This window comes from Schistocerca nitens, chromosome 3 (assembly GCF_023898315.1).
Source record: "Schistocerca nitens isolate TAMUIC-IGC-003100 chromosome 3, iqSchNite1.1, whole genome shotgun sequence".
In the NCBI taxonomy this organism is placed as follows: Eukaryota; Metazoa; Arthropoda; class Insecta; order Orthoptera; family Acrididae; genus Schistocerca; species Schistocerca nitens.
In genome coordinates this window covers 916,523,639-916,595,727 of record NC_064616.1, presented here as the reverse complement: position 1 = coordinate 916,595,727, position 72,089 = coordinate 916,523,639, and positions in this window count along the sequence as shown.

Here is a 72,089-nt window from a genome sequence, read left to right as displayed (position 1 = left end):
AACTAAAGGCTTGCCTGTGAATATGTGACAATTTCTGCCAAGAGAATAAATAAGTTAACTTTCATAATTCCTGTAGGTCTATGAGCGTTGTATCTCTTGACAGTGTCACTTTAGTTGAAAACTCAAGTTTACTTCAAACAGTATCCTTATATCTTTTAAAATGTTTCGTTGTGACGAAAGAGGTGAGAACAAGTTATGCCAGTGTTATGTGACCATTAATCTCTTGATCCCTGTCACCAGAGTCTTAGCCCGTACTTTGGTAAAGTAGTTAATGCGGAATATTGTCCCCCCAGAAAGGCGACCGCCTCAGGCGCCGACACAGCGCAATCTAATCTTGTCCCTGGCTTGGATATTGGTCTATGCCTCAGCTTTTGTTTTTAATTACCGCGAGATTGAAACATGAAGCCAACAAAGCTCGGCCCGGATATTGCACTGTCTTCTTCTTAATGAGGATATAAGCAAAATTTTAATTTTTCGTTGCCAAAGACATCGACGAAACTGAATTTTATAACGAAGACGGTTTTTCGTCGTCATTCTATGGCGAGAATTAAAATTAAAATATCGAGCGTTATTAGCACACAGAAGTGCTCTAGAGACTTCGTGTGCGTCTTAAAGTAGTACCGCTGTGGGCTCTGGTTTAAACAGCAAAGACCTCGCTGAGAGCGCTTTCTGGAATGTGCAAGGATGTCAAAGATATACATTTTACTTGACTGCAATGCAATGAAATGACTTAACATTACGAAATAGTTGTATTAAATTATTGAGACTTATTACGAAATAACCTAATATATTAACTGTTTTTCTGCGGAGATACATCCATTTGCCTTGAACCATCTGTTAGTGTTTTCAGATATTTTATTAGCTATCTGCTCAGGGAGAGGACTGGTATTTATTCCTACACTTGTATCATTTCTATACTTCTATCATATGCCGCAAGGACAAAGTTTCCATTTTATGGCAATCCAAATAGCAAATCTTTTAAGTACCATGTCAGATTGCTTTAAATTATGATTGCCTATTACTGTGATCGACACTCTGTTTTTCGTCATACAGCTAATTGAAAAGGATGAACCAGCAGTATCTGCTAGTCCATGACATTTTCAACTTTTGCAAAAGCGTTACTGTGGAATTAGTTTCTATTTGGTAGACCAACTGCGAGACATAGCAGTATCTACTAGTACATAATATTTTTAAATTTTGCTAAAGCGTTACTGTGAGTATTAGTTTCTATTTCGTCAAATCTACCCACAAACTGCATAGACCAACTACGAGACATTCCAAAGGCGAAAGGTAATACGTAGCCATTGGGGAGCGGCAGTGTTCAGATTCTGTAGCTTCAAGAGTGTAGATGTAGAAACGGAAGCAAGTTACAAACCGAGTCGACGTCTCGCTCGTTAAAGACTTGCACAAACTCATTATGGACGAGGATGGGTAGAAAGTATGCCTCGCCCCCTTTGAAAATCTCAGCATTCGCCAGACCTAATTTTTTTTGGACACAGCGCGAAACGGAAATACGGATGCTCGGTAGGAGATCTGAAACAGTGATCTCACAAATGTAAGGCCAGTTTCCTAGCCGCTGCGCTACCTCACACGTTGAAAGTATATGATGACGACGTAGCAGAGGTTCCAGCAAATCCCTGAAGTGCTATGGCGGTACACAAGAAAGACCAGTCACTTATCTCGGCAAACTGCGGAAATTGCATCAGAAAGAGAAGAACAAAAGCTTATGTCAGGCTCTTTCATGGTTATGATTTCAACTCCGTAGAAAACAGCTGTTTGCATTCATGTCTACACTCTACGAATCCCTGTGAAGCGTCTGGCAGAGAGCGGCCTTTATTGTACCAAATATTGAGGTTTCTTCTCCTGTTCGCGAATGGAGCGTGGGAAGAATGCTTGGACGCCTCAGTGTGACCTGTTGTTTCTCTACTTTAATTTACACGATCTCTTTGGAACAGAAACATTGGAGTCCAAGGGATACTGTTAGTTTTACCCTGTAAGACAGTTTTATTCCTAGGTTCTCGTGATATTTACGACGCCTTTCTACAAGTGTCCGCCACTGAACATTTTTCAGCGTTTTGGTTCCACTTTCTCGCCAGTCCATCAAGGCTTTCATCAATCGCACCTTCCACCTCTGGCTACGCTAGATGTCCCATGCCAGTCTGGGCTAATATGGCTCCTATACACTTGAGCGGTGTCCCAGTTTGAGACGTAAAAGTGTTTCGTATGCAGACACTGTTGAAGAAAATGCAGTTTCCCATTTTCCAGCCGATGAATCGTAACTTGCAGTTTTGTTCACATACAATTAAGACTAGTTCGTTCCGCTTCATATCTCTCCACATTGTGGTTCAAATCAGTTCAAATGGCTCTGAGCACTATGGGACTTAACATCTGAGGTCATCAGTCTCCTAGAACCTAGAACTACTTAATCCTAGCTAACCTAAGGACATCACACACATCCATGCCCGAGGCAGGATTCGAAAATGTGACCGTAGCAGTCACGCGGTTCCAGACTGAAGCGCCTAGAACCGCTCAACCACCGCGGCCGGCTCCATATTGTGGCCCCCAATTATCTGTGTAACGTGACTGAGTCTGTGAAACATCAGTCTTACAGTCAAGCAGTCAACAGTTAACAGATTTTACATTTCCTGAAGTCATAAACAGTGCATTTTTCAAAATTAATGGCTAATTGCTAGTTTTTCATCAGGATGATGTTTCATCAAGCTCTAAACAGTTGTTTTTCCAATTTTTAGCAGAAAGAATTTTCTCATCGGCAATTCGACGCCGCACGGAGTGGCCGCGTGGTTTGAGGCGCCATGTCACAGATTGTGCAGCACCTCCCGCAGGAGGTTCGACTGCTCCCTCGGGCGTGGGCGTGTGGTTGTTCTTAGCATAAGTTAGTTTAAGTAGTGTGTAAGTCTAGGGTCACTTAAGAATTCACACACATCTGAACATTTGGTAATTCGACTCTATGGGAAGAACATGAGATGGTAACTACACTCCTGGAAATGGAAAAAAGAACACATTGACACCGGTGCGTCAGACCCACCATACTTGCTCCGGACACTGCGAGAGGGCTGTACAAGCAATGATCACACGCACGGCACAGCGGACACACCAGGAACCGCGGTGTTGGCCGTCGAATGGCGCTAGCTGCGCAGCATTTGTGCACCGCCGCCGTCAGTGTCAGCCAGTTTGCCGTGGCATACGGAGCTCCATCGCAGTCTTTAACACTGGTAGCATGCCGCGACAGCGTGGACGTGAACCGTATGTGCAGTTGACGGACTTTGAGCGAGGGCGTATAGTGGGCATGCGGGAGGCCGGGTGGACGTACCGCCGAATTGCTCAACACGTGGGGCGTGAGGTCTCCACAGTACATCGATGTTGTCGCCAGTGGTCGGCGGAAGGTGCACGTGCCCGTCGACCTGGGACCGGACCGCAGCGACGCACGGATGCACGCCAAGACCGTAGGATCCTACGCAGTGCCGTAGGGGACCGCACCGCCACTTCCCAGCAAATTAGGGACACTGTTGCTCCTGGGGTATCGGGGAGGACCAATCGCAACCGTCTCCATGAAGCTGGGCTACGGTCCCGCACACCGTTAGGCCGTCTTCCGCTCACGCCCCAACATCGTGCAGCCCGCCTCCAGTGGTGTCGCGACAGGCGTGAATGGAGGGACGAATGGAGACGTGTCGTCTTCAGCGATGAGAGTCGCTTCTGCCTTGGTGCCAATGATGGTCGTATGCGTGTTTGGCGCCGTGCAGGTGAGCGCCACAATCAGGACTGCATACGACCGAGGCACACAGGGCCAACACCCGGCATCATGGTGTGGGGAGCGATCTCCTACACTGGCCGTACACCACTGGTGATCGTCGAGGGGACACTGAATAGTGCACGGTACATCCAAACCGTCATCGAACCCATCGTTCTACCATTCCTAGACCGGCAAGGGAACTTGCTGTTCCAACAGGACAATGCACGTCCGCATGTATCCCGTGCCACCCAACGTGCTCTAGAAGGTGTAAGTCAACTACCCTGGCCAGCAAGATCTCCGGATCTGTCCCCCATTGAGCATGTTTGGGACTGGATGAAGCGTCGTCTCACGCGGTCTGCACGTCCAGCACGAACGCTGGTCCAACTGAGGCGCCAGGTGGAAATGGCATGGCAAGCCGTTCCACAGGACTACATCCAGCATCTCTACGATCGTCTCCATGGGAGAATAGCAGCCTACATTGCTGCGAAAGGTGGATATACACTGTACTAGTGCCGACATTGTGCATGCTCTGTTGCCTGTGTCTATGTGCCTGTGGTTCTGTCAGTGTGATCATGTGATGTATCTGACCCCAGGAATGTGTCAATAAAGTTTCCCCTTCCTGGGACAATGAATTCACGGTGTTCTTATTTCAATTTCCAGGAGTGTAATACTATCATGATAAGCGAAAATACTATTGCACTCCCATACGGCACGTATATTTTTTATCGTGCTGCGGATTACGTATTGTAACACGTGAAGTTGCTGTATGATTTATTTTGAAGTTCGTGGCAAGTTTCGCTCAGAGACGATTTACCAGTACAAATTTTTGTGATTAGTCGGCATTGCATATACAACGTGTCCCAGGAGAAATGGTCAATATTCAAAGATATGACAGGGACGATCATTAGAAGCACGAAAGTATAGTAAACATGGACTCTAAAATGCATACCTTAAGAGTTATGAGTACTTCATCTTCGATACTGTGAAAGAAATCTCTGCTATTGCAAGCTCTTTGCTTTCTTTTTTAAAGAGTTTTAGCATGGATGAAAGCAAAAAACAAATATTCAATAAACATGGGATCTAAAGTGCATACCTTGAGAACTATAAGCACCTGTTCATCTTCGCTACTGTGAAATACATGTCTTCAACTGAACAAGTACTTGCAGCACTTAAGGTATACATGCACCGAATGAAGCGGTGCAGCTGTGAAGTCACTTACCTCTGAGGAAGATGGTGTTTGCTCTGCCTGATTTAAGTTTTGCATGGCTTTCCTAACGCCGGGATGGTTCCTCCACCAAAGCCATGGCCGACCACCTGTCCTATACAGCCGCGCAGTGCTCGCGTACTTATTTTACACCGATTCATTTCGTAGTGTTAAGAACGTCGAGCTAATTTCTGTCTGCTAGAATATCCTGAGTCCAGTCATAAATCTGATTCGATACTCGGTAAGCTCTTGTTTTGTTCAGTAAACGACAACTCGGAACTGTATCAAAGGTCTTCCGGAAGTGCAGGGTAACGACGCCGACCTGCGCTCCGTTGTCTACGCGATCTGGATCTCATGGACGAACAAACTGTTCAAAGTGTCACAAGTCTGTTTGCTGAATCCGTGTTTTTTTTTCTTCTTCTTTTTTTTTTTTTTTTTTTTTGCTGGAAATTTTAGCTCTCTAAATTGGTCACAATGCGTTAATATAAAACGTGTTACATAATTCTGCAACAGGTTGATCCAGCGGTATTGGTGTATAATTATGTGCACCTCTCCGGCTGCTCGGGTTGAAAACTGCGATTTTTCCAACCGCTTCGTACCGTTGTTACGTCAGCGACCTACGATAAACTACTACTAGAAGAGGATAGTTACTTTTGTAGAAAACAGGGAAACTAGTGAATCTTGGCATTATCGTGTGTTTTATAAAAAGGAAGGTAACGAGTGAAGGAAGTGATACCAATTTTATTGTACTCTGACTGGATCAAAGAAGGGAAACTAGTGAATCTTGGCATTATCGTGTGTTTTATAAAAAGGAAGGTAATGAGTGAAGGAAGTGATACCAATTTTGTTGTACTCTGACTGGATAAAAGAATCACTTAAAATTACTTTACGCTTAGAAATATCGGAGCCAATCACGTCTGGAATTAAAGATAATTCATAATGAGACTCGCCATGGTGTTTTAAATGATATAGCACTTTATTATACGATTCAGTACATAGTAAGGAGGAAAAATTCAGCTCTCCCTAATCTAAATTTGGTAGTTGTCACATGGTGGGAAATTATGGACAATGATTTTTTAAATCACATATAACTTTATTATGCGATTCAGTATACGAGAGAAATGAAAAATTCATCTCTCACTAAACTAAGTTTGGTAGTTATCATATGATGGGGTACTCAGGAAAAAGAAAACCATTATAGATCGTGTGATTAAGCGTTTCTTGTGCTGTTCTTGCAAACAAACCTCACGCTTGCTAAGGAAGATAACTGAATTGTCCACTACCTTCTCTGGCGCAGAAGTGAGAAACAAAGATGATTATCACGGGAACGACCAGCTATGTCATCGTGTCTGCTAGAAACTTTCGTCAGAGTAGCTGTATTCCTGTTGTAGACGCACGAGACATTTGTATAGCGTTTACGTTCGTTTCTCCGATGCTACTCCAGTGTTATCATTAAACACCATATCACGTCATCTGAGAGAAGAGGATGAATCGTTTCGTTTTACGATCTCTACAGCATTAAATATGAATTTCCTGTCAATATATACAACATATTAGAAAGTTTTCTGCAGTCATATAAACTATTCCTCAAGTGGAAGTCTTATTTTGTGTGTCTAAAGGAATCCTGCTGTATAAGTCAGGAAGGCTTTTCAGAATCATTCATATCTTTGCAGAAACGGTTGACTGATAAAAATGGAAGGGTTTGATCTATATCTCATAAACTCTTAGCATTACTGGATAAGAAATATTATTGCTATGAAACTCAACTTTCTCATAATAAAGGACTCGAAATGCCTTATTTTGATGTTTTCCACGTTTCAGATAATTCTTGTAAGATTAATGATATACTAATCTATACTAATTTTCGTTTTCTGTTATTAAACAGGAAATAAAAAATTATTAATCATTTTACTGGAGTAATTAAACACTTAACATTGTGATCTCACGCGACGGAATAAGATGTTTCTAAGAAGAGTCATTTTATTTTTGTGAATACCACGTATTAAAAGTTTATTGAAGGGAAGTCCATCAGTTAATAGGCTCAGTGTGTATGGACGGATGCCATCTTACCATTGCATCTAGTTGTAAATAACTACCGTTGATTTATGGTTCACTGCTGTTCATCATTTTATAGCAGGAGATTGCGCTGCACACGGGGACATTGTTTATAACACTCATCCTGGCCGATTCTGCTTGCTGTAAATAAAATGAGAAATAACTGCGCGTTATATTGCGGACAGTCAGCTGTAAGCTTTTATCTGGCGCGCAGCAAAACACAGCCCATCCCCAAAGTTAGCGCCAGTTTTATTTCACCCTGTCTCTCTCGCAGGAAGGAACGCGCTTGCCGTTAATAATTTCGCCAACTTTATTCAGCTTACTTTCTCGTTATAAATAGTCTTCCCTCGATTTCATTTAGAATGTGCGTTTGTGGCAGCGGCTGCAACTTTTGTTTATACGAAAGCTCTGAAACTGAAGGAGAGTTTTATTGAAAAGTCGTTTCTAGAGATAGTTTGACGTTTAACGTAGCGATGCTTCCGCCGACTGTTGACGCATTTGCTAAGACACACTTACTTAATTACTAGAATATAGACGGTGAATCTTCGACGAGTGACGAGAGAGCGAGGTTAATTGTCGCGGTTCTCCAGCCGAATGATGAGGAAGATTGCAACAGCACCAACATTAAAATAGATTTCATTTATTAGGAAGGTTGATGCTTGATTACTATAGTTCTTTTTAACCAAAGATTGGGAGGGGACATCAGCTAATGGGAACATGAAAGACTAAACGCTTGGAGTATTACAGTTACTTATAGGGTGTCCATAATTATAGTTCCAGTTTCAAAAGCTGTAGAAGAGAACCGCTGCTTAGAATAATTTCACATCTGAGCAGCATATTATTGACGCAGGGAGAAACGTTAAGGAACAAACAAGAGGATGTAACGGAAATTTTACCAATAGATGCTCCAGCGTCTTAACGTAAATGGAGTCGGGACCAAGTGAGATGAATCGCAATACGCTGCTCTGGTCTGAGTTGCACAATACATCTTCCGCACTCTTCAATGTCCATGACTGCACTAATTCGGCAGTCAACAGTTGGGGCACTGATAGTTAGGTAAGCCCGTCCACCACGGAAAGGCCGTACCACATCGGATGGGAACATTCGGTTTTTAATTGTCCTGAGGCAAAAACTGCATAAAAAGCAATTTGCATCGGTTTTTCAACTCTTCGGGGCTAAAAACAGCATAATAAGCAAAATGAAAACGGGTTTTGCTTGTCCATAGGCTAAAAACCGCATAAAAATGACATCGATTTGTAGCTGCCGTGAGACTTGCGCAAGACATACTCAACATTCTATCCACCGTTTTCTGCCACAATTTAAAAACCAGAACCAGCATGTTCCACAACAGACCGGTATGTGTCAGGGGTTACATTCAGAATGCGTCGCTCAATGCGTGCCTACAGTTCAGCTACTTTCGTAACTGGAGCATTGAACACAATATCTTTCAGGTAACCCACAGCCAGAAGTCACACGAATTAAGGTCAGGTGATCTGAATGTCCAGGCTGTAGGAAAATGACAGCTGATAATTCAAGCGTTTCCGAAATACCTCTGCACCAGCCGCTGCACAACGTGCGGAGGAGCCCCATCAGCCGGCCGCGGTGGCCGAGCGGCTCTAGACGCTTCAGTCCGGAATCGCGCGACTGCTACGGTCGCAGGTTCGAATCCTGCCTCGGGCATGGATCTGTGTGATGTCCTTAGGTTTGTTAGGTTTAAGTAGTTCTAAGTTCTAGGGGACTGATGACCTCAGATGTTAAGTACCATAGTGCTCAGAGCCATTTGAATCATTTTTAGGATCCCCATCTTGCGTAAAAATGATCCTACCCACAGATCCACGCTGTTGAAGGGTTGGAATGACGTTGTTTTGCAGAAGACTCTCATAGCGTTTACAAAGACGGAACGGTTAACATGACACGCAGTAATCATCTCCTCAAAAAAATACGGTCCAACGATAAGCGATGCCCTCAACGCGCTCCACGCAGTCAGAATGAATTGGTACCAGTTGATGTGCGTGCGGATTTTCCGTTCCCCACACTCTGCAATTCTGCATATTGACATGTCCTTGGAGATGGAAATGGGCGTCTTCTGTCCGGCCATTCACTTACTTGCGAGCAAGAAATTGCAGAGCGAACGTTTGTCTTGCTGGCAGGTCAGAAGGAAGTAACTTCTGAAAATGGATGGTTTTGTATGGATCGCAACGCAAAATGTTTCGTAGGATTTTGTACACCGTACTCGCAGCCATGTCCAACATTCGGGCAATTCCTCGTGTACTGCATGTCTGCACACCACCTCTCGGCCCCTACTGGAATGCTGTGGCCACGTCATCGATAGACGTCGGATCAACCGCTTTCGTCCTTCTGCCACATTGCACGTCAAAAGAACCCGTATTTTCGAATTCTGTTCAAATGATTCAAATGGCTCTGAGCACTATGGGACTTAACTTCTGAGGTCATCAGTCCCCTAGAACTTAGAACTACTTAAACCTAACTAACCTAAGGACATCACGCACATCCATGTCCGAGGCAGGATTCGAACCTACGACCGTAGCGGTCGCGCAGTTCCAGACTGTAGCGCCTAGAACCGCACGGCCACCTCGGCCGCCTGGAATTCTGTAATCATTTTCTTCAGACCCTAAGCAGACACCGAACCAACGTCTTTTTTCATGGCCTTAATTTCATACCCTTGACTTCTACAGGGCTACTGGCTCACCGTCATTGTTGTAGAAGAACCTTACCAGCCGCGCGTGATCCTTCATTGAGATGGGCATAGTGGGCGTCTCGGACGCAGAGTAACAGCTGTGCGCCGCATTCTGACGCTTACACCGCTATCTATGGCTCAAATTTATCTTTCTACAACGTTTTGAAACTGAAACTTTAATTATGGACACCCTATTTATAGACTAAATTGCTCCAGTGCTAGGTAGCCTACTGGGCAGCTTGTTTCCTCCAGGGAAATCGACCAGCTGCCAGGTTTCCAGCTACCTCCCAGTTCATGTCCGTGCATTGAAGATCCTTTGCAAATGTTCGTGTCCAGATCGTCCACCGTCTTCCTCTACTTCTGTATCCATCCGTTGGTTTCCACAGCAGTACTGACTTCGGGATTTTTCCATCTTTCATGAGCGGATCATGTTCGCTTCAGTCCCCTTTCAGCAACGATTTTGTGCATGCTGCGTAGACCACTTCTTCTCAGTACTTCACCACTTGAAACGTGGTTGCGACAACTGATCTTCAAATTCGACTCAAGCATTATTGATGAGAAACTTTGAGCTTGTGTGCTGATTTTGTTGACACTTTCCAGGTCTCACACCATGTCTCTTGCGGTCATGCAGAATGACAGAGGAGTGCAACCGAAGCTTTGTGGACATACTTTTAAACTCCAGTTGTCATATGGATCGGATTCGTTGGAAGAGTGCAGAATGTTTCCCATTTCTGCTAGTGAAGTCCACATCTACGTCCCAGTTATACAGATAAGGTTGCCGATATGTGGAAATCGGTCACATCTTGCAGTGCCTTCTGTTACACTAAACTCTGAGTAGACACATTTCCACTACTTAAGGGCACTGTCTTTGTTTCACGCTACTTATTTTTAGCCGTTCACAACTGGGCATTCCATCCAACTTAGTAGTCATTAGTTGTAAACTTCGTGGTGTTTCTACCAGAAGAACTATATCACCAGCAAAATACAGATCCGTAAATCTAGATTGTTCCTTTAAACGTTTGCCCGTGCTGGAGTTGTCCATACTTTTTCTCATTATGAAATCAACGTCATTATTGAAAAGAAGTAGTGACAAAATGCATCTTTGTCTGACGCCTGTCAGAATACTAAAGTAAGGGGTCTTCTGTTCTTATATTGCAACTCGAATCTAGATTCAATCCACAATGATTCTCGGTGTAAACAGTCAGATGCTTTTTTTTTAAATAAATGCAGTGGAATTGTATGCATAGTTCTACTACGTTCCGCATAAGAAATATTTGTTCGGAACAGGGTCTCCCACATCGAAAACCAGCCCGTTCTTCTCATAGTTGACAGCCAGCTGTTTCTTGTTTCGTTTATAGAAGAAGGAGGCAAAGGACTCTGCCTGCAACTTAGAGAGGCCTGATACCTCTCCAGTTCGTGCATTCGGTTATACTTCTTTTCTCCCGTTTAACAATGGTGCCACGTCTCTAGTCTTCTGGAACTTTCGTGCTTTGCCAACGGGTATTGCACAGTTTAGTAATGTGGTGAATGAAGTCCGGAGCACCGTATTTCACAATTCTGCCTGAGATTTCAACCAGACCAGCTGCTTTATTGTTTTTAAGTGTTCTGATTGCTGCTTACATCTGACAAAAAATACGTTATTGCGGTGCTTCGGACATGCATGCATTCAAGTGCGAAGTAACTTTGTAACTTAATGCGGAGTAACACAGGAACTGCAATATGTATTCATCCGCCGACACCGGGCAACCGACCTTCAAGTAAAATGTCTCCCATGCACGGGAATATACATAATGGATGGTGACATATGGAAGTTTGGGTCTGAACGTGAGTCGTGCTCGGATAGCCGAACTGACCGCTGGTAATAACCGGGAAATCCTTATTCGAGTCATAGTCCGGCACAAATTTTCACTGTCTCCAATCAGTTATACAGCTGATGGTTGTTCACATTCGTAACTGCGAATGCATTTATTGTATGTCTGACACAGAAAATGAAGTACTAAGAAGACACAGTCTACAACCTCTTATATTACATTGTATTATTCGGAACTGGGAACCTTGAAACGACAGAGAGGCTTTGTACCATCCGTAGCCTCAGTGGTACACAACCCCACAACAGGCTACAGCAGTCCACTCACCCCACACCGAACTTAGGGTTATTGTGCGGTTCGGCCCCCAGCGGCCGGCTCAACATTCTGTTTCATCCCGTATCATTGTCTGGAGGTTAACAGCAGCCAGACTATAGAATAACCGTCCCATACGTTGGGTGCCGTTAACACCACAACAGAGACGTGTGTTTTTGGAATGGTGCCGTGACTGGGATGCTTACATAGAGAATGGCGTCGCATTGTATTCAGCGATGGGTCGCGGTTCTGCACTACCCTGGATGACCAACGTCGGTTAGTATGGCGCCCACGTCGGGAGAGGTCCCACTCTTCCAATATTTTGGAGACGCACGCCCTTGTTACTCCTGTCATCATGGTTGGAGAGCCTTCGGGTCTGACTTCAGATCGCGGCTGATAGTGATTGGAGGAATTCTGACAGAACAACGGTATGTCAGGGACATTCTGCGTTCTCGTGTGTTACCTCTCATGCGACAGTACTGTGATGCGATTTTTCAACGGGACAATGTTCGTTCACAGATGGACGTGTCTCTTCGAACTGTTTGCACTTGGCCGGCGATATCCACACATGTCTCCGATAGAACATGTGTGAGACCAGCTCGATGGTCAACTCTATCCCAGTGTCACTATTCAGAATATGAAGGACCAGTAACAACAGTCGTGGGCCAGTCTGCCTCAGGAGAGGATACAACGGCCTTATGAAATCTTTCCCAATCGAATGTGTATCTCATCTACATGGCACTCCGCAAGCCACGTAAAGGTGTGTAGCGGAGGGTACCTCTGGCACTACTAGCCGGTTTCCCTTCCCAGTTCCAGTCGCGAATGGCGCGTGGGAAGAATGACTGTCGGTAAGCCTCGGTATTAACTCTAATTGCTCGAATTTTCCCGTCGTAGTATTTTCGCAATCTGTATGTGGGAGGAAATAGTATGTTGTACGACTCTTCACAGAACGTGTTCTCTCGAAAGTTCGATGTAAGCCTGTCTGTGATGCACTTGCCGGCCGCGGTGGTCTCGCGGTTCTAGGCGCTCAGTCCGGAACCGCGCGACTGCTACGGTCGCAGGTTCGAATCCTGCCTCGGGCATGGATGTGTGTGATGTCCTTAGGTCGGTTAGGTTTAAGTAGTTCTAAGTTCTAGGGGACTGATGACCGCAGATGTTAGGTCCCATAGTGCTCAGAGCCATTTGAACCATTTGTGATGCACCACGCCTGTCTTGTAACGTCTGACTCCGGAGTTTTTTGAGCATCTATGTAACTCCTTCGTGTCGACTAAACGATCCCGTGACGAATCACGCCGCTGTTTGTTGGCTCTTTTCTATAGTCCCACCTGGCGAGGATCCCAGATTGATGAACAGTACTTAAGAATCGATCGAACAAGCGCCTTGTAAACCACAAATCCGTGGATGAACTACATTTCCTTAAGCCTCTTCCTACGAATCATAATCTGGCATCTGCTATTTCTATTATTCTTTTATGTGGTCATTCTACTTAAGGTTCGCTCTGGATAGTTACTCCGATATTTTACGACAGATACTGTTTCCAGAAATTTGTCATGTATGTTCATCACTAAATTATTTATTTAGCGTCATGTTTCAAGGTGATTTCTTATCATCACGCTATATTGGCATTACAAAAGCATTGAACATACGTGTATACAAATATTAAAGTTCCTTTACATGACTGTTGTGTTCATCCTGTGAAGAGAGCAAAGGATAATCTAGTATATTGGTCTGTTGTTCATATGAAAATTTTTTATAACGGTTACTCACTTCGTTCTTGTGGCGTGGCATTTTTGTTATGTGCTGAAGTAGACGAATATACGAAGCGATATCGCCTCATACCAGATTATCCTTCTCTCTCATCACAGCTTTTGTAATGCAAATATAGTCTGATGATGAGTTATCACTTAGAAACATGTCGATAAATAAATAATTTAGTAATAAATAAATTTTGTGACTGGTAACAGTATCCGAAAACCTTTTCATATCTGTCGGTTTTGTTCCGTTAAGAGCGATACACTGTGTGATCAAAAGAATCCGGACACCTTGCTGCAAATGACTTACAAGTTCGTGGCGCTCTCCATCGGTAATGCTGGAATTCAATATGGTGTTGGCCCACCCTTAGCCTTGATGACACCTTCCACTCTTGCAAGTATGCGTTCAATCAGGTACTAGAAGGTTTCTTGGGGAATGGCAGCCCATTCTTCACGGGGTGCTGCACTGAGGAGAGGTATCGATGTCGGTCGGTGAGGCCTGGCACGAAGTCGGCGTTCCAAAACATCCAAAATGTGTTCTATGGGATTCAGGTCAGGACTCTGTGCAGGACAGTCCATTACAGGGATGTTATTGTCGTGTAACCACTCCGCCAGAGGCCGTGCATTATGAACAGATGCTCGATCGTGGTGAAAGATTCAGTCGCCATACCCCAATTGCTCTTCAACGGTGGGAAGCAAGTAGGTGGTTGAAACATCAATGTAGGCCTGTGCTGTGATAGCGCCACGAAAAACAACAAGGGGTGCAAGCCCCCTCCATGAGAAAAACGACCACACCATAACACCACCGTCTGCAAATTTTACTGTTGCCACAACACACGCTCAAATTGTTCAAATGGCTCTAAGCATTATGGGACTTAACATCTGAGGTCATCAGTCCCCTAGATTTAGAATCACTTAAACCTAACTAACCTAAGGACATGACACACATGCACGCCTGAGGCAGGATTTGAACCTGCGACCGTAGCAGCCGCGTGGTTCCAGACTGAAGCGCCTAGAACTGCTCGACCACAGCGGCCAGCGCTACACACGCTGGCAGGTGACGTTTACCGGACATTCGCCATACCCACACCCTGCCACATTGTGTACCGCGATTCGTCACTCCACACAACATTTCTCCACTGTCCAGTCGTCCAATGTTTACGCTCCTTACACCAAGCGAGGCGTCGTTTGGCATTACCAGCGTGATGTGTGGCCTATGAGCAGCCGGTAGACCTTGAAAACCAAGTTTTGTCACCTCCCGCCTAACTGTCATAGTACTTGAAGTGGATCCCGATGCAGTTTGTAACTGCCTATTACACATTACGACCCTCTTCAACTGTCGGTGGTCTCTGTAAGTCGACAGACGAGGTCGGCCTGTACGCTTTTGTGCTGTACGTGCCCCTTCACGTTTCCACTTCTCTATCACATCGGAAACAGTGGACCTAGGGATGTTTAGGGGAGTGGAAATCTCGCGTACAGACGTATGACACAAGTGACACCCAACCACATGACCACGTTCGAAGTCCGTGAGTTCCGCGGAACGTCCCATTCTGCTTTCTCACGATGTCTAATGACTGCTGTGTTCGCCGATATGGAGGATCTGGCAGTAGGTGGCAGCACAATGCACCTAATATGAAAAACGTATGTTTTTGGGGATATTCGGATACTTTTGATCATTTGAGTTGTATCTCAAAGGAGGTCTTGCAGCCACTCACAAAAGCATTTTTCTCAGGAAACAGTTGTGCGTGACGGTATCAAATACCTTTCCGAAGTGAAGGAACATGGCGCTATGAATCTCATGGAGGAACAGAGCGAGCTGAGTTTCGCAAGACCTCTGGTTGTGGAATCCGTGTCGATTTTAACAGAGGAGATTTTCGTTTTCCAAAAACGTCGTAAATCTTGAGTATACAACATATTCCATAATTCTACAACCGCTTGACGTTAACGATATAGGCCGATAATTTTGTGCATCTGTCCTAGAACCCTTCTTGAAAACGGGAATGACCTGCGCTTTTTTCCAACCGTTAGGTACCTTTCGTTGAAACAGCGACCTACGATAAACTGTTTTCTAGAAGGGGAGCAAGTCCTTTCTCATTATATTTATAGAAACTTATAGGTATATCATTAGGTCCTGATGCCTTTCCACAATTAAGCGATTGTAGTTGCTTTTCCATTCCTGCGATCGGTTACCTCAATATCCGTCATTTCGACGTTCGTATGACGACTGAAAAGAGGAGTGGGTTTACGATGTTCCGTGGTGAAAGAACTTCGGAAAACTGAATTCTGTATATCGGCCTTGTTGCTGTAATGTTCCGTCTCGGTGTATCCCGACCACTGAGTGAATCAGTGCGCGTATCCAGGCTAGGGGAGCATCGCCATACCGATAAGTAGGCTTATGTTGCCAAGTTATTTGTAATTTTTTCTCGATGTTGTAATCACTGAAATAACATCACAAACCCTCTCAGCCTGTGAAGGTTCACTTCTTTTCCTCTCCTGCTTCTGGGTGCTTCACTTTTTGTCAGGCAATGTATATGAAGAAAATTATTTTGAGTTATGTTACTTAGCACATAAGGACATCGAAACGAATATTTGCGATTTATATTTGAGGATTTTCAAAAGAAAATTCCCTCTAATTTACAGTCTCTAAGGTCTTAACAAGTTAATACCTTTCGGAACGTATTTACATGGGTTGGATAAAAAGTAGTGGCAACACAGACGTAACATGAAGAATGTACGCCAAATGGTATTGCCGCTGTCTGACGCTGATAGCGGAGAGTCAGCTGAAGCAGTGCAGCGAGCGGCGACGGCTGTGTTCGTGTTAGTTGCAATGTGCACTGTCTGAAAGCGCGCAAGGACAGTTGGAGCTCCGTAACAGAATGTTTACGAAACACGACAACTTGCGTGGATCAGGATTGGCGGAGCGCACAACAGTGTCTCCTTCTCGCGCTGCTGTGCCCCAGTCATCCTTCACGACGGTGCACGATGCCACAAGAGGAACCCCGTGCAGCAGATGCTGCGTACGTGGGGGTGTGAGATACCGCATTCACCAGATATGAGTCCGTGGGATTACGACTTGTTGGCAAAATGAAGGAACCTCTTCGTGGTACGCGCTACAACACAAGACATCATCCGTGCCACAGGGCGGTTCTTCCAAGACGTCGACAGAGATGGATGCACTGGCAGTGAAGAACGTCTTCTACCTCTGTGTGGGGAAGTGATCGAGATGCAGAGCACGTAATATAGCGAGCGTCTGACAATAACGTCTGGTATGAACTATAGCCTTATCGCCACTACTTTTTACCCAACCCGCGTAGATTAGGAGCTCTATCATGGAAGGTAAACAAGATGTTTATAATGCAGTAGTAAAGTAAAACTGTCATCTTTCAACAGCACAGTGCGTTACTAGACATTGTGCTATGCATTTGCCCTCCTCTGATCATCGAAATAACCTCCCTAGCCAGTTATAGGAGGACCTGCAGCTTAACGCTGGCTCTGAAGTACGGTGCAACTTAACATTTTCCCCCATTGACAAGCCATTGTCTGAGTAAAAAGATGGGATATGTGAGAGGAATAGTTCCAGGACTGAATCGAGAACGGACGTCCGCATTTGTAGCCAGGCACTTACCCACTTAGCTAGCACATTAAAAAACTGAGCAACGAGATTATACTGGGTCAAGCGTAAACGAAGAACTCTGTTACAGATGTTATAACCTCATTTAAAAATAAATATTGGTAGAAATTTATTACGGACACAGAAAGTTTTGATTTATGAGTAGAAATAAATCAAGTCGTTGGCCAGTGGAAAGAGACGGGATCAATTTTAATTAATCTGCACACCGAAATAACTGACACTTTACATTGTTTCCGGATCCAATAATTACTACTCAAAATGCTCAATACAACAAGCAGTCACAAGGTGTTGATCGTTCGATTTCGCCGGCCGCCGTGGCCGAGCGGTTCTAGGCGCCACAGTCCGGAACCGCGTGACTGCTACGGTCGCAGGTTCCAATCCTGCCTCGGGCATGGATGTGTGTGATGTCATTAGGTTAGTTAGGTTTAAGTACTTCTAAGTTCTAGGGGACTGATGACCTCCGATGTTAAGTCCCATAGTGCTCAGAGTCATTTGAACCATCTTTTTTGTTCGATTTCATTATCATAATTTTCGCCAAATGAATTATTAATGAGTGAAGCACCCGACGCACTGCATCAGGGAAGGAAAGATCCCCCTTGTCTTCCTGGGCAAGTATTGGCTCACTACTTGGATGGGAACCCATCCTTCCTCTAACATGGCGGAGGCAACTTTGTATGTGTTTGCAGTTGCTGACAAGTCCGGTGCCGATGGAAATGAAGGTAGAGGTGGACATCCGCCGTTGTCGGAGGACATCTCACACAGTCGGAGCGACATCGTGCCGCGACCTGGCATAACGTATGTGCTTCATCATCTCTGATGTATTTCGAATATTAGAGTTTGATTAATCGTATTTTACCTTTTTTTCTGAGCTTGCTGAGAAAAATTGGAGAGATTTTCCGCTTTACGCAAGACACCCTTTGTTCATCTTTTCTTTACCCAAATATATTTTAGCGCTTTCTGTACTATCTTGAGTGGGATTTGTTACTTCTCGGTCTTAAATGACGCTAAGAAATTTTTGTGCAGGTACCTTCATAACTACCCACATTTTACAGCATGACATAATTTTTGAACCAGTAGCCTTGTTTACCGTTCGTTTCGATGTGTTAAGACACTTTTCTTCTGTATTTTCTCCGTTAATGGAAGTAGATGGTGGCACACGTATTTGAAGTACGGTCGCCGAGTGCAAGACTTTTCAGCTGACGCCACGTTGGGCGACTTGCCTGTCGATGACGATGAAATGATGATAAGGACAACACAACACCCAGCCCCTTAGCGGAGAAAATCTCCGACCCGGCCGGGAATCGAATCCGGCCGCGCTGCATGGCAGTCAGACGCGCTGACCACTCAGCTAAGGGGGAGGAGACGGACAGCGACAAACGAAATCCGCTTATGACATTGTAGGCCGGGAGCCCTCTTCTAGGGAGATCGGCCGCCTGGTGCAAGACTTTTTATTTGACACACCGTCGGTGACTCGCCTGTCGATGATGGTGAGGACAATTCACACACCCAGTCTCGAGTGGAAAAGCCCCAACCCTTCCGAGAATCGAACCCGGCACCCCATTATCGAGCGTCAGGAATGTTAACGACATGCGAGCTGCTGACTGCCTCTAGCGACGTCTTCCTACTGATTAGCAGTTGCTGCAGTTTACTCATCAGTGTACTATTACATGAGAAGCTGTGTGCCTATGCAGTCGTCTTATATCTACCAGAGGTGATTGATAACTGGATGTGAAGGTACGGAACAGAAATTATTGCGTTTCACCAAATGTAGAAAATGTATGATCTCTCATTTGAAAATAGTTAGACACAACTAGAATCTGTCATACCATCGAAATCTAAGAAAAACAGTGAGCTGTGATAGAACTGAAACTATCACAAAAACCTAGTTCAGTTGTATTGTAAGAAATAACACTCGTCGGCACAGTGGTGGGATTCTTAGCTTTACACCTGGAGGCGCCAACACTGAGGTGACAAAAGTCATGCGATAGTGATATGCATGTATACAGATTCCGGTAGTATCGCGTACACAAGGTATGAAAGGGCAGAGCGATGGCGGAGCTGGCATTTGTATTCAAGTGATTCATGTGAAAATGTTTAAGACGTGATTTTGGGCGCACGAAGGGATTTAACAGACTTTCAACGCGGAATAGTACATGGAACTAGACGCATGAGACATTGCATTTCGGAAATCATTAGGGAATCCAATGTTCTGAGATCCACAATGTCAATAATGTGCCGAGAATACCACATTTAAGTTCAAATGGCTCTGAGCACTATGCGACTAAACTTCTGAGGTCATCAGTCGCCTAGAACTTAGAACTAATTAAACCTAACTAACCTAAGGACATCACACACATCCATGCCCGAGGCAGGATTCGAACCTGCGACAGTAGCGGTCACGCGTCCACATTTAAGTCATTACCTTTCACCGCGGACAACTCATTGGCCGATGGCTGAGCGTGTCTACGCCACTGCCTGCCAATGGCCGTTGCTTCTGGAAGTGACTATGTTTACTTGCCACGGTACCTTCATCTTCGGGTGACACCACAAGTTCTGCGTTAAACTAGCAGCAGACTTCATTTCGTTGCTATTTCGCTGAAAACTCGCAGTCCATCTATAAAAGAAAGTCTTGTTAACACTTCTACACGCCTTCTCAATATACGAGATCTGTTCAAAAATTTCGGAATGTTCGCAATTTCGCACCTGTGGTGTGGTGTGAGCGAAATGAGTTTGGGATCCCTGCACCCGCCTGTGTTTCGTGTGTAACTGCTGGAAGTTTCATTATTGTATGTCTGTTAGTTATAGTTCAGTCTTGTATTGAGCAGAATGTTGTGCCGCACAGTTTGCAAATTTAGAGATGGAAGAATTAGGGGAGCAGTGCGTCTGCAATAAATTTTGCGTGAAACTCAAGAAAGCCAAATGATGCAGTAAGCCTACGGTTATTAGTGCTTAAGCCGTACTCGACGTTACGAATGATTCACACGGTTTAAAAATGGCTCAGGACGTCTGCCGACGACGCTCAAGTCAGGAACATCAACGAAATTGCGTGTGTCAGTCGAAGACTGACTGTTCCAGAGATTGCAGAAGAATGTAACATTTTGATTGGATCATGTCATGAAATACTGACGCAGCATCTTGGAATGCATCGTGTCACCGCCAAGGTCGTCCCACGGCTCATGAGTCAAGACCAGAAAGACCTTCACCTCGTAATCTGTGAAGAGAATTTGGATCGCGCAGATGAGAAAGAGATGTTCCTTAAGAGAATCACAACTGGTGATGAGACGTGGGTCTACGGTTATGATGTTGAGACCAAGGTTCAGTCTTCACAATGGGTTGCGAAAGGTTCTCCAAGACCAGAAAAAGCTCGTCTGGTCAGGTCAAATGTCAAAGACATCTGATTGTTGTCTTTGACTTTGAAGGATTAGTTCATCATGAATTAGTGCCACAGGGACAAAGTGTTAATCGATGATACTATCGGGACGTGGTGCGACGCCGGCGACAAAATGTGAGAAGGAAACGGTCTGAAAAGTGGCCTCACAATTCATGGCTCTTGCATCACGCACCCGCCCATTCATCTCTGTTGGTGCGTGACTATTGCACATAAAACGAAATCACTCTGTTGCCCCACCCTCCGTACTCTTCCTACCTGGCCGTTGCGGACTTATTTTTGTTTCCAAAGTTGAAACCCTTGTTGAAAGGACAAAGATTTGCAACGATAGACGAGATAAACGAAAATTCGAAGACGATGCTTCGCGCGATCCAGCAAGAGGCGTACCAAGACTGCTTCCGCAAGTGGAAATGGCGCTGAGAGTGGTGCATAAATTGTGGATGAGAGAATTTCGAAGACGACAGTAAGCGTAGAAAAATTTTGTGGGCGAAGTTCCGGAATTTTTTGAACAGACCTCATAAGCTAGTCCGCCCAATGCTCACTAGTGGCCTTTAAAGCGAAAAAAGTTATAAATTTGCACTCACAAGCGACATCCACCTAGGACAATGTGGCAGTTCCTTTCGTCTAGATGACAGCAGCCACAGATTCCACGAGTCACTTAAAACTTTGGGGAGTTATGCAGATCCATCTGCGCTCACCTGCAGTCCACAACTTCGGAGGCGCACATCTCTCGCTCGAGGGCGTCCCAGATGTTCTCCATACGATTGAGCCCAGAGAAGGACCCCACAAGCATCCTGGTGTCCAAGGAGAGTTTTCTACAGAGCAATCTGAGTGACTGGGTGGTACATTATCTTGCATGCGGTACACGTCGCTCTCTATCAGGGTGATGTTATCGAACACACGAATGCGCACGATCGGACAGAAGGTTCCTGTATCGTTCACTTGAGAGAGACGATGCCAGACAAACCGGGGCTCGCATTTGATACTTTTGTAAACGTCTTTCACAAGAGAATGTTGCCACCACCTACGTGTACGGTGCCCAGGTGTCAAGCGGGATAAATGGTCCCATGCGTCTTTCGCACCCTGACACCGCAACTCATCAGGCCAGGCGAACGATCCTCGATAGACGATGGCGACCTCCTCCGTCAACATTTTTCTGGTCACCCATGATCTTGCCAGCATGAGGTCGGAAGGCATCCCAATCATACGACGGGTTCAACTATTCTGTGCGACAGACTCTCCGACTCTCTCTATCTCTCGGTCTCTCTGTCTCTCTGTCTCTCTCTCTCTTCTGCCTGCCCTCCCCAAGACAGCACCTACCTGTAATTAAATTGATCGTGAGTGGTGTGTGAAATACTGTGTGATTTGCTGCAGGAGTAGTAGAACCCCAGATATCAGCCCAAATATCGTTGTATGAATTTCTCATGTTTTGTTAAACGATTTCACTCGAATGCTGGAATTTTTTGTTCAATAACAGCAGCCACCCGACATATCTTTATACAATCGGGTTAGCCCTAAGTATAAGTTAACTCATGGTGTACGAGAAAATGAACTGTTATCTTCCTTGCACCATAAGATGTCAAATAAATTCCTATCCACGTAAATATACAGATAAATAATTATTCTTATTGTGTTGTGGTGTTGTGAAGTATCCGAAACTGTAGTGCATATGACAGAATATTTCCTTAGTTACTACTGCAACCGGACGGTTACCAGTACAATTCCATAATCTTTCCATCATTGCATCTAAATTACGAAAGTCATCCTTCGATACGTAGTGGTGGCTACATAGTCCCTTTCTGATGTTTCGCAAGAGGGAAGACTGCCTTCAGGTTTTCACACAAATTCCGGCCCCTGTTCGGTTTTTCCGTTCTCATTTCACAATATGAACGTGCCTTTAATGTGATTTTTTAACTTCTCTTCAAAGGCAGGATCTCCGTGTCGTAAGCCGTTTCGTGACGCACAAAGTAGCATCACCTTCTGAATTTGTTTAGTATTTCTATGAAGCTGTTGACTAAACAGACCTTTTACACTTCTCATCCTTGAACGTTTTTATACCGATTCTATCAATCGTATATTCGGCTGAATTTCTTGGTGCAAGGACAACATTCAAAAATCATTTGAAAAATAATTTATTTTTTCGTAGATGAGATGTTTTCACAGAATTCTTCAAATATGCATATATATTTACATGCATGAATATATCTACTGCTTTTATTTCCTCACTAATGGATTTGTATGGTTGTTCCATCTTAAATCAGCAAATATGTACACTGCTATATCTTTCCTTCGAGTGACACGTTATTTATCATATAAGCTGTAATCAAACAGTTCCGTATTTTATTAGTTGCCGACCTTATTTAATAAGTCATTTAAATAAGTCTGGAATATCGATAGCATTTTTACGCTTATCTAATGTCCATCTGATGCAATGCTACCTTCTAACGTCAGGAGTACAATCTGATTGTAAATTCGTACGTCGGTCTCATATGTTGTGTATATTCCGTAAGTATGTGCTTCGTTGCCGAAATGGCAGTGCTGGACTCGCTGGCAGGTTTCACGTTGGCGAAGAAACCCGCCATCACTACGAATGCTATTAAGGTTTTTCTATCTCGTAAAGCAACCGAACCGAGCGATCTTCTCGGATTCCTGCTGGTTCCTATGCAGACCACGTCTCGTTATGAAAGTACAACACTGCTTACAATAAATTAGGACCCAGAGCTATAAGTATAGTGCTCAACCTTCGATAGGTATTTCTTCTGTACGAGCAGTACTACTAACATAGCTGAAGACCAACGAACTATATTTTTCTGACGTCACTGAATCTGCATTGGCCCTTAGAGTTTGCTAAGAATATTAATTTTCTTATGTTCGTAGTCAAATGGTTCAAATGGCTCTGAGCACTATGGGACTCAACTGCTGAGGTCATTAGTCCCCTAGAACTTAGAACTAGTTAAACCTAACTAACCTAAGGACATCACACACATCCATGCCCGAGGCAGGATTCGAACCTGCGACCGCAGCAGTCTCGCGGTTCCAGACTGCAGCGCCAGAACCGCGTGGCCACTTCGGCCGGCGATTCGTAGTCCTCAGTGAAATTTTTCATTTAGTTTATGCTGGTTCCAGTTATCTTTTTCTTCGCTAATCTGTGCTCTTCCTGTAGAATTACGTAACTGTTACGCTCAAAATTCTGTGGGCTGGTTTATTACATTTATTTCATAACCTCTAATTCAAGTAAGTGAATATGTCGATGAAGCCTTTCAAACGCGTATTTTACGAGAACGTAATATAAGTTTAGATTTTGGCAGGCTGTAAACGCTGCGCAAGATTCTAAAACAAAGGATATACACACATATATTTGAAAAATGTGTCGTGGCAAATCATAAAAAATTCAGAATTTTTTTACTTGTAGCGGCTGTTTAATGCTGCTGGATACTCGTGTCCTATTCCTTGACACACATAGAGACAACTCTCCCAATAGCGTTCCGTGACAGCTCTCTATCCCGTCTCCTCAACCTAAGTTTTATGCAATTTATTTCTCGAAAGAAAAAGCAGTTATTAATTGAGACGGATTAAGAAAGAGAGACAAAGTAAGGAAGACAAGGAAAAGTTATAATTCGGCTGGAGACGGAAGCTTTCATCTTATAATGTTTGTTAGCGGCACGAATGATGGCTACTTTAAATAGTTACTGCCGCTGTCTATATTCTGTGTTCAAGTTGCGTGGGAGCGCCCTTAATAAATCCGGATCCGTAGAATTGTTAGGAGTTTGCTGCTGTGGAAGAATGTTTAGTGACGCTTCCTCTTCCCAGGCTCTTTTATAATTCCAGGGAATCCTCTTGCAAAGTTGAATGACCCCTCCCCTTCTGCATAAGTTTTTCCATCTCATATTCTTATACACGTATGTAATAAGACTTTAATTTCGGGCTACTGACTTGTTCTAAATCTCTCTGGAGTTCCCTAATGTATTCAGAAAACTTAATTACTCGTTGTCTCTTTTAGAATGTCGGAGAAAAATCACAAGATTGAAGCAGTGGAGCGGCCTGGGCTGGATATTTACCCTAACAAGGCGTTTTGTCGCTAGCTCATTTCATTTCCTGTCGGACGTTTGAAGCACGACGCGAATTAACTTCTGCTCTCCTTATGAAGGAGAGCGGCCGTTTGCCTACTGACGCCTATATTGTCTTCTAGCCGGAAACTCCAATGGGTTACATTAAATTAAATACGCACTAGAAGTCCGTTTGTTTTAAACTACTACACTTGCTGATAGAACATAGGATTAAATTGCAACGAAACACATTCCTCCGAGCGTTTCGTAAAGTAATAGTTCAGGTTTAAAGAGACGGGCTACTTTGTGGACTGCTAGGAAAAAAGGATGTGCTTGTTAGAGACCAAAATGTCTGACTGGAGATTTAGCCCAATAATTATTTGCGACAAAAAATGGAATTTATCTTTCAAGTGGTAGTTATCTTTCCCCATGACGTCTGTTCTTATATGATTGTAGTGCCTGAAGAAAAAATTGAAACTTCAATACCAGAACATTCATTTATAGTTCCGGAATAATGTATAACTGCTGTGTTTCATTTGCAGTTTCCTTGTTTACAAACTACTGTATCGTCATAACACGAAGACACATTTTGTACAGTTGTTAATTAGCTGATAAATGAACAAGCAATTCAGAAGAAGCACAGATAACTTTCCAGTATTTCCGACTGTTATTATTTTTGACTGAAATTGCGTGATGTCATGTGAATGGCTACAAGCTTTTGAACTAGGCTTATGTGATGCACACGTCTGTTACCGCCTTCAAAGTCCTTGGGAAGTCCCAGACCTGCTTTCAATTTCTCCAAATTTTTGGTTTCACTATATCAAGACGAGTACTGGTGATCATATTCGAATTGCATACTTCCAATATACAGAGTAAGTAAACATCCCAGTTATTACGGTAACTCCTGAAATAATAGCTCAATATCCTGTCAATAGTATGATGTACGTGCTATGCAGCAGGCTAGTCCTTAGCTTTTGAACCCACAATAAGTGACACAATTGCTTCATCAAATCTGACATGAAGTTGGTATCTTGGTGTCATGATTATTAACTCAGGAACACCATACCTTAGCAATCACTTATTAACCATGGCCTATACCACTTATTAACCATGGCCTATGCTACCGTAGTTGCTTGCTGATTCACTGCAATGTATGATTAGAAATGATCAATAGTAGTAAGAATATATCGGTTTCCCAATGGCATCTGGCTAAGACGTTCTAAAACAGCCATTCCAATCATCTCAAAATGTATGGTTGCTTCCAGTAACCGCTTTAGTGGTATTTGTTGATGGCTCACATCTGCCAGTTCCACGCGAGGTACACAATTCCTTACATACTGGTCTACGTCCTTTTTCGTTGCTCTCCACCAATAACGTTCCGCCAGTCCTCCTCACCCAGACAGTACGTGGTCGTGTGCTTCATTCAACACTTCCTCTTTTTGCTCGGCATGCACTACGATATGTGGCCCCAGCCTGCAGTTGGTGTCAACAGCTTGCACTCGCTGTGACGTAGTGCCTGCACCCGCATCCTCCTTGCCACGTCCATCTGCGTCACCATGACTCTTACCTAGAAGGATCCTTCAACCCCAACTGCCACACCACAATAAAGTGCTCTGTTAGCATTTTGAACTTTCTCCTGTACACTTAACATCTGAAATAAGTTACACCATTTATGGATCCTAACACCTCGTTCTCTGTCATAGAGTAGTTTCTTTCAGCTCTTTTTAACATCTGAAATAAGTTACACCATTTATGGATCCTAACACCTCTTTCTCTGTCATAGAGTAGTTTCTTTCAGCTCTTTTTAATTGCTGTGATGCCTATGTCATTGGATACTCCTTACCCTGTAATATCTGGCTCAAAACACAACCTGCATCCAAGTTGGGAGCATCATATGACAGGATAAACTCCTTCTTATAATTCTAAAAGGTCAATACATGGCTTTTGTAAATTCCACTTTTAATTTTTCGAATGCAGCTTGCAATTCCCAGGCCACTGAAATATCATATCCTTTTTGAATAGACGCCCAAGGAGTCATGCAATATCTACAAATCCTTTCACAAATTTGTACAATAATTTACCAACCCCAAAAACGACTGCAACACCTTCCTCATCTGGGGCATCACATAATCCCTCACTGCCTGTATCAACCTAGGATAGCTCTCCTCTCTGTTCCCTTCAAATGCTCTACTTTTGTATGTAATGCAGCTGTACTAGCGTCTTGCTTATGGCTATGGTCCACACTTGGCCTGTCTTGATCATTTTCGTATAGAGCATCTAAATTGGCGAGTAACATCCCTTTGATGTAACTCATCCTTTTGGCCAAACTTATTTCATCGGTGACAAAATTATCTACGCTGACGGGAAACATTCTTTCGACTTCTATTTCCTGAGTGTGTACATCACTCCTACCCAAAAAGCATAGTAATAAATCGAACACATCATTCTCTTCCAATGGTTCTACCACATACAGCATGTGGTGAAACTATTTCCCAGTACGTTGCTGCACTTTATGGTGAAGTTAAATATCAAGGATTATAGACTTGTAACATTTTCGTGTAGAGTTAACATGGAAAAATGAGGAGCTGCGACTTATGTAAAAGTTGGACTCAAAGTAAAAAGTACTGAAACAAACAGTTTTTGTGCTGGTTAGAAGCTTATGCGTATGTGTTGTTACTGCAGAATGGTCCTCTGGTAATTGTAATATTCTACTGATAACCGATAGGAAACTTTCAACTATTTATGAGTAATCTAGATGCATTATTGATATACCTGTCAGACAAGAAGAAACAGTTAGTAGTTTGTGGAAATTTCAGTGCAGGTTTCTTAAAAGATATGGACAGGAAAAACGAACTAGAATTATTATTTGGGTGTTTCAATCTATTTTGAATAGTTAGTTTTACAACTCGTGTTTAGTGAGATAGTGGGACACAGACTGATAACATTTCTATAGATGAGGCTCAGGCTAAAAAATTTAATGTGGGCCCAATTGCTAATGGATTATCTGGTCATGATGCACAATTCATGGGGGTAAACAGTATGGCAATATAGAGAGTTGCTGATATCAAATTCAATTTATTCCCAAGTAAGTTTGTGTCAGTCTTTGAAAGTTGCTTTCCTAAAAAATTATCCAGAAGATCTATTAAAACAACAAGAAACCTGTGGATAACTGAGGGAATTAAAAGTTCATATAAAATGAGGAGATAAGTTTATAACATAAAGACCAGAATAAATCAAGTTCCGACATCATTAGCACACTACAAAAAATGCTGTAGTATTTTAAGGAATATCATTAAAATGTTCAGAAGTCTGCACATCCTGACAGAAATAGATAACCCATATAAGAGGAATAAAACTAAATGATGTATCGTCAAAAAGGAGACTGGACAGCCAGTTAGTGTACAAGATACCATAAGAATTAAACTAAATAACAATGTTGTGACTGATAATTCACAATCTCCAAATACTTTTGACAATCATGTTCTAATTGTAGCAGAAAAAATAGGATTAAATGGTTCAGTTGAGGAAGAAAGGGAATACGTTAAAAGTGTCATTTCATGAAACATTAAGCAACTAGAAGTAGAGCCTCCTCCTTGACAGAAATTAATAGAATTATAAGTATTCTAAAAGACAAAAGCTCATGAGATGTTGATGGAATTTTAAACAGAATTGTGAAAAGTTCTTCCAACTTAATGTGTAATGTCATCAGTAATATATGCAATGCATTATTTGCACAGGGAATTTTTCCAGACAGGTTAAAATATACAATTGTTAAACCTCTTCATAAGAAAGATGAGAAGAGAGACTGAAACAATTATCATCTAGTTTCCTTACTGAAACCTTTTCCCAAAGTATTCAAAAAACGATTTACTTCGCATATCACAGTTTGGATTCCAAAAAGGTAGCTCCACTGAGAATGCCGTTTATACATTCAATCATTAAATAGTACAAGCACTAAATAATAAAAGATCGCCGGATGAAATTTTTTTGATCTTTCCAAGGTGTTTGCGTAGATCTTGTTATTCTCTTACACTCCTGGAAATGGAAAAAAGAACACATTGACACCGGTGTGTCAGACCCACCATACTTGCTCCGGACACTGCGAAAGGGCTGTACAAGCAATGATCACACGCACGGCACAGCGGACACACCAGGAACCGCGGTGTTGGCCGTCGAATGGCGCTAGCTGCGCAGCATTTGTGCACCGCCGCCGTCAGTGTCAGCCAGTTTGCCGTGGCATACGGAGCTCCATCGCAGTCTTTAACACTGGTAGCATGCCGCGACAGCGTGGACATGAACCGTATGTGCAGTTGACGGACTTTGAGCGAGGGCGTATAGTGGGCATGCGGGAGGCCGGGTGGACGTACCGCCGAATTGCTCAGCACGTGGGGCGTGAGGTCTCCACAGTACATCGATGTTGTCGCCACTGGTCGGCGGAAGGTGCACGTGCCCGTCGACCTGGGACCGGACCGCAGCGATGCACGGATGCACGCCAAGACCGTAGGATCCTACGCAGTGCCGTAGGGGACCACACCGCTACTTCCCAGCAAATTAGGGACACTGTTGCTCCTGGGGTATCGGCGAGGACCATTCGCAACCGTCTCCATGAAGCTGGGCTACGGTCCCGCACACCGTTAGGCCGTCTTCCGCTCACGCCCCAACATCGTGCAGCCCGCCTCCAGTGGTGTCGCGACAGGCGTGAATGGAGGGACGAATGGAGACGTGTCGTCTTCAGCGATGAGAGTCGCTTCTGCCTTGGTGCCAATGATGGTCATATGCGTGTTTGGCGCCGTGCAGGTGAGCGCCACAATCAGGACTGCATACGACCGAGGCACACAGGGCCAACACCCGGCATCATGGTGTGGGGAGCGATCTCCTACACTGGCCGTACACCACTGGTGATCGTCGAGGGGACACTGAATAGTGCATGGTACATCCAAACCGTCCTCGAACCCATCGTTCTACCATTCCTAGACCGACAAGGGAACTTGCTGTTCCAACACGACAATGCACGTCCGCATGTATCCCGTGCCACCCAACGTGCTCTAGAAGGTGTAAGTCAACTACCCTGGCCAGCAAGATCTCCGAATCTGTCCCCCATTGAGCATGTTTGGGACTGGATGAAGCGTCGTCTCACGCGGTCTGCACGTCCAGCACGAACGCTGGTCCAACTGAGGCGCCAGGTGGAAATGGCATGGCAAGCCGTTCCACAGGACTACATCCAGCATCTCTACGATCGTCTCCATGGGAGAATAGCAGCCTGCATTGCTGCGAAAGGTGGATATACACTGTACTAGTGCCGACATTGTGCATGCTCTGTTGCCTGTGTCTATGTGCCTGTGGCTCTGTCAGTGTGATCATGTGATGCATCTGACCCCAGGAATATGTCAATAAAGTTTCCCCTTCCTGGGACAATGAATTCACGGTGTTCTTATTTCAATTTCCAGGAGTGTAGAAAAAAATGAAGTTTTATGGAACTGATGGCTTCATGCTCTGCTAGTTTGAATTATACATGACAAAAAGAATGCGAAAGGTTGTGATGAATAATTCCACTTAACATTCAACAAGCAGAATTAGTACTTTTTGCAGACAATACTGGTGTTACAGGTATAATAAATCCCATTAGAGAGAAAGCAACAGAAAATATGGTAAATGACCCCATAGAGTTATAAAATAGCCCTTAAAAATGTCCTCTCGGCAAATTTTGAAAAAAAACCTCTATATTCAGTTCTGTACAGCAAATAGAGTCACACCAGCAATTGATGTAGCTCATGAGCAGGAGTCAGTAAATAGAGTAGACTGCCCCATATTTATGGGTGCACATATTATTAAGCTTCTCAAACATTTGAGTTCAGCTACTTTTGCTTTTCATATAACTGCTGACGTCTCCTCACATATTTTGCATATTTCCCTCCATTAACGTCTTATGGAATCATTTCATGGCGTAACTCATGACTTAGAAAGAAAGTATTTATTGCACAAAAGTGAGCAGTAAGAATTAATGAATCTTATGTAGGTACCTCTTCAAGGAGTTTGGCGTTTTAATTGCGCCGTCACGGTACATGCATTCGCTAATGAAATTCGTCATAAGAAATCTATCGCAGTTTGAGAAGAACAGTGATGTCTATATCTACAACACTAGAGCGAAAAATGACCTTTATTACTCATTATTAAAGCTTAGAAAGGAGTCCAGCGTACAGCAACGAAAATCTTTGGTTTTTGTGCAACCTCATAAAATGTCTGACAGGCAGCAAAACAATTTTTAAATCTAACTTGACAACTTCCTACTTAAGAACAGGGAGCCAGTAAGAAACCTTGTTTTTAAGTTTAGTTGCATGACAGGTATTAAAATAATAATGTGTTCATTCATGTTAACAATCAGTCATTTATAAATATTCAGTAAACTGACTTGTTCCACATTATTTCCATAAAAGAATCCTTCAGATGATCTGTGGAACATGTAACTATCATCCGAATTTAGTCTTAGTGACTTCACCTGCAGACTGATGAAGGTAGAAGAACTATGCAGCTTTTTATCACTGGCGACAGTTTCCCCTAGCTGGAACAATGTTCCCCTCCGTGATACCATGCGTTGCTTAAGATCGCTTTAGCCTGATGACTAACCAGAGAATCCAAACCTCAAATTGCGCAGCACACTTACACTATATGAGACACAACGTCCATATTCGCTCGTAATCGTTCCGTCCCAACCTGAAAACAAAACCATGCCTCCCCAGCGACTCTACATCACTGTTGCCTGTCAACCATATCTTATAACGTGAAGAACTCAATTGCCTCTCGTACGAGGGCTCGAAACTCGCCACTGACACATGTGCCCCTGTGTCCAATAAAAATCTACGCTTCTTACCATTTACAACATCAACTAAGAGACGCTCCACCTCTGCATACATTTTCGCTGCGTCGAAATTAAATGCGAATGCCATCCGGTGGTCTTGCAGTACCAGTTAGTGTTTAACGGTTGACTTTTCCGCCCTTGCCCATTACACCTTCTGGTCCTACGGTCTCGTTGTAGGTGCCCAACCGTGCCACACTTTCCACATTTCGACTGGCGACATTACCTCTTTATGAACGCCGAAAATTCAGATCTGTAACATTTTATGCCCGTTGAGAAAACATTTGCTTTTTCTCGCACTCTTATTGCGATGTTTATCTCCTGGAACTCTGTAGCTATCCTAATGGCGACGGTCAAATCTGTCGAGGTTCTTGTCCTTACCTTCCTTGACATATCAGGTGGCTGTCCCCTTCAAAAGCATCATTCTCCGTTTGCTCATATGTATTTGCATTGATCTTTCGGATTCTATCCACAAAAGTCTCTACTGCCTCGCTCTGCCTCTGTGACACCCCATTCAGGTGCTCCCGAAAAATGCTTGTGCAGTTGTGTTTGCTATAACGCTGCAAAAGACCTTTCCCTAGCTGCTTGAACTTGAATGTGTTTTTCAACCCTTCGTTGTACTTAGTGAATGTTTTCGCTTTCCCTATCGAGCGTAACTTAGGCATTTGTAAAAACTTGTTTGTGCGTCCAGAACCCCAGCCTAGTAGCTACCATCAAGTCAGCTGTAAGTGATAATACATTCTTCATTGGTTTACCAGAAAAGGGGGAAACCAAACTTGCGATGGCTAAATTTAATGAAGGAGCGTTCAAACTAGATGAGACCTTACCATCCCTCATAGCAACTAGCTGCCTATGCATTTCCGAGTTATCTATTTTCTGCTGCGCTACTTGGTTTATCAAAGACTTAACTGGCTCTCATTCAGAAATACCCAGTGACTCGGACTTGGGCATTATGAAATCCCTATCCATCAAAACCCACCAAAGCACCATAACCCGGCACAACCAAAACAACGAACACACACAGACAAAAATACTATACAGGTAATCTGAAATAGTTTTTCTAAACTGTATGCCTAATCATAAGCCACCTCGACTCCGTGAATTGTCTACCAATGTAGTCATGAGGATGAGATGTGACCACTTGACTGTTACTGTCTCGGTCGCTTGACTGGTACTCTGTCCTAATAGGCTGCGCTGTGTGCACCTCACTGGTGTTCCCTAATGTTCCCACGAAATTGCGAAATGTCGACCAGTTCCTCCGGAAGGTTCCTATGAGTCACGCTTCGTATTCATCTCCCATACACACGACCCAGGAGAACAAATTAATTTATCCACTCCCACCAATATGTTTCTCCTTGCCTTTATTTAGCTGCGACTGCAGACGAAGTCACAGAATCGGCTGCTGACGTCCGTATCAATGGTGGCTGGTGTTGCGGCACTCACTTTTGTCACTAAAATATACAGGCCAAAGGTGGATGACTTCTACCGGTGGGGTTGCGACAAGGTGGTGGGATGTTGTTGTGTTTTATTAGTGAGCCAGCTGTAACAATGGTGGGCTGTAGTGGCAGCACGAGTGCTGCAGACAGTGGGTGTGAAGGCTGTCTGTGGCGTTCTGTGGCCTGCTGTGACGCCATTGCCTCAGCAACATCACTGACTCGGATGCGTGTTGTGGCGCGTGTGCGCCGGTTGTTCACCACTCTGCGGATTAGGGCAGGACGCACCAGATGGCACGTAACCCCATCGTCGAACCCACGAAACCTGCCCTCAGCAGTGATGCCAGTTCTCGTCAGGAGAGGTAGACAGTGACAGTATGTCCGCACGGGCGAAGGTGGTCGGGTGGCTGCAACGGCTACCCTCCAGGACAGAAGACTGGCAACAGCTGGAAGTAGGCCCAGAGGTTGCCCATAGTCTGTAAGGTGCTAAGGCAACAGCACGGAACTCAGAGTCAGCAGCAGCCGTGCTGTTACTGAAGGCCGAGTCTTGTGGTGGTCGCTTGTAGAAACGTTTCGCCTCGTAGACTAGTGTAGACCTCTCGTAATAGATGGTGCCTGCTAGTCTGAATAAATCAATGTAAAAATGAGGAGTATTTATGCTGGCTTGGTGCTCACTTTTTTTTACCAAAGCACCGCTTTCCATCACATATCTTCAAAAAAGCCTATGGCGTTGCCGTGAAGTAATCGGGCCTCTGAACCTCAGTAACTCTGTCTTCCTGCGGCGTTATTATAGTGTTGGCCCAAGGACCGCAATGTGCTAACTGTCCAGTGTTATAGTAGTTCTTGCTGTATCTGACATAACATTTTTTAATGAATAAACCGCTATTTGACAGTGTATTACTGTATTTAGCTTCTGTACTGTCTAGCTGTCGGCTTTTATGCCCTTATCAAGAGCAAAGCTGAAAGTTCTTAGATCATTAACATGTCATATCCGTTAAGAGAGTCGAAATATTGCATGAGTATGGCACAGTGCCATCGAAAACTTTTTGACGTAACGGTGTTTGGTCGGTACCGGGCTGGGCCACTCCCACGGCTCTTATCTGTAGCCACTGCAGAAAGTTTGCTTCACTCACGAGCCGCGTTGGGTGCCACGTCTTCAGGGGTCTTCACGACTACGTCTTGGCACCATGGTACATGGATTCGACGCCCTCCGCTCTGCACTCGCCTACAGTGCGTACGAGTCTGTCGAAATGAGCTATAGATAATATGTTTTGTTCGAGGTGCCCCTGACTTATCCTGCCCACGTATATCCACCAGAGAATCTCAAACCGCTACTTCATTGTCACTGATAGTCGTTAGATAATATTATAGCTTTATAGTTGTCAGTTCTGGTTGGTTACTAAGTTTCACATTAGTCGAAAGTTGATATTGTGAGATCGATGCTGTGGACAAATATATGTCAATTGCTATAGAAAAGTAAAGCAACTAGCCACTGTTAATAATGATGTTTATTAAGAACAAAAATTAACAGCTTCCAACCGACAGTGTCATTGTCAGATGGCTGATTACATTGGGCTTGTGCTGTAAAGGCGATGTTGACTGTTTTCTGTTGTGACGAAAGTTTCTTGGGGTGATAATTACCTACATAAAAAATGATATAAGAAAGAGGACAACTTTGCTGTAATTGTGCCTAACAGAGAACTAACACGTGGACAGCTTACTAAGGTACGAACTGAGTTCGTTCTGTGTTACAGACACTGAAACTCCTACGTTATTTTGTAGCACCACTCACTGTTTTTTGAAGAAGTTCATATTTCACAGAATAGTAACAAAGATTCAACACTTTTCTGAATGCTGAAGATATAAACAGTGCGGTGTACGTCCCCCACCCCCCGCACCCCCTGCCCCTCACACACGGTAAGTGGTGTATTAGTTTTGTATTCTAGTGCAGTCTCTCTGTCTCTCTGTCTGTGTGAGTGTGTGTGTGTGTGTCTTCAAATTTAGTAACGCAAATGTGAAGTTGCTTCCAGGGTAGTGTTGTACTGAATGAGTACGGCCTAAAATTGTATTTAGTGCACACAATTGTGCCGTAAGCAGGGGGGGGGGGGGAGGTGTCGAATTTATTTGCTCGAAGATTAAAAATTACAGTATGTTGGCAGCGTGGGCAATATTTCAGAATACCTGCCGAGGTCGCCATATAGAAAACGACTAAACGCACCGCTGTAATAAATATCTATAAACAACAATGAAAGTAAATTTATTTATATAAGCGAATATACAAATTACACAGTCGCTGCACTCCAACAAACTTGAAGTAAGGTAATTCTGTGATGTGAATAACAAGGACACTCCTTCCCTCTGGCTGTGAGTTGCCATACTGCGGCACTAGGCTTCTCTCTTCTACTTGTGACCTTGTTTGTAACGAGATGGTGACTGATACACAGCTGGCGACGGGGAAAATTTGACACATTAACCAGCGTGTTCTGCGTGGCTCGAGTGTAATATACGCCGGCCGACGTCTTTAATACAAGTTAATATTGCACCAGCTTAAAAAAGTTCCGCTGATGGCTGAGATATTTCAGAAGTTTTCCTTACTGTGACGCAAACAAGGTGCGCCAGTGCCCCATGTTGTGTGATGTAGATGAGGTCGGAGTTTGCCAAGAAAAGCCCTTACACGGAGAGCAGCCATAACTAGAGGCGGCTTCATTCTGTTGCGCCACACCTCATTTTCTGCTCTTTGTTTATTGGTCGTAACTTTTTTATTTTCTCCAAGGGTTCCTGTTTGTGTATATTGCCTCACTTTATTCACCCTTACCCTTATTGAGTCTGAATTAATTTGTGCTAATGCGGTAAGTGAAGATGCTTCGGGGAGATGAAGCATCATCGCCGCTCACCGTCCTGGTATTTTCATCAGTCCGCCGGAACGCCGTAGTGAATGCTGAACGATGCCGTTCACCGCTATTATGAAGCATTTCACTCTTCAAGTAGTAGCCTGGCTCTGTATCGTCGACTAGTACTGCTGGTTTACTCAGCCTTTCAGCTAAGCACATAGTTCCAAACTAAAATTTTGCCAGCCGATAATACCAAAACAGCTCTCACAACTTTTAGTCTTGCATAAAAAAAAAAAAAAAATCGAAACCATCTATTCAGTCAGTCACTGAACTGTAACATAAACAAAGATGGAAATGAGCATGCCGCAGTTCTGAGTTCAGTCTTCTGAACTATATCAGGACAGCAGACTGAAACACGATTTCTCCTTTCAATCACAGCACGAAAGCCGAAGTGGCGAATATTGAGATAAATGATACTTCAAAACAAAACCAACTAAAATCGTTCATCAATGGAAACGCACTTGTACGACTCTGTACATATGATGCAGAAAGATCTACTCCCCTCCTATGGGCAGTTTATCGTAGGAGCAAGAAGAGTAACTTGTGACTGAAAACAAAGAAAGAAACCGCAAGTCACTCCCATTTGCAAGAAGGGTTACCGGACAGATGTATCTGACTGTAAAACTATATCACTGACTTCAGTCCGTTGCAGAATTATAAAACCGGCATTATGAACATCATGGGAAACGAAAATATGTATTTATAAAAATCAACATGGATTCTGCAAATAAAGATCTAGCGAAACTCGCTCGCTATATTTGATCGTGTAAATATGAGTGTAAGATCCAGAGTTGCCTCCTGCAGGTGAGAGTATTAGAATAGTAGTGGATACCTGCCGAAGCATTCACGACAACTGGCCAGAGATTGGAGCGCTCCTAAAAAACACTGAAGCTGACATAATACTAGGCATAGAAAGCTAGTTTCAACCTGAAGCTGACAGAGTGAGATCTTTGGAAAATTTAATCGTGTACCAAAAACAGCAAAATTGTTAATGGAGGTGGTGTTCTTGTCGCGGTAGACAAGAAACTCGAATTCACCGAAATAGAAATTGAAGTAACTTGTGAGACATTTTGGGCAAGACTCAATATCAAGGGTGGGCATAAAATTATAATAGGGCCTTCCTATCGATCACTAGACTCACCTCCAGATGTAAACGAAAACTTGCGAGAAAATTTCACTTCGCTTGTACATAAATTCCCTAATGACACTGTAATCATTGGAGGAGACTTTAATCACCCAACCCTCAATTGGGGTGATTAAAGTTTGTTAGTGGTGGGCGTGACAAGACATCTTGTGAACATTACTAAATGCCTTCCTCGAAAATTACTTCGAACGGATAGTTCATAACCCACCTATGATTGAAATATATTAGATCTAATGACAACAAACACACCTGATCTCTTTGTGGAAGTCCACATCGAAACTGGTCTCAGTGACCATGAGGCAGTTACAGTAAAGGGAAACTAAAACAAGCAGTAGGCTTTATGTGTTCAACAAACCATACAGAGAAGTAGGAGTGTTTTATCTCAATGAGGAACTTGACACTTTTAGCTTCTGAGAGGATCATCTAGAGGAACTATGGCTCAAGTTTAAAAGAATAATTGACCATACACTGGACAGATATGAATCCCGTAGAACAGCTCATAATGTGAGAGATCTTCCATGGTATACACCCACTGTAAAGAAACAGAGACTATGGCATAATATGAATAAACAAATCATAGGGCTATACATAGAGAGATGCTGAATGAAACGCGTGTACCAATCAAGAGATCCACGCTTAAAGCCTATGATGAGTACTGTAGCCGACCATTGTCGAAAGATCTTTCACAAAACCCAAAGAAATTCTCGTGGTACGTAAACGCTGTTATTGGCATCATAGCTAGTGTCCAGTCATTCATGGACAAGGTAGGAACTGACATTGAGAGCAGCAAAGCAAAAGCAGAAATGATTAACTCTGTTTTGCCACAATTTAGTTCTTGTACCTGAAAAAATGAGTGAAACAGACATTATATTGTATTGTATGTTAACTGGAGGCCTAGAAACGACGGAGACGCTCCGTCCCCGCCGCAGCCGCAGTGGTCCACAACCCCATGTCGACTACCGCAGTTCACTTCACCCCTCCGCCGCCCCACACCGAACCACTCTTTCAGGGTTATTGTGCAGTTCGGCCCCCGGGTGACCCCCTCCCCCCCCTGCCCCCCCTCCAGGGAATATCTCTAAAATGGCTCTGAGCACTACGGGACTTAACTACCGTGGTCATCAGTCCCCTAGAACTTAGAACTACTTAAACCTAACTAACCTAAGGACATCACACACATCCATGCCCGAGGCAGGATTCGAACCTGCGACCGTAGCGGTCACGCGGTTCCAGACTGTAGCGCCTATAACCGCACGGCCACTCCGGCCGGCGGGAATATCTCTCACCAGACGAGTGTAATCCCTATGTTTGCGTGGTAGAGTAATGGTGGTGTATGCGTACGTCGAGAACTTGTTTCTGCAGCAATCGCCGACATAGTGTAGCTCAGGCGGAATAAGGGGAACAAGCCCGTATTCGCCGAGGCAGATGGAAAACCGCCTAAAAACCATCCACAGACTGGCCGGCTCAACCGGACCTCGGCACAAGGCCGCCGTGAGGATTCGTGCCGGGGACCAGGCGCTCCTTCCCGCCCAGAAAGCCGTGCGTTAGACCGCACGGCTAACCAGACGGGCGAAACAGATATTAGTGTCAGTGGCGTCGAGAAGCAGCTGACATCGTTAATACTGCACAAGGCCCCAGGGCCCGATACAATCGCTACCATAGTCTACACCCAGTTTGGGGCTTAGTTATCTCCTCTGTGAACTATAATTTGTAGTAGATCCCTGAACGAAATACCGTGCCCGGTAGCTGAAAGAAAGCGTAGGTCACACCTGTCTACAAGAAGGGCAGCAGAAGTGATCCACAAAACCACCTTCCAATATCCTTGACATCGATTTGTTATAGAATCTTAGAACATATTCTGAGCCCAAACACAATGAGGCATCTCGAACAGAACGACCTCTCCATACCAACTAGCATGGATTTCGAAAACGAAGATCTGGAGAAACTTAACTCGTATTTTTCTCACGTGATATCCTCAATGCCATAGATCAAGGAAATCAGTATTATTAATAGTGTGATCGTATCAGGTATCAGGCGAAAAATGTGACTAAATTGAGGATTTCTTGGTAGGGAGGACGAAGCATGTCATCTTAGTTTGGGAGTCATCGACATATGCAGAAGTAACGTCGGGTGTACCCCAGGGAAGTGTGTTAGGTCACTTGCTGTTCATCTTGTGTGTTAATAATCTTGCGGACAATATTAATTGTAACCACAAACTTTTCGCGGATGATGCAGTTATCTACAGTCTGAACGATGCTGTGCAAATATCCAATCAGAGTTTGATAAGATTTCAAAGTGGTGCAGAGACTGGCAAATTGCCTTAAATGTTCAGAAATGAAAAATTGTGTACTTCACAAAACGAAAAAAACGTAGTATCTATAATGTCAGTGAGTCGCCACTGGAACAGGTAAATGCATACAAATACCCAGACGTAACGCTTTGTAGGGACATCAAATGAAACTACACTCCTGGAAATTGAAATAAGAACACCGTGAATTCATTGTCCCAGGAAGGGGAAACTTTATTGACACATTCCTGGGGTCAGATACATCACATGATCACACTGACAGAACCACAGGCACATAGACACAGGCAACAGAGTATGCACAATGTCGGCACTAGTACAGTGTATATCCACCTTTCGCAGCAATGCAGGCTGCTATTCTCCCATGGAGACGTTCGTAGAGATGCTGGATGTAGTCCTGTGGAACGGCTTGCCATGCCATTTCCACCTGGCGTCTCAGTTGGACCAGCGTTCGTGCTGGACGTGCAGACCGCGTGAGATGACGCTTCATCCAGTCCCAAACATGCTCAATGGGGGACAGATCCGGAGATCTTGCTGGCCAGGGTAGTTGACTTACACCTTCTAGAGCACGTTGGGTGGCACGGGATACATGCGGACGTGCATTGTCCTGTTGGAACAGCAAGTTCCCTTGCCGGTCTAGGAATGGTAGAACGATGGGTTCGATGACGGTTTGGATGTACCGTGCAGTATTCAGTGTCCCCTCGACGATCACCAGTGGTGTACGGCCAGTGTAGGAGATCGCTCCCCACACCATGATGCCGGGTGTTGGCCCTGTGTGCCTCGGTCGTATGCAGTCCTGATTGTGGCGCTCACCTGCACGGCGCCAAACACGCATACGACCATCATTGGCACCAAGGCAGAAGCGACTCTCATCGCTGAAGACGACACGTCTCCATTCGTCCCTCCATTCACGCCTGTCGCGACACCACTGGAGGCGGGCTGCACGATGTTGGGGCGTGAGCGGAAGACGGCCTAACGGTGTGCGGGACCGTAGCCCAGCTTCATGGAGACGGTTGCGAATGGTCCTCGCCGATACCCCAGGAGCAACAGTGTCCCTAATTTGCTGGGAAGTGGCGGTGCGGTCCCCTACGGCACTGCGTAGGATCCTACGGTCTTGGCGTGCATCCGTGCGTCGCTGCGGTCCGGTCCCAGGTCGACGGGCACGTGCACCTTCCGCCGACCACTGGCGACAACATCGATGTACTGTGGAGACCTCACGCCCCACGTGTTGAGCAATTCGGCGGTACGTCCACCCGGCCTCCCGCATGCCCACTATACGCCCTCGCTCAAAGTCCGTCAACTGCACATACGGTTCACGTCCACGCTGTCGCGGCATGCTACCAGTGTTAAAGACTGCGATGGAGCTCCGTATGCCACGGCAAACTGGCTGACACTGACGGCGGCGGTGCACAAATGCTGCGCAGCTAGCGCCATTCGACGGCCAACACCGTGGTTCCTGGTGTGTCCGCTGTGCCGTGCGTGTGATCATTGCTTGTACAGCCCTCTCTCAGTGTCCGGAGCAAGTATGGTGGGTCTGACACACCGGTGTCAATGTGTTCTTTTTTCCATTTCCAGGAGTGTATCATATAGACTGAGTCCTGGGTAAAGCAGATAGTAAACTTCAGTTTATTGGTAGATTACTAGGGAAATCCGATCAGTCTACAAAGAAGATTGCTTACAAATTACTCGATCGCCTCATCGTAGAATATTGGTCAAATGTGTGGGATTCGTACCAAGTGGGACCAGCAGTGTTTTTGAATGTGTACAGAGAAGACTAGCAAGAATCGTCACAGGTTTGTTTCACCAGCGGGAGTGTGTCAAAGAGATGATGACACAACTGAACTGGTTGAAGATTGACAGAAACTATCCCAAGAAAGTCTACTATCAAAGTTTCAAGGACCGGCTTTAAATGATAACTCAAGGAATACACTACAACCATCTATGTATTGCTCTCATAGGGATCGTGAGGACAAGATAAGGTTAATAACAGTGCTCACAAAGACATCTAAACGATCATGCTTCCCACGCTCCATACGTGAATGGAAAGGGGAAGAAGCCCTAATAACTGGTACAGTGGGACGTAACCTCTGCCATGCACTTCACATTGGTTGTGATGTAGATGTAGATCCAGACTGCGGTAGACAATGGTGCTCAGCTTGGTTCCGGTTTCCTTGGCTTCCGAAAGGCATTCGGCTCATTTCTGCACTGTCGTTTAGTGGATAAAATACGAGTTTACCGAGTATCGGACCAGATTTGTGATCCTAGATGATGTAACTCAACGTACCGTTCATAGCAGGATGAAATCGACAGAATTTTGTGAGTACCCATGCGAGTGGGGCCGTTACTGAGCACGCTACATTGTACTGCTCTAGCGGATAACATCGGAAGATCCGAGAGGCTGCCGATGCTAATGGCTGCAGGATGATTGCAACGCTAGAAAACGGTAGCGGAGTGCAGGAAACCTGGAGAAGGTCGACGACTGGTACAGAAACTGGCAGTTGACCCTCAGCCTAAGTAAATACAGCGTTTTTTTTTTCATAAAGAGCCAGAGTGATCCATCACTGTTTACTTACTGCGATGGCAAAAAATCATCGCAGTCAACAATAAAATACCCAACAGTAACAATCCCGAGGGATCTAATATGGAACGAACACATAACACTAACTGTAGGATATGATTCAGCCACGAATAAATTCATTTTACAAAACGGTGGTTCCAACTGTTCTAGAGTACTGTATTTCCGTTTGGGACTCATACCATACAGGATTAGTAGAAGAGAGAGAGAGAGAGAGAGAGAGAAGAAACATCGAAGAGCGGCGCGTTTGGTCACGGGTTCATAAGTAAGCATTGGGCAGTCTCACAGATACTCATTAATCTACAGCAGACGCTACAAGAGACGTTTTATATCACAGAGATGTTAAAAGCGTGGTTTTACTTTTACATTAGTGTACTCTTGAAAATATTCTCCGCAGGGACGTCTGGTTAATGCGGGTTTATCTTTTATAATTCTGCTGCCTATCACGAAAAGGGATACTGACCTGGAATGCAGATAAGGACATGAGAAATTAAATTTGACGATATACTACAAGGGGCCATCAAAAACGTAAATCATGGCGACGTTATTAACAAATACGTCCAACTCGACCTACTTGCTGTTATTCTTTTCTTGACTGCTGAAGACAAACAACGGTAGACATCCGTCGGAGAATGAAGATTGTGTACGGGATAGCATGTCTGTCGAAAATCTCCGTTGTGGAATGGTGTGCCAAGTTCCATGCTGGTCGCGATTAAACACAAGGTGCTCGTCGATTCGGGAGGCCAGCGACATCCATCACGGAAGTGGGAAACACTCGAGTACGCTTTCTATAGCCCTGATGTCTCCCCATGCGGTTATCACGCCTGTTATCCTTTAAAAAAGCCTTGAAGGGTCGATGATTCCTTTCGGACGAGCATGTGCAGGAGTCAATCAAGGACTTCTACATGCAGCAGGACACAGAGTTTTACCAAACGAGTTCTTCAACCTGGTGCGTCGGTGGGACGATTTCCACAGTGCTGAGGCCGATTTTGCCTATCACGGAAAGGAATCCTGAGCTGGATACTAGATAATGATGGCTTGAGAATTTAAATTTGGCGATATACTATAAGGGACAATCAAATTTTTATTTTATTTTAGGGTGTTGCTGCAGCTTATATAATTATGGACTGTACGGTCTTGAAACGGAAGCGTTTTGATGGACCGTTTTTCTAACACAGCCAACGGCCTTGTCGCAGTGATAACGGCGGTTCCCGTCAGATCAGCGAATTAAGCGCTGTTGGGCTTCGCTAGCACTTGGATGGGAACCGTCCGTGTCTGTTAGTAAACAGGGTGCACTCAGGCCTTGTGAGGCCAATTGACTCATAAGTAATGCCTCTGGTCATGAAAGCTCAGAACTGCCGGGAGAGTGGTGTGCTGACCACATGCCCCCCATATCCGCATCGAGTGATGCCTATTGCATGAGTATGACACGGCGGTCGGTCGGAACTGTTAGGCTTCCCGAGTCGTGTCCGGAAGGAGTTTTCAGTTATACGAACACACTATGACGATTCTATCTCACAGTGATTAGTACACTTAAATATGGGCAGTCAAGCAAATCTGAAATGGTGTTATGCAACGGATAATTTGAATTTATTCAAGCAAATAGGGCGAAGGTGACTTTAGGAAGAGTGCACTAGGCTCTGTCTCACTGCACATGCCTGCTCAGTACCTATTCTTCAAGACACTCAAATATTAAATTTGCGTTATTCTTTTGGGGACAGGCGGACGTGGATGGATAGGAAATGGAATGTTCGATGGCAAAATCATTTAGAGCAATGGCATGATTTTTTTTATTATGGAAAGTGATAATTTATATATACTAAACATAGGATTGTCGGCAACAATATTTCGAGATACATTCATAAAACAGAATTTTTATGGTGCTCACAGGGGCACACATTCTAATTTATGATTCCAATTCGTAGCTTCTAATTCATTTCACGGTTTCGTCTACATATATCAAGGCGGAACATTGAGGGTAGATTGATCATTGTGAGTGGAATCAGTCTTGTGTTCCAGACATCATATTTCCAAACCATGAAACCAGGATCATTTACATTCACACGCATCCAAACTGTGTGAGAGCAGTCCCAGGTAGCGCTACGATCTATGCCCACCAAAGTAACCAGAAAAAGAACAGAGGAGGCAGTGAGCAGCATCACGTCAAAGCCAAGTGTTGGAAAACTATTCACTAAAGATCAAGAAGCAGACAACGAATAATAGTTCTCCACGGATTTCGGTATTTGTTAGGGACAAAATTTCGTGTTCCACAAGATGCGTGCCCTCGTTAGCTGACAGATATGAAATCATCAACGCATGGGGGTCTAAGAAACAAGGACAGTGAAATCAGTGACAAAAACTTACCATTTAAGATAAAACTGAATTTGTTACAATATTCTCTAAACTATACATGGGCAAGTAAATACTCATATCGGCAAAGGATAGATCGCAGTCCGCAGCTCGTGGTCGTGCGGCAGCGTTCTCGCTTTCGTTGCCCGGGTTCCCGGGTTCGATTCCCGGGGGGGTTAGGGGATTTTCGCTGCCTCGTGATAACTGGGTGTTGTGTGATGTCCTTAGGTTAGTTAGGTTTCAGTAGTTCTAAGTTCTAGGGGACTGATGACCATAGATGTTAAGTCCCATAGTGCTCAGAGCCATTTGAACCATTTTGATAGCTCGCAATGGCTATTGCACTGGACTAAGGACACAAATAGTGGTAGCTCAAAAACTGGACAATGCATCCGGCGTCACATCGCGAAACGATCCTCTAATATAACCTAGTTGAAATATAATGGGTTAAGCACTTCTAAAAGCTACACTATCACATTCAAATATCTTGATCCTCAACCGACCAAGACAGCTCTAGGGAGCATGTCTGCATGTTTATTCACTTACCAGTTCGCCGCAAGAGTGACGAACATGGTGCTATGCCGAAATGGTTCCTCTTCCTAAAAGGATAGGGCGGGGGGGGGGGGGGGAGGGGAGGGGGGGAGAGGTGAGAAGTCCTGCTACGTCAGATCACTGCACGTATGGCACCAGAAGTCGCGGCATTGCTTCCACTGCGACCGGCTATTTTAGTGTTCCTCGTTGGTACTGTATAAGCACCCTGGATCTAGATCTTGTCACTGGTCCCCTGTGTGGCGGCGCTCGTGGATTCCTGTGTTCTGGTCACGTTTTTACGTACTTTTCACTATGATGACATCGAAGGTAGCCCCTCCCGTCGAAGTTTCGCTATCGTCGAATGGGTCTTCAGTTTCCTTGAACCTCCCATCGTTGATCTGTGCCTCCGGACTGTAGTAGAGCTCCATACAGGGGACGTGGCCGACTTCTCTGTGATGTTTTATTCTTGAAAAGGGGTCATAATCCTCGACTTGATACGTAACGTCCAACAAGCGACGAGGGATACAATATGGCCCAAAGAATGCTTTAATACCTTTTCCGACAGTTGCACTTTCGGCACAGGAGTAGAAATTCATACCAAATTTCCTAGGCTGCGTCTCACTGGCCGTTGTTTGGCTTTATAACGTTATCGGTCTTTCTCCTGGGCGTACAGGGTCAGTATGCAAGCTAGTTGTCCTGCTTGTTGGTCCTGGTGATGAGGTGTTCCATGTTGTGATCGTGAATGTGGTTCAGCTGAAACGAGAACAGTGTATCATTGTCGTTTCGGCCCTATGATCTTGGAGCCGAGAGCACAGTGTGAAGCCTTTAGTGTTTTGCTTCGCTGTGTTGTATGTGGGTGTGGCAACGGGCAGTATTATATTCCAGTGTCCCTGTTCGACATCAGCGTATATTGGGAGTATATTTGCCAATGTCTTGTTGAAATGTTGTGTGAGGACATTCGTCTGTGAATGGCAGGCAGCTGTTATTCTGTGAATAATGTTGCGTAGTGAAATTATCTCTGACACTAATCTCGACTGGAAAACGCTTCCACGATCAGAGATCATCACATGTGCTACAAATGATGTCTTCTATAAGGAGCTTTGCAGTTTCTGGAGCTTTGCCAGTTGGCACAGATTTGGTGACAGCATAGTGGGTGACGTAGTTAGTGCAGACTATTATCCATCGATTATCATCTATAGACTTCGGGAACCTCTGCAATAAGTCGATTCCAGTTCGGAGGAATGGCACTGCTGCAGGCGGGATTCATACCTGACGCCCCGGAAGTAATACACTACTGGCCATTAAAATTGCTACACCACGAAGATGACGTGCTACAGACGCGAAATTTAACCGACAGGAAGAAGATGCTGAGATATGCAAATGATTAGCTTTTCAGAGCATTCACACAAGGTTGGCGCCGATGGCGACACCTACAACGTGCTAACATCAGGAAAGTTTCCAACCGATTTCTCATACACAAACAGCAGTTGACCGGCGTTGCCTGATGAAACGTTGTTGTGATGCCCCGTGTAAGGAGGAGAAATGAGTACCATCACGGTTCCGACTTTGATAAAGATCAGATTGTAGCCTATCGCGATTGCGGTTTATCGTATCGCGACATTGCTGCTCGCGTTGGTCGAGATCCAATGACTGTTAGCAGAATATGGAATCGGTGGGTTCAGGAGGGTAATACGGAACGCCGTGCTGGATCCCAACGGCCTCGTATCACTAACAGTCGAGATGACAGGCATCTTATCCACATGGCTGTAACGGATCGTGCAGCCACGTCTCGAACCCTGAGTCAACAGATGGGGACGTTTGCAAGACAACAACCATCTGCACGAACAGTTGGACGACGTTTGCAGCAGCATTGACTATCAGCTCGGAGACCATGGCTGCGGTTACCCTTGACGCTGCATCACAGACAGGAGCGCTTGCGATGGTGTATTCAACGACGAACTTGTGGGCACGAATAGCAAAACGTCATTTTTTCGGATGAATCCAGGTTCTGTTTACAGCATCATGATGGTCGCATCCGTACGTGTTTGGCGACATCGCGGTGAACGCATATTGGAAGCGTGTATTCGTCATCGCCATACTGGCGTATCACCCGGCGTGGTGGTATGGGGTGCCATTGCTTACACGTCTCGGTCACCTCTTGTTCGCATTGACGGCACTTTGAACAGTGGACGTTACTTTCAGATGTGTTACGACCCGTGGCTCTACCCTACATTCGATCCCTGCGAAACCCTACATTTCAGCAGGATAATGCACGACCGCATGTTGCAGGTCCTGTACGGGCCTTTCTGGGTACAGAAAATGTTCGACTGCTGCCCTGGCCAGCACATTCTCCAGATCTCTCACCAATTGAAAACGTCTGGTCAATGGTGGCCGAGCAACTGGCTCGTCACAATACGCGAGTCACTACTCTTGATGAACTGTGGTATCGTGTTGAAGCTGTAGCTGTACACGCCATCCAAGCTCTGTTTGACTCAATGCCCAGGCGTATCAAGGCCGTTATTACGGCCTGAGGTGGTTGTTCTGGGTACTGATTTCTCAGGATCTATGCACCCAAATTGCGTGAAAATGTAACGACATGTCAATTCTAGTCTAATATATTTGTCCAATGAATACCCTTTATCATCTGCATTTCTTCTTGGTGTAGCAATTTTAATGGCCAGTAGTGTAGTAGCACGTGCTTCCGTCGCAGACATTCCTAACAGTGGCTCACATAGAGTCTAATGGATCGGCAGAGACCAGGCCAGTGATACTTGAGTCTGATTCGTTGTAGTCTTCACGAATATCGGCTGACCAGATGTTGGAGCGTCGTGGAAACACTGCAGGATCGCTGGCTGCAAATTAGCCGGGATTATGAGTAACTATTTCCGCTTTTTCGGATGATAGTTCCTCTTATACAATGTTCCGTTTATTAATTGGAAATATCCTTTAGCATGTCCCCCATTCTTCAAGACTCGTATGGCATTCAGCAAAGCTTGATCTTCCCTCTACTCAGCAGAAATGTCATTTAATGCTGCGATGACTGATATCTTCTCCACGCTGCATTGTTCCCCCAAAGGATTCCTTGCGTTTGCGTTCGTTTTTGTTAGCCATTGTGACGTCACACTCCTGAAACCTCAGTGCCCATATCGCCGATAGACCCGACGGAGCCTTCTGGTTAGTCAGCCAGCATAGAGAATGGTGATCCATCAGATCGGTGAATGATTTGCCAAGTAAATACGACCATAACTTGTTGATGACCCAAACAACAGCAAGGCACTTTTTCTTTGCTGTGAATTAGATCCTCTCGGACTTCGAGATTACTATGGAAGCGTAAGGTATTACCTTTTCAGCACCTTCGTCAGTTTGTATTAGAACTACTCTTATGCCAAAACCGCTAACGTCGGTGTGACGTTCTATCTCGACATTCTCATAATACAATGGTAGAACTCGAGAAGACGTTGGTGCCTCATAAAGGTCAAGGATAGATATTTCTCGCTCCTCGTTCCAGGAAATTTAGGCGTCCTCCTTCTGTAGTCCATGCAAGAGACGTGCATTAATACCAGGTATATCATTTGTGAATCGCTGGAAATAAGTGCACATTCAGAGGAAACTTCTCGTACTACGAATTTGCCGAGGAGTTTGAAATTCTGTGGCAGCTCTGATTTACTCTGGATCGGGACGGAATCCACCGCCAGTCTCTAGATGCCCAGAAGAGTTTTATTCCTTGGCCGACGAAGAGGCACATTTCTGGAGTAGGCAGTGACCTGCAGTCTGAACACACTTTAACACGGTTGTCAGTTAGCTTAGTTGTTTTTCAAATTGCTTCGAGAAAACGACAATATCATGCTGATAGGGAAGACGCTTCATCCATTTAACGCTCGTAATACCATTTTAAAATTTTGAAAAGCATATTTACGGTTTCTAATGAATTCTTTTACCAGATTCCATAAACGTTAAATTCTTTAAAACTTAAAACAAAAATTTCAGTCTAAGTAGTGGATGTGACTATTCGCAACAAACGTACACTACTGGCCATTAAAATTGCTACACTACCAAGATGGCATGCTACAGACGCGAAATTTAACCAACAGGAAGAAGATGCTGTGATATGCAAATGATTAGCTTTTCAGAGTATTCACACAAGGTTGGCGCCGGTGGCGACACCTACAACGTGCTGACTCGAGGAAAGTTTCCAACCGGCGTTGCCTGGTGAAACGTTGTTGTGATGCCTCGTGTAAGGAGGAGAAATGCGTACCATCACGTTTCCGACCTTGATAAAAGTCGGATTGTAGCCTATCGCGATTGCGGTGTATCATATCGCGACATTGCTGCTCGCGTTGGTCGAGATCCAATGACTGTTAGCAGAATATGGAATCGGTGGGTTCAGGAGGGTAATACGGAACGCCGTGCTGGATCCCAACTGCCTCGTATCAGTAACAGTCGAGATGACAGGCATCTTATCGGCATGGGTGTAACGGATTGTGCAGCCACGTCTCGATCCCTGAGTCAACAGGTGGGGACGTTTGCAAGACAACAACCATCTGTACCAACAATTCGACGACGTTTGCAGCAGCATGGACTATCAGCTCGTAGACCATGGCTGCGGTTACCCTTGACGCTCCATCACAGTCAGGAGCGCCTGCGATGGTGTACTCAACGACGAACCTGGGTACACGAAAGGCAAAACGTCATTTTTTCGGATGAATCCAGGTTCTGTTTACAGCATCATGATGGTCGCATCCGTGTTTGGCGACATCGCGGTGAACGCACATTGGAAGCGTGTATTCGTCATCGCCATACTGGCGTATCACCCGGCGAGATGGTATGGGGTGCCATTGGTTGCACGTCCTCGTCATCTCTTGTTCGCATTGACGGCAGTTTGAACAGTGGACGTTACGTTTCAGATGTGTTACGACCCGCGGCTCTTCCCTTCATTCGCTCCCTGCGAAACCCTACATTTCAGCAGGATAATGCACGACCGCATGTTGCAGATCCTGTACGGGCCTTTCTGGATACAGAAAATGTTCGACTGCTGCCCTGGCCAGCACATTCTCCAGATCTCTCACCAATTGAAAACGTCTGGTCAATGGTGGCCGAGCAACTGGCTCGTCACAATACGCCAGTCACTACTTTTGATGAACTGTGGTATCGTGTTGAAGCTGCATGGGCAGCTGTACCTGTACACGCCATCCAACCTCTGTTTGACTCAATGGCCAGGCGTATCAAGGCCGTTATCACGGCCAGAGGTGGTTGTTCTGGGTTCTGATTTCTCAGGATCTATGCACCCAAATTGCGTGAAAATGTAATGACATGTCAAGTCTTGTATAATTTATTTGTCCACTAAATACCCGTTTATCATCTGCATTTCTTCTTGGTGTATCAATTTTAATGGCCAGTTGTGTAATATTCGTATTTTCACCTTCAGGACCCTTCTTACACCTCATTATATATTCAAAAAGTATGTTGTGGATAGATGCCAACAACAATTAACGAAATTTGTGGTTTTTCACAATACACCCGCCCAATCCCTTGGTAGTACACATTATGGAAAATACGTTGGTATTGCTAGGGTTAACGTGTCGGAACAGGTTGTCCGTCATACTGTAATTGGCGGCTGGAGCATTACGTAGCCCAAATGGCATAGCTTTGAACTCATATATGCTATCAGAAGCTACGAAGGCAATCTTTTCGTGATCAGCGTCGTCGGCATAGGTTTGCTAGTAGCCTGTCTGTGTGTACGTAATAGAGAAATATTTTGCTTCTATCAATAGTCCATGGTGTCGTCAATGCGCGGTAATTGATCAACGTATTTCTTTGTGATTTTATTCAGTCGTCAGTAGTTGACGCCTTTCTTCTTCACAAGGGCCATCAGAGAGGACCGAGGACTCTCTGAAGATTCAGTGATGTATCTTATACCATATTCTCCACTTTTGCGACGCATGTATGCAAACTGAAGTGACGAATGAAAATTTGTATCAAGGCCATGATTCGAACGTGGATCTCCTGCTCACGAGGCAGATGCACTAACCACTACTCCACCCTGGCACAACTTGATGGACCACCCAGCACGCCTCCCTCCTCAATCCAAATTCGTGTTCCCGCCTCGGCCCACTTACTATTCCCCCTAAGCTCGAACAGCATTGCAGAGGCTCTCCAACTCTACTGGAATAGCACCTCAGCATCGAAAGAAACGAAGGATACTGCCTGAAAACCAGGCATAGATGCTTTAATCACAGAAGAATCTGCCGTTTCGTTTGATGCTGTTCTAATACAGTTGATGAAGTATTTTTACGATCAGCCTCACAACGTGCAAGCTAATTCGCACAACCAGTTCCGCACATATGATCCTTCGTTGCTCTTTATGGTTTTCTGTTAGACGGCGAACAACCCAGCGGGCACACAGTGGAAGAGTGCGTCAGCACTACCAACAGAGACATTCAGTTGTGAGTGGCCGCACGTTCCAACACTGCTAAGTCACAGCTGTGTGCGGCCGGCCGGCACGCGGGAGATCGAACAGGTTTACGCAAATTTGTTGCGATAATGACAAACGCCTCGCACAGCGACTCACCGTGCTTTTGTTCCCTGCCAGGTCTCCGCAGACTTTTTGCAATGCTCTGGTTTTCAGCCCTCTGCTTGGAACGCACCTCCATTGCAGACGCCATTTCGAAGGCCACATATAGCCCCGCCACCTTCCAGAACTTCATGAAACTATAAGGGTGGAATCGGGAATATTTCACAATGTCCCACAACAAATTCCGCATTTTTTCAACCTAAACTGGCTGAGAAAGAAACGTGTTTCGTTACTTATTGAACGTCTCTCGATAAAGTGTCTGTAATGCAAATATGAATTCGAAAAGTACTGCATAACAACTGAGAGACAGTGGCGAAGGTTGTCCAGAGAAGTCGTATGTACCAGTCACCTATTCTCGATAACTTAAATATGTACTGGTCGCGGACGGAACTCTAGACTTTACCCTGGAGGTCCCGGTTTCAAAGCCAGGTAGAAGCGGGGAACATTCCTCTTTCCAGTCTCGCCAGGGCGGCCTCAGCATGGTATCAAATTGCTCTTCCCGGATTTGAACAGCACACATGCTCATCAAGTTCGGATATCTGCGGAACCAGATACAAATATTGGTGCACGCGCAGTACTTGGTGTCAGTCATGCGACAGGCCTGTGGATGACGTCACTGGAACGTCGAAACTGGTTGCCTAATAAAACAATATCAGAATAACGGCTGTTGGTATGGTATTATTACATTTCATCGACCGGCCGCTGTCCCACGCTCCTGAGCCCAAGATGTGAGTTACATTTACTGATCATCTTCTTGGCCATCCTCTGCTTCGCTTATCCTCGACTGATGAATTTATACTTCTTCGAGGTAGGTCCTCCATAACCATAAGCATGACATAACAGTATAATAAAAGTGTACAGTTTCCCACAGTTTCATGCTACCCAATTTACACGGTATCTGATATCAGTGTTGCCAAACTGCAATTCTTTCACGTCCATTCTCTGTCGATAAAATGCAGTGTCACAATTACGTTACAGATATTTTGTGTTACTATTATGCAAGGGGTGGCACTGTGAAGTCCTAATAAGTGAATAGATTGCACCACCTAAACCCTGCTTCTTACTGCGAACGATGTGAGCGCACTGTCATTCCATCTTGCCTAGTATATGGCCATTTATATAGCGCGCCTGCGCGAGGTTTGTTAATTGAGCAGTTGCGCTGGCAGTGGTCTTCGTTGTCAGCTCTATTGACCACGTTGGAGCCTGAGTGTGTATCGAGACAGTCAGATTGCAATGTGAAACGTCACCAAGCTTCTGCTAATATTATATATTTAGTTTCTCTGTGAAGTGAGTACTGTGAATAATCACGTGACAGTTACTTCTACCCAGGGCTGCTCGATCCAGTTGTAACTGACAACTACTGTCGCCTGCTACGATTATGTCTAGAAACATCAATAGTAGTACCACAAGGAACTATGTCCTTGCACAGAAGCGTTCTGCCTATCATCACACTTTCAGTATTTATAGGCTTTATTTTGGCACTAGATCGCAGATTCTCAGAGTTTGCGTGTTCAATTACGAATGAACAACAATACGTAATGGTCACAGATGTGTGATTAACTGTCAAATGGACCTGCAATTAGCTCCACATATACTGTGCAGTTGGCTAGTTCTACTGAAGCACTGCCAGAATATACTCGAGTATAATTCTCAACTTCCGGAACATCATTAGAAACTCGTCCTACTGCCTCTGTCGTTATCAAATACAGCTGCGATCTGCTGCAGTGCGAACCCAATACCCTGTGTCCAATCGAAAGGTGAGTGTCCGACGAACAGTGTGTTGTGGTACAGTTTCGCGTTAGCGGTCATATAAACCGCCTTGTGCAACTTCAAGTTCCAGATGCACCGTATGCGCGCATAGGCGACAAGGGCGAGAGCAGCCGGCGGCGGATGCTGGCTGCATTTTGCTGGCGCCGCCCTGTACGTGGCCCCTCGCGCTCCCCTCAGGGTGTCCCCAAACAGCTTAGCTGCCGCCGCTCAATTCACAACCCGATCTTTACTTAGCCCCGCGCAACCGCTTCCGTGACTCACTTTTTCCCTTCCGCGCAACGCGAGCGGCGCAAAAACCCTCGCCGTCGTGTTGTGTTCACTATGACGCCCCACCGACTCACTCGAATCCCAGCGGGCAGCGGGAGACGGAATCAGTCGTCGGGAGAGCATTCCCACGCACCGCACAGCTTTTTCTCCGCTGCAGATCAGCTGATATTGAACTCTGGGCACCTCAGACCGGAAACCGATAAGCGCGAGGGAATGGAAACACTTTCGTCAGTAGCAATGTGTGTCAGTCGGGTATGTAATCATAAGCTTTATCGTATGTGATATTGTTAACACTTGAGAGAGCGAATTAACTTTGGTATCCCAAAGGGATGCAATAATTGTTGGAGTGTTTCTTAAATGCATAGTGAGTAAGTCGATGTTTGCAATTCATCACCATTTTATGTGCTGTATATTTATATATGTATAAAAAGCTTTCGACAATGTTGGCCGGAATACAGCCATTCAACTTCTGAATCGATTCCGGATAAAACACAGGTTATCTACAACTTGTACAGAAACCAGACTGCAGTTGTAAGAGTAGAAGGACAGGAAAAGGAAATTTTCAGCATATCCCCGGCATTATTCATTCTGCACATAGAGCAGGCTGTAAAGGAAACCAAAAACGAATTTGGATCAGGAATTGAAAGATCTTTGAAAGAATTTCAAAGGAAGGACGGATATTTAATATCACTCTACACGTGATATTAGTTTTTGCCTCTTGTTTTTGTGTGACGTATTGTGTTTGATATTTCCTATATGATGCCGTAGCCGCACATTTTCAGGTACTTCGCTTGTTATTTTGTGTGGTGTGAAAACATTACTGCATTCCTTTAGATACAATGTTGCAGTTCCACGTTAAGAGTACTAACTATTGCTTTATAATTCGAAACTGCACGAAAGCGACACCTGAAGCGTGCACACATCCTCGACAGGAGACAAGAAAATAGTTTATAGAATCACTTGCGACGGAGAAACGTAAAGAATTAATTTAAGATACTAATACGTGGCTAAACACTGAAAGTCTCTACTCACGCTGGCTACAAGAAAAAACCATCTCACCATTCGATAGTAATTTATCAATAAACATAGGTGCTGAGCGGTACATCCCAGTGCACTCACACAGATATATCGTTAAGCCCTTACAGATGGCGCAGCGATCGACTGACGTGCTCAATGGCGCACGCACTGCCTCTAAATGAGCATACGGAATCAGCTATCAGTGAGACATTTCTGTTCGAAGCGGACATTGTATGTAAACATGGGTAAAACTAAAGACGTGACAGAGTGACAAAAAGGGGCAATCGTGTTTGGCCGTACGCATGGTCATACGGTGTGTGAAGTTTCTGGATTTGTTGGTGTTTCGCGACGGACTGTTCAGCGTGTCTACAAGCAGTGATGCAACACACGTGGCCACCAAACACGAAGTCACAGTTGTGGACGGACAAAGATCTTGACGGAGAGCGACCGGAGACGCGTTTCACGGCTTGTGAACCAAAATCCCTTCCAAATTCGTCGGGAATTGCTGTAGGCTGTGAGTGGAGGTACATCCCAATCCGTCAGCTAGATAATATTTCGACGGGAACAGAATGCATGGACATCTGGAGTCGGTGAACTTGAAAAAGGCCATTGCCCGTATAGGCACATAAAGACGACAACAGCAAAATTCATCAGGCTGGAACAATACGTAACTGGTTTTCTGAAAACTCCCCTAACCCGTTACATCCTACTGGCCTGCAAAATCACTTGCCTTGAATCCCATGGAAAATCTGCGGGGCATATTGGAACAACAGGTACAACGCCGACGTCAGCATCCACGCGATTTGGTGGAATAGCGCGATCAGGTCCTCAGCGAATGGCTTAACCTGGTTGTAAAGAACCTGCACAACCTTGTAGACTCACCTCCTGACCGAATACAGACAGTTATCAAATGAAGAGGTGGAATTATACGGTATTAAATGATACTTTTAATGATTTTTCTAGGGATCACTGATTGTCCGGTGAGCTTATGTAGCAAACAACGTAATAAAGGTAAGAAATATCTTCACTGGACATATCTTTCACAAAAGCCAACTAAAACAGTGGAACCTGCCTCTGGAAATCGCAGTTGATACACTTCTTAAACATACACTGAAGAGCGAAAGAAACTGGTTCACTTGCCTAATATCGTGCAGAGCCCCCGCGAGCAAGTAGAAGTGCCGCAACACGACGTGCCATGGACTCGACTAACGTCTGAAGTAGTGCTGCAGGGAATTGACAACATGAATCCTTCAGAGCTGTCATAAAATCCTTAAGAGTACGTGAGGGTGGAGAAAAGAATGTTGCAAGGCCCAGAAATACTCATTAATATTCCTCTTTTGGGAATTTGGTGCCCAGCGGAAGTGTTTAAACTGAGAAGAGTGTTCCTGGAGCCACTCTGTAGCAATTCTGGACTTCTGGGGTGTTGAATTGTCTTGCTGGAATTGTTCAAGTCCGTCGGAATGCACAATGGACATGAATGGAAGCAGGTGGCCAGCCATGATGCTTACGTAACTGTCACCTGTCAGAGTCGCATCTAGACGTATCAGGAGTCCCATATCACTCCAACTACACACGCCCCACACCATTACAGAGCCGCCACCAGCTTGAACAGTCCCCTGATGACATGCAGGATCCATGGATTCATGAGGTTGTCTCCATACCCTTAAACGTCCATTCGCTCGATACAATTTGAAACGAGATTCGTCCACCCAAGCAACGTGTTTCCAGTCATCAACAGTCCAATGTCGGTATTGACGGGCCCAGACGAGGCGTAAAGCTTTGTGTCGTGCAGTCATCAAGGGTACACGAGTGGGCCATCGACTTGGTTCAAATGGTTCAAATGGCTCTGAGCACTATGGGACTTAACTTCTGAGGTCATCAGTCCCCTAGAACTTAGAACTACTTAAACCTAACTAACCTAAGGACATCTCACATTCATGCCCGAGGCAGGGTTCGAACCTGCGACCGTAGCGGCCGCGCGGTTCCAGACTGTAGCGCCTAGAACCGCTCGGCCACCCCGGCCGGCGGGCATCGACTCCGAAAGCCCGTATTGATGATGTTTCGTTGAATGGTTCGCACACTTACTCTTGTTAACGTCCCAGAACTGAAATCTGCAGCAATCTGCGGTAGAGTTGCACTTCTGTCATGTTCAACGATTCTCTTCAGTCGTCGTTGGTCCCGTTCTTGCAGGATCTTTTCCCTGCCGCAGCGATGTCGGAGATTTGATGTTTTACCGGATATAGATATCCACGGTACGAAATGGCCGTTCGGGAAAATGCCCACTTCACCGCTACGTCGGAGATGCTGTGTCCCATCGCTCGTACGATTGTAACACCACGTTCAAACACACTTAAATCTTGATAACCTGCCATTGTAGCAGCAGTAACCGATCTAATAACTGCGCTAGACGCTTATTGTCTTCTATAGGTGTTGCCGACCGCTGCGCCGTATTCTGCTCGTTTACATATCTTTGCATTTGAGTACGCATGCCTATACCAGTTTCTTTGGCGCTTCAGTGTAGAAGCAAGACCCGCGCTTCAGGCGTCACACAAGGGCGGTGGTTCCAAATACACTGCCGGAAAAAGAACCTTTTTATAGGTTTACAATTCGCTGAAGATTTTTTGATGCAATAGTGCATGTAGTCTACATGAAATGATTTACAGATTCGTAGCACAAGCGGTTCTGCGGTACCAGTTGTCGATGCATGCTGAAACACCCGTATTAGTACGTGGTGTTGCCTCAACGGGCGGCAGTGCTGGAGCTGTCTCTCGCATCCAGTCAGTCGTTCAGATGGTGAATACTGTCCTGTCCTGTCCTGACCCGTAAGAGTTGTCGCACAAGTCACTTCTCGTCCCGTCATAGCCCACATATACTCGACTGGAGACGAGTCCTGAGATAGTGCCGGCCAGGGAAGTTGCTGCACGTCTTGGAGAGGACGTCGAGTTTCATGAGCGGTGTGTGGGAGAGCATTGTCCTGTTGGAACAACACGTCATCTTCCTGTTGAAGAAAAGCAGAAGAACGTACCAAGCGCTCGCTCACTTCCCTCCCATAAACATCAAAGGAGAACGAAAGTTGTCGCTTATCGCACCCCAGACCGTAAGGCGTGAGGTGGGGCCAGTGTGTCTTGGAATAAATTCACTCTTCTAGACAGCGGTCATCAGGTTAACGTGTACGTGCAAACGACCGTCACTCGCGTGGAGAATCTACGTTCATCGTTGAAGACCGTGACACGCCATTCCATCTTCCGAGCGATCCGCTGACGGCAGCAGCCGAACCGTGCACGTCGATGCTGTGGCGTGGGTGGAAGACAGTGCCCGTAGTCCGACAGCTAATAAACGGTTCGCAAAAGTCAGTGTTGACACGTTTGGGCTCACAAGCCCCCCTATCTTCGTCGTGGTAGCTGTACGATTTGCCACTTCTGTCGTTATAATACGACGATCTTTGCGGGCGACTGTGCTGCCTGGCCATCCAGAACCTGATCTACAGGTGCGAGAATTTTCACGTGTCCACTGATACCAGCATCCTTGCACATCTGACACAGCACATCCAACTTGTGTGGCCGGTCTCCGGAAGGACCATCCTGCCACTCGGAAGGCCATAATTTGACTCCTTTCAGACTCGCTGAATTGGCTGTAGAAAGCACGAGTGAGTCATCGTGGCGGGTTCACACGTTTGCACCATACTGAGCCATCTAGCTGTGAGCATTCCATATTAAAAGGCAGACGCAGATGGCGCTCTTATAGCTATACCACTCTGCTATCTGTCCAAACCATTATTAGTCTACTATCCCCCAGATGGCATATGCCATCATCACATCAAAATCGACGTCGTCTTTCCAGGTATATTAATTTTTTTTTCTTCTTTGTAGATCGTTAGGATCGCAGCACCACACACAAGAGGAACATTCCTGTCCCTGTGGGCCGTGAGGAATTAATAATGATTCATTGGTCATGTATTGTTGTTCAATCAGTGTGTCACTGTTTGATGGTTGCTTTAGCAACATTTGTGTGGGTCATTATTACGTTTTAAAGCAGAAGTTGCAGTACGTCGTTTTTAATGAGTGATTACTGAATTATGACCCCCTAATTACTGTTGTCAGTCTTACTTTTCGCCTTCCGTACTGTAATATGTGGTGGCGTTGTATTAATTTATTGGTAACAGGGTGTGACGTTGCCAACCACAATACGTCCAATAAGGGACTCAAGTTTGATGTGGAGATGGGACTTCATCGAGCTGTCAGTTTGGTGCTAAATGTGCTCAGTGGAACTGAGACTTTAGAAAACCATTTAAGTTGGTATAAGTTCGCAATGTGCTCATCAAACAAGTCCTGCATGGACTATGTTCAACAGCAAGGTATCGTCTTTAAAGATGTCTTCAGAGTTTGAGGAAAAGAGAAACATCGTGGGATGAAAACATATTGTAGTGGTTAGATCCTCACGAGTCTACGCTTGTACATTAGAAAATTTTGGCGATAATCCACTTTTTCATTACTGATTTTAGAGATTAGCTACGTTAAGATCTGTTTTGTCTGATAAACTAACTCACATTATGTTTTTCCCAGTATATTGTATATTAATCGGGCTGATGCAATTATGAGAAAGCCACACGCATGAAAATTTGTTATTTATTTCTGTATACTCCTGCATCTAAGTTTTTTTTTATTTAACTATGGTAGTGACTTGTTTGGAACATATCAGACAAACTTCGCTTTATACTCTACTATCGTAACGATGATTTGCTCAGCTCGGTCAAATAGTGCATTCAAAGAGAACAAGCAATAGACTCTAGAAAACACCGAAAGCGTTGAGGAACTGTACCGACCCATGAACGCTCAACAGGAGTCTATGAGACCCGGAGAAAGCTGGGAGCAGGTTGTAAAGATGGAACTCACCCGACAGCATCCTTGATATGCTCAATAGTGCCTATGTGAAGTGATTATGGTGGAAAGGAAGTAGGGGAAGTTCAGTTGAGATGATACATTTAATCTTTGAGCATTTTTCCTGGCACGAATAGTTCTTACAAGGGCTAGAATCGTGAAAATCTTCTAAAGATATCTCATTTAAAGTATTATTTACAAAAGTATTATTTCCAAAATGGCGTACTTCGAAATTAATCGTGTTAGGAAAGAGTCGTTTTCGTCAACTTAACCCAACAGCCATATAAGTTGGTCAAGAGGACCGTCTGTGATGACGAACTAAGACAACGATATACTTCAGCAACAAATTATATTGATTTTTCAGCTACATTAAGATTTTGTCACTTAGAAAAATAATGATAAAGAAGGTAGAGACTTCACGAAAAACAAAAAAAGAATGTTTTGAGTTAAAAGGAAACGATTTTGGTAGTGCATCAAAAATATTGATGCACCAGAACTGTTCCCGTACGGCACATTATGTAGGACACTAGAGGAGCAGTGCGGGCACGAGGACCAAAGCCAAACTCATGCCATGATCTGATAACCTGCCCACGTCTTTTGGGCAATTGCCTGAAGCGCTTTCAAGGTCAGGATGTAACCTGACACGTCTCACGTTTCCTGCACATGTTTGTGCGGCAGTTCTGCGTTGTACATTGAAGGTCAGAATGTAACCTGATAGCCCGCCCACGACTCTCAGGCAACTGTGTGTAATATAAAAATGAAGGTCACCCATCAACTGTGCTGGTTCTGCCTCAGATAATGATCTAAGTTAAAGTGATCCTCCCCCTTTCCCCTCCCTTACCCCTTCTCTCTTTAAACCAATAAGAAGACTTGAGTCCTGTCTCTTCCTACCTATTATTATTATACCAAGGACCTGAGCCTGGTCATTGGGGCTCTGTGAATGCTAATGAGAGAGTCATCAGCAGCAGACTTCTTCTACTTAAGAAATGGTGATAAATATTACCATAATTACGAGTTAAGACACTCTGGCATTATAGTGTGTGACTGGAGTGTGGATGAATTACTACAGTTTAGTGACGTCATGGAATATTCTATAAAATGATGGGAAATATTGACATAATTAATAACGAAAGATACTTCGACATTTCAGTATGTAACTGGGATGCTGCTGGATTACCATAAATTAATGACGTCGTTACATTTTCTGTAAGCACTCCAACGTATGAGCACCTCCCATAGATATTTACAATTTTTGACCAATTTTCTCCAAATATCTATATTTTAATTCTAAGATATATGTAAATACCTAACTTTAAAAGTTTAACAACTAGCTCAGTGTGATATTGAACCAAATACATCGATATTTGCGTCAAACAACTAACACAGCATGATAGGCTGAAGAGCCAAAGAAACTGGTACATCTGCCTAATATCGTGTAGGGCCTCTGCGAGCATGCAGAAGTGCCGCAACACGACGTGGAATGAACTATTGCTGGAGGGAACTGACACCATCAATCCTGCGGGGCTGTCTATGAATCCGTAAGAGTACGAGGGGGTGGAGATCTCTTCTGTACAGCACGTTGCAAGGCATACCAGATATGCTCAGTAATGTCCATGTCTGGGGAGTTTGGTGGCCAGAGGCAGTGTTTAAACTCAGAAAAGTGTTCCTGGAGCCACTCTGTACCAATTGTGGACGCGTGGGGTGTCGTATTGTCCTGCTGGACTTGCCCAAGGCGGTCGGAATTCACAATGGACATTAATGAATGCAGGTGATCAGACAGGATGCTTACGTAAGTATCATATGTCAGAGAAGACTTGTCAGGAGTCCCATATCACTCCTACTGCACACGCCCCACACCATTACAGAGCCTCCACCACCTTAAACAGTTCCCTGCTGACATGCAGGGTCCAAGGGTTCATGATGTTGTCTCCATACCCGTACACGTCCATCCGCTCGATGGAATTTAAAACGAGACTCATCCGCCCAGGCAACATGTTTCCAATCACCAACAGTCCAGTATCGGTTTTGACGGCCCAAATGAGGTGTAAAGCTTTGTGTCGTACAGTCATCAAGGATACACGAGTGGAAGTTCGGTTCCGAAAGCCCATATCGGTGATGTTGAATGGTTCGCACGCGGACACTTGTTGATAGCCCAGCACTGAAATCTGCACGAACTTGTGCAAGGTTTGCACTTCTGTCACGTTCAACGATTCTCTTTAGTCGTAGTTGGTCCCGTTCTTTTTCCGGCCGCAGCAATGCCGGAGATTTGATGTTTTAGCGGAGACCTGATATTCACGACACACTCGTGAAATGGCCGTTCGGGAAAATCTCCACTTCACTGCTACGTCGGAGGTGCTGTGTCCCATCGCTCGTACGCCGACTATAAGACCACGTTCAAATTCACTTAAATCTTGATAACCTACCATTGTATGTACACTCTCAACACATTTCTAAATGTATACTCTACACAATCCTCCCACAACAGGTAACGAATGGATAGAGAAACAAACTTTAATTAAAAATAAACTAAAAAAAGGATGTGTAACCCTCTTCGTGCTCATGGATGGCCTACCAGAGAGAAAGTTTACGATTGACTGTCACTACCACTCGTGGTTCACAAGACACCTTCCACCCATGCTAGAATCTCTGACCGCGAGAGTAGGTGGCAAGCATTCCATGCACTGATAATGTTATTGGTGAGAGAGGAGAGGGGGGGAGATCTATTCGCCCATGTTCAAGATACCTCATCAGTCCCCTAGACTTAGAACTACTTAAACCTAACTGACCTAAGGACATCACACACATCCATGCCCGAGGCAGGATTCGAACCTGCGACCGTAGCAGTCGCCCTGTTCCAGACTGAAGCGCCTAGAACCGCTCGGCCACACTGGCCGGCCCCAGATACCTCAACTCACGGAAAATCACTTACCTTGTGGAACTGATAACCTCGCTGTTTGGTCCCTTCTCCGAATCAGCCAAGCAACTTACCTTGGTAACCAGCAACGGACGATTGGCTTCTATACGTCGGCACGTGAGTATGCTTATCAAATGCATGCCAGCAGAAGCAGCAGATAATGATAAAACACACTGACCGTTACCTATACGAGTGCAGAAAGACTCTACTGCCACCAACATACATTTAGCACAAGGACCACAAAGACAAGAGAAATTACGGATCGTACACAGGCGTATAGATATTATTTTTATTTCTCTCTCTCTTTGAGAGCGGGAAGGAAAGGAAATGTGTAGCAGTGACATGAGGTACTCTCCACTATGCACTGTATGTTGGCTTGCGGAGTGTATATGTAGATGTGAATGTAGAAGTATATGTGTTTTAAAATTTAGGAGTCATAACCCAAAGTGACGTCATGATCACGTGGCCAAATTAAAAGCATAAAGCGACATAGTGTTGGACCAGCATTACATTCTTAAGCGATTCCTCATATAAATTCTTTAGATGTGTAACAGTGGTACAGGTTATTCCGTAGAAGCCGAGCACTGTTTGCTGATTTTACCGGATGCTTTCTATACCGATGTTCAGTAACCCTATTGTTTGTGCCAGATGCCGCCATGAGAAGAAGGCAGTGACTACATCTCTGCTATGGCCAGAGGAAGTCTGGTAGGGCCTTTTTCAATCCTGCCGCTATGGCAAGAGACCTGATTTTCGAGTCTGCACGTAACAACGTTGTCAACATGAAATCCGTTTCTTTTTCTTGGGGAAACGAGTACTATTATTTATTTTGCAGAGTATAATTGTGTGCAGCATCGTTCCTCCCTCCGTGAACTCTTTCGCGAAGATCGGTCAGAAAGTTATATAAAGATCGAAGGGATATTGTCTGCTTTGGAGTCCCTGTGTTTTGGCATTACTTTTATTATATCTTCTGCTTATTTTTCAGATATTACCTGCCTAGATAATCACGCATGTTAAAGCACCACTCCTGGAACGTGGAGGTTGGATTTAATCAACCCAGCGGATTAGGAAGGGTTGGTGTGCCGGCGAGCCTGGAAGTGATTTTTAGTCAGTTTTCCACATCGCACTAGATAAATACTGGGCTAGTATCGAAGTTCACTTTTGTACTCACTTCCACGTGACGAACACTACATGTAGACAGTTGGGGTACACGCATTTCGTCCTGGAAGGGGGGGGGGGAGAGGGAGGTAACTGGGTGGCAACAGGAAGGGCAGCCATCCACCACTTACACTAACAATGTCAAATACGTTAGTGCACATTAATACCCAATTTACTGTACAACGATTTTTGGGTGAGGTGTTTCTTTTATGATTAAGGCGTGGTGGTCGGGGAGACTGATAGGGATGACGTCATAACATTGCTCATCAATTTCAGTTGCGGTACAGATTCTGTCAAGCCTTGATGCTGCAACCGCCAAAACATACGCGTGGTGCGTTCGCATAATAGCAAGTCTCTCAGCCATATCTTTCGTGTTCAGACTTCAAATCATGTGTCACAGTGGACAATAGAAGGGTGTTGCCCTGTCTGAATCTGTCCCCCTTTAAATTCAGTTTGGTATTTTCCATCATGATATAGAATTTTGACTTGTCTTATATCACATTAAGAACGTCCTCGATTGAGAAAAAAAGTGTTTCGTGAGCTAAAATATAGCACTTACGTATAATAAATATATCATCTGTGGTAACAATCTGCTCCTAGTTTATATGCAGATAACTAAAATCATAGACAGACAGAGCGGGGTTTGTAAACATTTCTCAGTCTTGATAGTCTGGAAATTGTAATTCTGCACCAATCAACTTCCATGTGTCCTTATTACTACACCAATAGACAAACTGCAGAACAAAATCTTTAATAGGAATGGCTTAAGTCTGCTCAACACATTGTTACCGTCAGGTAATGTCCATCTCAATACAGAGTTTCGACTCGTGGTGTATTTGATTAAGAAGATCCTGGATCGAGAAAAATATGTTTCCCCAGCTTTAATGCAGCACTTAGTGTAATACGTATGTCGTCGGTGTTGGAGTCTACACTGGGCCTGCCGGCTCCTTCTCAGTAGAGTGTCCCACAAGTTGCATTATGTGTAGCTGTCAGACCTGTTTTATTTTAAGCAGAGCATTGCCATTTGGTACTGCGTCCCGCCATTAACAAATGTTCCATTAAAAAGCTAGAGTCTTCTATGGCAACTATACCCTCTCGTCATTTTGAAAAGTGCTTTATTTACTTTTGTATTTATTTGTTTATTTATTTATTTAACCTGATACGATTACGGCCATCAGGCCCCCTCTTGCATCTGACCAACGTTTCGCAGACACAGTTTCTTTTCTACATCATAGCTACTTAAGAAATAACAATTTTAATATGACAAATAGCCTTAAAATAATTTGAGTGTCTATAGCGACAATGTGAGTAAGCAACACTGACTATGAACTAATAAAGTTAATACTGGCAGCACTTCTGCTACTGCTGCTCCTGCTGCTGCTACCATTACTAATGATAGTAATAGTAATAATAATTCCCATAATAACAGTAATGATAGTGTCAGACATAATAAGAATTTAGAGGTGAACAAAATAAATATTTTCTGTAATAGCAAGTTCTGAGGAAAGGTAATTTAAGGAGATTGCACCAGTTAAGAATACTGGGAAGTGAGGAAGATCTAGTTGGAAAGAGGTTTATTCCAGGGTCGGGTTCCTGCTACTGAGAAAGACTTCGAGAAAGTGGCTGAATGATGGAGTAGGACAGAAAGGATTTTGCTCTGATGGTAACGGGTGTTTTTGCCATGTTGTTCAGACAATAGTGTTAAATTCGAGGGGAGAATGAGGGAGAGTATGTGTTGATAAGACAATAGAGAAGACAGTGGGTATGGAAGTCTCTGTGCTTGTCTGCACGCAGCCAGAATAGCTGTGCATGTGATGGTGAAATATGAGCAAAGAATCGAACATCAGAGATATAACGAACAGAAACATTCATAACCATTTCCAGGCGCCATGAGCTCTCCTGGGAAGGACCTTGCAGGATAACATCGCCATAATCGATAATTGGAATTATAAGTGTTTGCACAATTTTCCTTTTCGGATGAAGAGGGAAGAGCTTTGTATATTTTTGTAGGGCATGGGGAGATGGTGATGTCTTCTTGCACACTGAATAGAACGTAATGCCGGCCGTGGTGGCCAAGCGGTTAAAGGCGCTACAGTCTAGAACCGTGCGGCCGCTACGGTCGCAGGTTCGAATCCTGCCTCGGGCATGGATGTGTGTGATGTCCTTAGGTTAGTTAGGTTTAATTAGTTCTAAGTTCTAGGCGACTCATGACCGCAGAAGTTAAGTCGCATAGTGCTCAGAGCCATTTGAACCATTAGGACGTAATAACAAACCTGGGGGCCGCCTGATGCTACGTGCCTCCATGATGCCAGACATGACACACTGATAGCGAAACGTCAGGTATGAGTGGAACCACTGTACGGCACTTTGCGGGAAATTTAGTAACCTAAGTAAAATATCGAAGTCGAGAGTGTGAAAGGTTAGTCGCCTCTTGTGCATCTGTGCCCTTCAGGTCATCTCTTACCTTTACTAAGGCAGATGTTGTGCTACGATGTTTCTGGAAAACTGATTGGTATTTACTTGTGGAAAATAACCAGTACACCAGTAGAACAATGGAATCGAATGCATAACATAGTTTTCATATGGTCTAAAATACGCCTGCCAGTTTCCTTTTTAGTAGACTATTACTGTGTTGTACTGTTTACAGCCATTAAAAATATGTTCCGTTATGACTACAGTCTTCTACAATATACATACCTTTTCCAGATTTTGAACTGAAATTTATTTAGGAAGAATAACATGTACTCCAGCAGGGCAATGGAATCAGAAGCATAACCTAGATTTTCATATACTGTACAAATACGCATGTCGGTCCCCCTTTTTGGTAGATTATTGCTGTGTAGTAGTGCCTCCCACAACTAACAAATTTTCCATTAAAAAACTAAAATCTCCTAAGGTTCATACACATATCCTGATTTTGAAATGTTATTTGCCCAAGAAGAATAGCCAGTACGCTAACAGAGCAATGGAACTGGATATATTTCCACAGAGTTTACATGCAAATAACTAAAACTATAGGCAGACAGAGCATAGCTCCGTAACTCATGATAGTCTGGAAGGTATAACTGTACAGCAGCCAACTTTAGTGTGTTGTTATTACTGTAGAACGGTAGCAACTCTACATAAATGTTTTATAATTCATGAGGAGCTAATCTTTTGCCAGTTCCACTTTGTAGGAAGTGTGTGTTGTTTGCACAATGCTTGTTGTTAAACCATAGAAAGGAAATCGCAGGAATCTGTCAAGTATTCACTGGCTGTCGGATAGCTAGTGTTTCCGTGTGGCTTTGATGATGCAGTTGCAGCTGCCATAGTGCTGTGATACGGGTGGTGTTCGTGCAGATTGCATCTTTGGCCATCTCTGACAAACTGTCAATGTGTATCTCTAATGAATAAAGAAGAACAAAAGAAGGCTAAAATTATGAGAAATGACTTAAAATTAGAAAATGCCGAGCAACAGCATTAGTTGCAAATCTGAGCCATGGAGATGTAAGTAGATAAAATGTTTGAAGTCATTACAACCTAGCCGATCAAGGAGATGGTAATCTATGTTTGTATGAATTAATTTGTTACCATCAATTGTGACATTGTAATTACTTGCAAATAACTGAAACTGTAAAGAAAAAGAGCGCAGTTTATAAAGTTTCCTATTTTTGACTTCATAATCTAGCAGCTTACCAGCTGATTTATAACTTCCACACATCTTGGTAGCTCTTACGGATACGTTTTATCCCTCAATAGGCTGGTAACAGCCAAAGAGAAAAGCGCTTAAAGCATTGTTGTCAGCATCAAGATTCGTTATTCACTCATTAAGCATGTTATTCATATTTGTCCTTATTTTTTCCTTATTTTCCACAGTTCCCACAATTTTTTGTTTTCCATATTTTTCTATATTTTCCATTTTTTTCATGTTCTATGTGTATATCCACACGAATATTTGGGTTCTTAATGCTTATCCTAACAGATTTATTTAGCATCCAACACTGATTCGGATTTCTCCACAAAGCCAGAGGCAATGTACAAAACATCTGCAAGATCACTGGTTCCCCTATTTGCAAAATGTTAACTTGGAAAAAAACTTTCATTAGCACACAATAGATAACTGTAACTGCGAACCGTTACATACACTAAACACTCAGATATGAATTGTGAATAACATTACCGTTTCGCAGGTAGGCTTTCTCTTGCCACAGAAGTTGTGGTTTGAAGTCAGGTAGTCACACAGCTCCTATTTGTTAAAAAATTACAGCAAAATATTGAATACATCCGTATCCATAAGGTGATAATCGTCCACATGTAGCTCATGCAACAGTTGATCCATTACAAAATGTATTTTTAACGTCAGCCAACTCTATTTTATATGACATGGTCATAGTTCTTTGTATACAGGATGATAAAAAATGTGTTGAATACTTTGATAGGTGCTAGAACTCATCGAAACAAGAAAAAGAAGTACAATAAACATGGGTCTGGTAATGCATACTTTCTGAGATAATTCCAATAAACATGGGTCCGGAAATGCATACCTTCTGCGATAAACACATGTTTACAGGAAGGTTCAACGTGTCGTCCATTCATGGCAACGCAACTCTCTGCCTTCCGGCGTAAGGAATGACGCACTCTTTGAAGTATACCCGGTTGTTTGTTGTACCAGCTGGCACGCACTGAGGACGCAACCCTGTAGCGTCCGCACAGCGTTGATTGGCGTGGCGTAGACAGATTCCTTCAAGTGTCCCCATAACCAAAAGTGTGAGGTCTGGGGAACGTGCAGGTGAAGGTGTGCACCCCCCCGCTCCCGCCCCCCACTACCACTCCAGCGGTACTGAAATGTCTGCGTCAAATGTTCGTGCACATTGTGACGACAGTGTACTGGTGCGCCATCATGCATCAATCTTATTTGTATTCGTTACTGCAAAGGCACAGATTCCAACAAGGTGGGCAATACGTTGATGAGAAGGCCCAGGTAATGCGCCCCGGTTAATCTTTGTGGTAGCACGTATCACCCTGTTAGTCTATCGTCAAGTACGCCCTGCCCATACGTTGATTCAGAATCGGTGTTGATGCCCTCTTTCCTGAGTTGCTTGGGGATTTACATCTGCCCATACATGTTGGTTATGGTAATTCACAGCACCATCTCTCGTGAACGCTGCCTCATCGGTAAATAAAACCTTGTATGAGAACACTGGATCTGCGGCACACTTCTGCAACAGCCATAGACAGAACTGCCATCTGATCACGTGGCCTTAGGGCCTGAACGCGCTGTAGGTGATACGGGTACACCAATTGTTCATGAAGTATCCTCCCAGATAAGAGAGTGAGACACGCTTACTGCTGCTGCTAATCATCGCACACTGGTCGCAGGAGTTTCTTCCACAGAACGTAGGACACGCTTCTCCATGTCAGGCGTGCGGGCTGTGTGGGGCCTTCTTCTGTTTGTCTTCCCAGGTGCAAGGTACCTGTGTCCCTCAGACGCTGGAAAAGTCTGCCGAACAGTTTATCGGAGGGCACTATGCGCTGTGGCTGTGGATGTTTTTCAGCGTAGAGGGCACGGGCTCGCAGGCTACGTCCATTTGCTAAACCGTAGCAGAATATCATATCCGCCATTTCACTTGTCGTTTTGTATGTTCCCATTGTTAACAAGTGGTGGAAGAGATAAAATGTAAATGTACTACACCATTTGCAAGTACAAACAGCGCAATAACAGTAAATACATAAGTGAATCCGCGTTTTGAAACAGATAAAGCACCATTAAAAGTACCCAGGGTTGATAGTATTGTACAGCGAGGCACACAAACACGAGAAAAATTAATGTAGCGTACAACACGACTCGAACCACAACAACTGACTGCAGACTACCTAATGGTAGGAAGAGTACTGTAAGACATCATAATACCCTGCCGACACATTTGACGGAGCGCCAGTGAAACGACTGTGCTAATATCTGCAACCAAGCGTCTCGCAGCCCTACCTATAAACACGTTTCCATTTCGGAAAGTATGCGTTTACGGCACCTTGTTTATTGGACTTATATTTCTTTTTTCGATGAGTACTAACTACCATCACTCAAAGTATTCTCCACCTTTTTTGAACACTCCATATATGTTCGAGATGATTTCCAATGTTTACTATAGATGCAAATTTTTTTCCGATATGCCTATTGCTAATGAAGTGGCAGTTTTTTCGTGAGATCCACGTCTTTAGAATGCCCCGACTTTTCACTGTTAAAGCATATACACACATCAAAAAGAGTTTTGCATCACGTCGGTTGCGACTGTTCCGGAACCTGCACAGAAAATTGGGATAGAATCAACATAAACATCATTTCTGCCATTTTTATTGCTAATGGAAACCACACATTGCATGTTGTACCACCATACAGCGAGACCTTCAGAGGTGGTGGTCTAGATTGCTGTACACACCGGTACCTCTGATACCCAGTAGCGCGTCCTCTTGCATTGATGCACGCCTGTATTCGTCGTAGCGTTCTAATGGTTCAAATGGCTCTGAGCACTGTGGGACTTAACATCTGAGGTCATCAGTCCCCTAGGCTTAGAACTACTTAAAATTAACTAACCTAAGACCATCACACACATCCATGCCTAAGGCAGGATTCGAACCTGCGACCGCAGCAGTAGCGCGGCTCCGGACTGAAGCGCCTAGAACCTCTCTGCCACAGCGGCCGGCTGTCGTAGCCTACTATCCACAAGTTCATGTAAGCACTGTTGCGTCCGCAGCTCGTGGTCGTGCGGTAGCGTTCTCGCTTCACACGCCCGGGGTCCCGGGTTCGATTCCCGGCGGGGTCAGGGATTATCTCTGCCTCGTGATGACTGGGTGTTGTGTGATGTCCTTAGGTTAGTTAGGTTTAAGTAGTTCTAAGTTCTAGGGGACTGATGACCATAGATGTTCAGTCCCATAGTGCTCAGAGCCATTTGAACCATTTGAACCACTGTTGCTTCAGATTGTCCCACTCCTCAACGACGATTCGGTGTCTATCCTTCAGAGAGGTTGGTGGGTCAAGTCGTCCATAAACAGCCCTTTTCAATATATATAAGCCATGTTCGATAGGGTTCATGTCTGGAGAACATGCTGGCCACTCTATTCGAGCAATCGCGTTATTCTGAAGGAAGTCATTCACAAGATTTGCACGATGGCGGCACGAATTGTCGTCCATCAAGACGAATGCCTCGCCATGAAGACGAATGCCTCGCCGATATGCTGCCGATATGGTTGCACTATCGGTCAAAGGATGACATTCACGTATCATACAGCTGTGACGGCGCCATCCGTGACCACCAGCGGCGTACGTCGGCCCCACATAATGCCGCCCCAAGACATCAGGAAACCTCCACCTTGCTGCCCTCGCTGATCAGTGCGTCTAAGGCCTTCATCATGACCGGGTTGCCTCCAAACACTTCTCTGACGATTGTCTGGTTGAAGGTATATGCGACACTCATCGGTGAAGAGAACGTGGTGCCAATCCTGAGCAGTCCATTCGGCATGTTGCTGGGCCCATCTGTACCGCACTGCATGATGTCGGGGTTGCAAAGATGGACCTCGTCATGGACGTCGGGAGTGAAGTTGCACATCTTGCAGCCTATAGTGCACAGTTTGACTCGTAATTCGATGTCCTGTGGCTGCACGAAAAGCATTATTCAATATGTTAGCGTTGCTGTCAAGGTTCCTCCGAGCCATAATCCGTAGACAGCGGTCATCCACTGCAGTAGTAGCCCTTGGGCGGCCTGAGCGAAGCATGTCATCGACAGTTCCTGGTCACTGTATCACCTCCATGTCCGAACGACATCGCTCTGGTTCATTCCGAGACGCCTGGACACTTCCCTTGTTGAGAGCCCTTCCTGGTACAAAGTAACAATGCGGACGCGATCGGACGGTGGTATTGACCGTCTAGGCCTGGTTGAACTACAGACAACACGAGCCGTGTACGTCCTTCCTGGTGGAATGACTGGAACTGATCGGCTGTCGGATCCTCCGTCTAATAGGCGCTGCTCATGCATGGTTTTTTTTACATCTTTGGGCGGGTTTAATGACATCACTAAACAGTCAAAGGGACTGTGTCTGTGACACAATATCCACAGTCAACGTCTATCTTCACGAGTTCTGGGAACCGGGGTGATGCAAAACTTTTTTGATGTGTGTATATGTGGTGTCGTCCATCAGCAGTTACAGATAGGTGTTAAAATTGCCGAACTATCATTTTAATAAGTCATGGTTGCAAAAAAAAAAAAAAAATCTTTACAGAAGAACATAAAAACTAATAAAAGCCGACGTTGGGGGAAATCAGTTTGGATTCCGGAGAAATGTAGGAACACGCGAGACAATACTGACCCTACGACTTATCTTAGATTAAGGAAAGGAAAACCTTCGTTTATAGCATTTGTAGACTTAGGGAAAGCTTTTGAAAATGTTGACTTGAATATTCTGTTTGAAATTCGACGGTAGCTTAGGTAAAGTACAAAGAGCGACAGGCTATTTACAACTTGCACAGAAACCAGATGGGAACCATTAGAGTCGAAGGGCATAAAAAGGAAGCAGTGGTTGGGAAGGGAGCGAGACAGGGTTGCAGCCTATCCCCGATGTTATTCCATCTGTACATTGAACAAGTAGTAAAAGAAACAAAAAAAAATTCAGTAGGAATTGAAGTTGATGGAGAAAAAATAAAAACTGTGGTTTGCCGATAATATTGTAATTCTGTCAGAGACAGCAAAGTACTTGGAAGAGCAGTTGAACGGCATGTACAGTTTCTTGAAAGGATGACACGAGATGAACATCAATAAAAGCAAAACA